This window comes from Microtus oregoni, unplaced genomic scaffold, assembly GCF_018167655.1.
Source record: "Microtus oregoni isolate MIOR12 unplaced genomic scaffold, Mior012 000010F_ref0000083, whole genome shotgun sequence".
NCBI lineage: Eukaryota > Metazoa > Chordata > Mammalia > Rodentia > Cricetidae > Microtus > Microtus oregoni.
In genome coordinates, this window is record NW_024543069.1 from 28771728 (window position 1) to 28843816 (window position 72089).

Sequence of the window (72089 nt, forward strand, 5' to 3'; positions counted from 1 at the left end):
CCCTCAAACTCTAGATCCTTTTGTGTGTCCTTCCATTATACTGCTTGATGATACTATTGGAATTTATTTAATGCTTTATCTCTGTAGATCCCAGGAAATAATTTAAAAAGGTAAATTTTGGAAATATATTTGTATATGGTGTGCATGCATCTACGCTTGCTTGCATTAATATGGCCACATGTATGATGGCAGATGCATATGTTCATCTGAGCATTTATGTGTGTGTAGGCCTGAGGATGATGTAAGTAGTCTTCCTGAATTTCTCCCTACATTATTAATCACGTTAGTATCTCACATTTGAATGTAGAGCTCACTCAAATGGCTGTTTTGGTTAGCCAATTTGACATGGGTAACCAATGTCTCTGCCTTATGAATGCTGGTTTTATAAAGGGCCACCATGCCCACTCAGGATTACACCAGTGCTAGGAATTTGAATCAATGTCCTCATACTGTATGTGCTTTATCAAATGAACCATCTTCTTGGCTTCACAATCAATTTTGTTAACCATTTAATTGCCATAGATCTCAGCCTGTGTAGATTATAGTAATTCCTAGCTAAATAAGAAAGATTTAAAAATATTCTTAATTGATAATTAACAATCATAAATATATTGTTATCATATTATACTCAAATAGAAACTGGCACCACACTAATGATTTGTCACTTACTGTGAAATACTAAAGTTCACTTGGTTATGAACCCTACAATCCTAAACAAATCTTTAATCTTTTCATTAGAAATACTAATCAAGAAAGGCCTGTAAGTCTTAGTTTGCTTCAGATGAATATATATATATATATATATATATATATATATATATATATATATGCCTTTCTGTGATTGGGTATCAGGGTAATTGTAATCTCATAAAAAGAGTTTGGTAATGTTCCTTGTGTTTCTATTGTGTGGAATAATTTGAGGAGTATTGGTATTAGCTTTTCTTTGAAAGTCTTGAAGAATCCTGAGGTGAAATCATCTGGTCCTGGACTTTTTTTGGTTGTGACACTTTTGATGGCTGTTTCTATCCCTTCAGCAGTTAGAGGTCTGTTTAGTTTGCTTATCTGATCTTGATTTAATTTTGGTAAGTGATATTTATCTAAAAAGTTTTCATTTCCTTTATGGTTTTCAATTTTGTAGAGTACAGCTTTTCAAAGTATAACTTGATGATTCTCTGTATTTCCTCTGTGTCTATTGTTATGTCTCCCTTTTCATTTCTGATTTTGTTAATTTAGATATTCTCTCTTTGTCTTTTGGTTAGTTTGGATAAAGGTTTGTCTATTTTGTTGATTTTCTCAAAGAACCAACTCTTTGTCTCATTGATCCTTTGTACTGTTTCTATTTTGTTGATTTCAGTTTTCAATTTGATTAATTCCTGCTGTATAGTTCTCTTAGGTGAGTTTGCTACTTTTTGATCTAAAATTTTCAAATGTTTTGTTAATTCACTAGACCGGGATTTTTTTAGCTTCTTTATTAGGCATTTAGTGCTATGAACTTTCCTCTTAACACTGCTTTCATTGTGTCCCATAAATCTGGGTACAATGTGTGGTCATTTTCATTGAATTTTAGGAATTCTTTAATTTATCCCTTTATTTTTTTCTTAACCATTGATGATTAAGGTGAGCATTTTTTAATTTCCATGTGTTTGGGGACTTTCTGGAATTAGTACTGCTGTTGACTTATAGTTTTAAACCATGTAGATCTGATAAAGTTTTTGGGTTATTCCAATTGATTTTGTATTTGTTGAGGTTTGTTTTGTTACTGAGTATGTGGTCAGTTTTTCAGAAGGTACCATGAGTTGCTGAGAAGGTATATTCTTTCCTGTTTGAATGGAATATTCTACAGATGTCTGTTAAGGCCATTTGAGTAATAACATCTGTTAGTTCCCTTATTTCTCTGTTCATTTTTTGTCTGACAGACATGTTCAGTGGTAAGAGGAAAGTGTTGATGTCTCCCACTATTAGTGTGTGGGATTTAATGTATGATTTAAGCTTTAGACGTGTTTCTTTTACATATGAGGGTGCCCTTGTATTTGGGGCATATATGTTTAGTATTGAGATTCCCTCTTGATGGATTTTTCCTGTAGCTAATATGAAAAGACCTTCTTTGTCTCTTTTGATTGATTTTAGCTTGAAGTCTATTTTGTTAGATATTAGAATAGCTACACCAGCTTCTTTCTTTGGTCCATTTTATTGGAATATTTTTTTCCCAAACCTTTACTTTCAGATGATGTCTGTCTTTGAGGTTAAGATGTGTTTCTTGTATGCATAAGAAGGATGGATTCTGTTTTCATATCCAATGTTAGCCTGTGCCTTTTTATAGTTGAGTTGAGTCCATTTATATTAAGGGATATTAATTACCAGTGATTGCTATCTCCTGTTAATTTTTTTTTCATGGTTGGTGATGTTAATTTGTGCATTTTCCCCTTCTTTGGGATTTGCTATTATAAGACCATCAATTGTCTGATTTTTGTTGATGTAGCCAACTTCCTTTGGTTGGAGTTTTCCTTGTTGTATTTTGTGTATGGCAGGGTTTGTGGCTAAGTATTGGTGAAATCTAATTTTGTCATGGAATATTGTTTTTCCTTCTATGGTGATTGAAAGTTTTTCTGAGTATAGTAGTCTGGGTTGGCATTCATGGTCTCTTATATCTGCATAACACTTGACCAAGACCTTCTGGCTTTCATTGTCTTCAGGAAGAAGTCAGATTAATTCTGATAGGTCTGCCTTTATATGTTTCTTCGCCTTTTCCCTTAATATTTTTTCTTGGATGCTCTTAATATTTTTTTTCTTTACCCTCTATATTTAGTGTTTTGATTATTATGTGGCTAGGGGACTTTATTTTGGATCCAGTCTAATTGGTATTCTGTGTAAGTTTCTTGTATTTTCATAGTCATATCCTTCTTTAGGTTGTGAAAGTTTTCTTCTATGATTTTGTTAAATATATTTTCTGTGCTTTTGAATTTAATGTCTTCTCCTTCTTCTATACCTATTATTCTTAGGTTTGGTATTTTCATGGTGTCCCATATTTCATGGATATTTTGGGTTAAGCTTTTATTAGATTTAATGTTTTCTCTAACTGATGAGATCTCTATTGTGTCTTCAGCAATTGAGATTCTCTCTTCCATCTCTTGTATTCTGCTGTTCAAGCTTGCATTTGTGGTTCCTGACTGATTTCTGTTTCTATAATTCCATCAGCTTGTGTTCTCTTTATTGTCTCTATTTCAGTTTTCAAGACTTAAATAGTTTCTTTCATATGTTTGATTGCTTTTTCTTGGTTTTCTTTATGGGATTTGCTGATGTCTTCTGATTTTTTTGTGTGTGTTTTCCTCCATTTCTTTGAGGGAATTTCTCATTTTCTTTTTAAGACTTTCAAGCATTCTCCTGAAGTTTATTTAGGACATTTTCTTCTGTTTCATCTATAGTTGGTTGTTCTAGGGTCTTTAATTTTAACTGGTGTTATGTTGTTCTTTGTGGTATTGTGTGTGTTCTTACCTTTTCTACTCTAATATGTGTGGTTGGGGCTGTCTGAGATTCTGTTGATTAATCTTCTAGGTGTGAGTGAATCCGAACCTCAGAAGGTTGTTCCTTGAGGTACAGTCAGTGCCAAGGTTCTAGTTACTTCATTGGTTATTCTGTGTTTCTGGAGATAGCTCAGCACTCTTGGGCTTTGCTAGGCTCCCTTGGAGTTTGCTGTCTCAGGTCTACTGTGGCCTAGGCTACTGGTTTTGACCTGTTTCTGTAAATCTTGGTCTGGATCCACTCCTGCAGAAGTCCCTGGATTGGAGTTGGTCCTGCAAAGGTCTCAGACTCCTGTCTACTGCCTCGGAGTTCCCAGGCTTTGGCGCACCCAGAACCTTAGAAGACCTGGCTCTGGCTTACTCCCTCAGAGGTCCCAGATTTATGTTTCAGGTTCCTGCCTTTTCCCTTTGACGTCCCAGACCAATGCCTGGACTCACAGAGGTCCTGGCTCAGGCTTACTCTCTCTGAGGTCCCAGACTTATGCCTGGCTGTGCAGAGATCTCTGGTTCCTTCCTACTCCCTTGGAGATCACAGATTCATGCCTAGACTGACATTGGTTTTGGATCAGGCCTAGCTCCTTAGAGGTCCTAGACTCATGCCCAGGCCCACAGGGTTCCTGGCTTAGATATACTCTCTTGAAGGTCTCAGATTCACATGGGGACCCTCAGCGATCTTTGACTCTGGCTCACTTGCTCAGAGTTTACTCCCTAACCTGTTCCTGTGGAATGTGCTGTCTCTGTTCTCCTCTGGACCAGGCCACTGGCTCAATCCTGGTCTGCCAGTGTCCCAGAAATGGATTGATTTCCAGCTCCTGATCCAATGGAGCTTGCTTTCTCAGGCCCACTCTGGCCTAGGTATCCGGTTCAGTCCCACTCCTGTGGAATTTGTTGCCTCAATCCTGCTCAGGCCCAATGTGGAGTTCATTGCCTCAGGCCTACTTTGACCTAAATTACTAGCTTTGACCTGTTTCCATGATTGTACAGCCTCACCCTATTTCCAGTTCTCTCTCTGCTTCATGCTTGTGATTGAGGATGTAAGCTCTCAGGTGTTGTGGAATATTTGTTTACACACTGTGATTGAGATGAATGTCCAATAGCTAGGCAGGTGAGAACAATTGGGACAGAGGACCTGGCTCAGGATTACTCTCTCAGAGGTCCTAGACTCCATATAGTTTAATATTCTTTCTTTCTAACTATGTTACTAAAATGACATGGGATGCTCTAGGATAGGAGAGATTGTGGTTGATTGTTTCAACAGTTCAATATAGCCAACTCCTTCTACATAGTTGTGGTGGGAGGACATCAAAGTGCTGGTTTGGGTGTCACAAGTTCCTTGGTATAAGCCTGTTCTGTGACCTATACAAAAGCTTGTAGGATGTCCATGTGTGACAGAAAGAGAAAATAAGTAAGAGATTGGGGAAAATATATAATGTATTCCAAGCATAGGTAGAATAGCCAGAAAGTTAGATTCCATATGACACAAGTAACAATTAGATGAAACTGTTTGCTTTAAAACAAATAAAAAAGTACTATTGAATATATATTTTAAATGGAGAGGTACTTGCTTAACTACCAAATGTTTGTTTCTTAAGAAAGTTGATTTTCACTTGCAACTTGCCCAAAATATTTACTGACATTTGTTACCTAACCAGAGAATCCACAGACATTACTTGATTATATAATTGGTTCATGATGAAAGTGTGTCTACTTTCAAACCTCCTGCCACTGGCACAAAACTTTAGTTAGCACTATTGTTCCAAGTGAACTGCTGCTGAAAACGTAGTTAAATATATTTCTGTAAAACATGCTGCTATTTATGTTGAAGATCATTTAACTGTAAGATTGCTCCTTGTAGCTAAGACAGGGAAACTGGAAAGTATACCCATGAAATCTCAGCAAGGATGCTGCCTACCAGAACATGAACAATCAGTTGAGATTGCATTATAAGTGAGGAAAATCTCACAGGATTCTCCCCTTAGATCAATATCTATCAGTAGCTGAAGTCTGGTGAGGGAGAACAACCAGGTTTCCCCAGGGAAAAGTCCCCTGACTGGTAATCCAACCTCAAGTGCATAGTGCAACACCTGCTCGACGTGCTGTGTGCTATGCTATGGTTTGTGAGTCAGGTAAGGGGCTGAAGATTGAAACACACAAAGACACACAGAGACATGAGTAACACCAAAAATTCTCCCACCAAGAATGTCCATTTTTGATTTGTTTCAGGGCACCTTATATAGGGTCTCCTTGATTAATGACCACACTCTAACTCTCAGCTGCAAGCCCACCAGAAACCTGTTCTCTGCCACCAGGAACTCCTGAGGGTCTCGTGCTCAGAGCAGCTGCAAAACAAGTTGCTTTCTCAGAGCAGCTATAAGCAGAGGGAAACAAGTTGTTTACTCTGGCAGACAGGGTTCACAGGAAATTCATGGTCTGCTGTTCCACAGTCCCCAGCACAAGTGTTTAATTCTAAATGGACTCAGTAAGCTGTGTGTGCAAATGTGTAAATATGTATGTGTGTTTCTTTTTTTTTTGCGTGTATATCTGTTTAAATGAAACAATAACCATTAAAGAAAAAGTAGCCATGACTTTGAAAAGAGGTGGAGAAAACAGGACATAGGAAGGGTTGAATCGAAGAGAGGGATGTGGGTCAGATTCTAATCTTATTGTAGTTAACACCCCTTTGTGCAACTGAGATTTATTTTGTCACAGTTGCCAAAACTGGAAGTCCAAATTGACAAGATGTACAGGAATTTATGCCGTGGAAATTTCTCTTCTCAAGGGCCTACTTACTGTGATGCCATAAGTATATTTTCCTGACAGTAGTTATGCTAAGCTCTTGTTTAACAGAAAGCTATTTTAATCTCCTCTTCAGATATTTTGTCTTCAAAGCATTACACCCTGCAATACTATACTTTAGAGCATTGTCATGTGGATACTCAATGCAGTTCCTAATATAAGAAGGAGGGAATTGTACAGAGTGAGAGATTTTAATTTATATCTGTCAAAAAATCGTAGAAGAAACAATTGTCCAGAATAATGATTGGCCAAAAGAGAAATCTCAGGTTTGCAGTTATCAACAAATGTGGGAATCTAGTGCTAGGTGATACACTTCATGTCTGCCTGGAAAGGTAGACTTTATTGTCAACTTTTGAGGGGACAAATACCAAAGATGTGCTACATTCCCAAGTGTCCACTGGTCAAGCTGTCATCTGATTATTCTTGTGGAAATCACGTACTTTTTTCATTTGATACAGACCAAAATGACTCATCTCCATGCTATGTGCAGTTAAAATTTTCTTTTAAAATTCCCATTAACTTCTGCTCACACAGTATGTGGGCAATAGCTGTAAACATTTGGTATCACCAGGAGAATACGTTGTTAGTTTTATAGCAGGTTGTATAACATTTTTCTTCAAATAGAAAACAAGTTGATTCCAATAATAACTCGGTACTGTTGTAGAAGTCCATAAGGCAAGTCCTAGAAGCTCATTTTTTTTTCAGGTATTAAACACTTTTTATTACTCTAAGTCTCTCTGAAAACTCAGATAAAAGGTAAAACTTTGAAGGACACCGTGCTAGCCTCTGACAACACACAGTTAGATAACATTGATCAAATTCAACAGTAGTATGTATTCCCACATCTTAATAATTTAATAAATCCTTAAAAAAGTAATATACTGAAAATTAAACGCAATAGCTATTTATGTGTGAAACACCAAGTTTTAACTACTAAATTAAGGCTAATGTTGTTAAGACACCTATAGTTCATAAAAGGAATTACTAACCTAAAAAATTTAGGGCAAGGCTAAAGTTTAATATTAAAGTAACTTTCTCTCATATTACTCTCACAGTTGAACTTCCAAGGTCAAGCATTTTACTAATTATTTGTTAATAAGCTTATGAACAATAGATGTGGTTTCTAAATATTAATGAGTCCCTAAATTTAGACTTTTTGTTCAACATTGTTTGGACATTTTAGAAACAACATAGTTAATGGAAGCATCCATTCTTTGTCCCTTTTCATTTCAGAGAACTGCAATCATTGAAAATAAAGCTTCTAAAACAAGACATTAAGGTTTGTTTATATTGAAGGAAGAAAGAAACTGAATATAATAAATGACAAAATCTGCGATGAGATTCACAACTTTCTTCTGAAATTGCATGCTTATTTTAATTAGTTTCTTAACCTTTGGGAAAAAAAAATCACTGGAAGAACCTTCCGCTTGCACTAGAAACATTTACATTATGGAGTAGAATGGAATTTAATTCAGAAAGCTTATGATTGTGGAACATTTTAGTTTGGCAAATATTCAAACTATTTTAAATATAGACAAGAGTTTTAATGAGTTCTTGGTATGGGAATAAAGAGTTATATAAAATATTAGGAACTACAGGAAAAAAGCAGTACCCAGAAAAATGTTTAGTTATTATAGTTCTATATTATAATAATAAAAATGAAAAAAAAACACTGGTAGTATTGATCAACTACAGTTAACAGAAGTTCCTCTCTTACTAACATTTAAGGATGAGATTGTTTCCTCAAAGTGTTAACTTCAAATATAAAGGAATCATTTAAAGTTTTTATAATTAGTAATGAAATGTAACTTTAAGCAACATTTCAGGCAAAATAAGTTTTAAAGGGACTTTGTACAAAAATATGGTCTTTAAAAATATTATTAATGAAGAAGACCAAGAGAATATACCATTCAACAGTTAAAAACATTTTGGATAGATATACATTTTACAATGTTCTTATATTATTATTGGAAGGACAGGCAAATTATGACCATTAAGAGTCAATGTCTATTAAAATATGAATATAGTATTTGCATTTTTCAGACTAGACGTAGAGTTGAATTGGAAACCAATAGCAGAATAAATTGATTATGTTAAATATGTGACATTTGAACACTGCTTATCCTATTAGTGTGTGAATTTATAATTGATATTAAAAAATATTTCCAACCAAAAAGGTCATGGAAATATTGTGGATATATGATTAAAGCATGTACTTTTTTCTCAATGTGAAATATTCCAGAGTATATGCAAATACTGAAAAATAGCATGTTTATGAACAACTTGAATGGTTTATGTGGAACTGGAGCACAGAAATAAGCCAATATTATAAAGAACAGATTTAATAGAATTAATTGTGGTGATACATATGATCACAGATTAGATAATGTAGTACCAGAAGCCTTAAGAGCATAAGAAATATGAAAAGACCAATGACAACACAAAGCACAGTAGGTTCAGAAAGGAAAAGAAAAAAAAAAGGAATGAATGTCCTACTTCTGCAAACATCAAAATAATGAAGGATTGCTGAGATTAGTATATAATGATAAAACATAAATTTTACCAAAACTGATAGAATTAAAAAATGTGATTCTTTTCCCAAGAGGACTGAAAAATGTTAATTATATACATACTATTCCACAAAAAGGGCACCAGACTATTTAAAGAATCAAAGTTTGTAAATCTTTTAGAAATAACTACCATTTCTTCTCTTTCTTCGGAGTCTGTAATAGCTAATATCTTTGGACTTTTTATAAAATATGCGTAATCCTTTAATCAAAATATGCAAAAATCTTGTATTATTTTATTTAATGAAACTGAAGGATGTTGTTGGCTAAGAAACTAAATTCACATAATAAAATTGAGGCAGTGTATTTACACATATCAAAATATTTCTAACATATAAGTTTGAAATGTTTCTACAAAGTCAAAGGCAAAATAGCAGTTGAATATTACTTCATTCAATTCTCTCTGAGGTGAGATGTGTAAGCTAAGTTTGCAGATGGACACATCCCTGCTTCAAGTACGATATATAGAAAGCCATATCAAATGGCTCACTCATCCAACTTTGGGCAAAGATTCTTTGGCAAGAGAAATATAATATTATGAGTAATTTTGTTTTACATGCATTGGACACAAGTCACAACAAATTACTCCAATTTTCATCTTGAGTTTTTCCATAACACTATGCATTTCCAAAACTGTTTTAGTGAGGAACACTGTAAAATACAGCAGTAACCTGGCTGGCAAAGCGTGTGTGCTTGTATAACTATGGTTCAGCTATCTCGATAAGAGACCAACTATTCTCTGATTGGATTTAAGACCTCTCCAATGAAGGAAACCCCTGCATGGTAGTGTAAATCTATTAAAAACCCCATGCCAAAGGTGTCAGAGGGCCTATAGTGGAACTTAGTTCTTTCATTTATCTAAATAATCATAGCATAATGATGCCTATTATACCTGCATGTTTATATTTTTTAGGCCAATACTCTGAGTCTTGCCATTTTTCTGATGAATGGAAGTGAATATAGATTCATGTTTGTTCATTCTGCTGATATAAAAAAAAATTGACTGGGCTTAGCCCTACCATTTCACCTCTAAAGCCTAGGGAACAATTGGGAAGAGGGAATCAAAAGAATGTAAGAACAGGAAGTAGACAGCTGAGTTGCAAAAGCCATTTTCTAGAAAGGAGACAAGGTTTGCAGTTATAATCTCAAACAAACTCTGATTGTATTTGCTTTGTTCTCAAAAGGATGGTTCCTACAGTCCAGCATACATGATGGTTGAGTAGTATTGCAGGAACTCCTACCATAAGTGATTGGATATTGATCATGGTTGATGGGACTAATTCCCTTCAGTTGGCCACCTGATTCAGCCCAAAGATGGATTGAATTCATATCTAAGACTTAACCCAGGATCTTATGAACACTAGGTAAATGTCAAATACTAAATTATGCCACCACTCTTAAATTTATATTTTCAAACTCTCATGTTAATTCTCATACTTTGGAGTGTCAACCATGTAGACAAGGTTAAAACTAATTTGTTCACTCTTTAAAAGGTTCCATATGCTCTATATCTTACCAATGTACTAGTTTATCTACTATTTTAATATTAAGGACATTTTAAAAATATTCAGCAATGATTTGTTGATAAAGCTGTATTTGCTTTTAAACTACTGCATTCTTTGGCTATAAGAGACAAAATAAAAATGTGCCTCTTTAGGTAACAATTATAAATTTATTTATTTAAATTTGAGATTATAATATATTTGTTGCATATTCTCATTTCTTTTCTACCCCTCCTCAGTCCCATATACTCCATCTCTGTTCTATGTCAGATTTGTGGCCTTCACCCTCTTTTTTCCCTTACTACATACTAACATGTACACGTATATACATACATTTCAAAATATTACTTGCTCCTTCTGTATAGCATTGCTCATATGAATGTTTCTAGGACTGATCATTTGTTATTAGATAATCAACTTTTTATATACTGTGTGTAAGGTAAAGTTTCAATATGCAACTCTGACTTATCTGGAACTTAGCGAGGTCCCTCTGCCTCTGCCACAAAAGTGCTCAAACAGCCATATGACATTAGACTGAATTCACAACTTCATAATTTATAACTTTTAAAACACACTGTGTAAATACTTATTATGTTAATATGCATAGTTTACACAGAGGTTTCAAAAACTTCTATTTTAGAGGTGTTTTTAGGTTTATTTAATTAACAACCTTTTTTTTAACCAATGATATTTTAAGTCCATACTTTACCTAAAAAAATGTATTAAATTTCTTTAAGAAGGTTTTAAGGTATTAACTTTCTTTAAGAAGATACCATTTCTGTAATTTAGCTATCAAACTGAAACTTGCTTTTTGTTTCTTTTTGCTTTTTCCCTTTATGAATTTTATAATTGAACTGTGATTAATGATTCATAAGGCTTTTTTCTTGCTTTGTTTTTTTTAAACTTTGATGCAAATAGTTTTATACTTGTGCTGTTTTTTGGGTGGTACCTATTCACTTGAGTTTCAGGGACACCCATGGTTCTCAATTATTTGATGTGATTCTTTTGCTACCCAAGTCTCAAAGCGATCAGTTTGCTTCAGCTCTCTGTCCTTAGTTCTTCAGGGCACACATATTTTTGTAGAGATTCATTTTCACCTTCTTCCTCTCAAAGTTTGCTGCAAGCAGCTCAGTGTTCAGGCGTGACTCCAACCCCTAGCTTCACTGTTTGAATTTAATAACTGTTAAATGCTCCGTGTTTCCATTTCTTGCTTCGGGAGCTTTTTCTTTCTTTTTCTTACTGTGAGCTTGTGTGCACACTGTAAAATATTTTGAGCTATTTTAGCCATTATTACATTGTTTCTGAAATCAGGGATGAAACTTTGAAACTCAGATATAAGTTAGAAAACTAAATGGATGTTTAGTAGTAAAGGTTATAAAGAGTAATTAAATGATAGCTAGCTATCATGAAGCTGCTTTATAGTTGACACATATTACTCATCAGACAATGAAGAAAATCTAAAAATATCAACAGTAAGTAATTTGATACATGTTCATTTTTAGGATATCAGGGGAAATATTAACAACATATTTTAAGGAAAAATGAATCTTCAGAGGAATCCATTTCTGAACTGACTTGTTAAAAAGTATATTGCAACCATGGAGATGTAAGTGACAAAGAATTGGCAACATTAGCAAAAATAGATGTCTATGTAGACAGAAATGAAGGTAAAATTGAAATTATTCTATTTGTTAAAATCATTGATCTAATAACAGCGATACCTTAGTACTCATGTTATCATTTGTAAAATTTGGAGTATGTGACATATATTAATGACATGAGTAAGGCTTAAGCTACCCGTTAGCATATAGAATATAGCATCGTGTCTTACTCATTAAGGATTCTTGGTTACATTTGCAGTATATTAATATTAATTTCAAAACAAATCTATCATACATATTTACTAAGACTTAAATGTTAATGGATTGGTTAGAAGACATTCCTTTTTCAATGAATAAAACTTAGCATGTCTACTTACATAATTCCTTTCCTTCTATGCTAATATTCAGTAATTTATTGAAGATATATTCATACTTACAGATTTATGTATAGATCAAGATGAACATACATTTAAATCAATATGATTATGCAAATGCATATTATTGCTCATTAAAAATATATTAAGATAGACACATTATTCAACCCCATGTGCATAGGAAGCCACATTTGTGTTTAGACTGCTAAACAAAAAGAAGCTCTGCTATTAATTCATTACCTTCTTGAGTGAATCTTGGGTTAGCCTACTTCATTTTCCTCCTCTTATCAGTTGGCAATGATTACTAACTTCCTCAGTCCTTTTATCTCAGAGAAGCACAAAAAAATGTGGCTATGTCATTAAGAAAATGCAAATAAGAAAAACTCTGTTGTGATATGTAAACTGTTCTGATTAATTTTAATCAATATTGGTTATGTAAAGATATATATTTATTAGTGTATATGATTCTGGCTCAGGCTAATCTTATATAAAAGTCATATATGTTTTTCTGGGTCTGGGATACCTTATTCAGGATGATTTTTTTATAGTTTCATACATCTGCCTGAAAATTTCATGATGTAACTATTTTTCACAGCTGGATATTGTTCCATTAACTATACTCTTATATGTACCACATTTTCTTTGTCCATTCTTCCGTTGAGGGGCATCCAGGTTGTTTCCCTTTCATGGTTATTATTAATGCAGCAGCAAAGAACATATATGAGCAACTGTCCTTGTACAACGGAGCATCCTTGTGTATAGAACAAAATCTAGTATAGCTGGATCTTGAGATAAATTGATTAACATTTCCTATGGAATTGCCACACCGATTTAGCTAATATTTTACAAGTTTGCATTCCCACCAATAGGGATCATTGTCTCCCTTACTCAACATTCTTGCCAGCCTGAACTTTCACTTTTTAAAAATTGATATCATTAATTTTGACATATGTAAGTGAAATCTCAAAGTAGTTCTGATATATATCTTTCTGATGGTAAAGATGTTGAACATTTCTTTCTGTCTACGATTTTGAGTTTCTTCTTTTTAGAGTTCTCTGTTTAGATCTGTGCCACATTTTAAATTGGGTAATATTTTTTCTTGATATTTAGTTCTTTGTTTATATATTTTGGGTGCTAGCCTTCTATTGGATATGTAATTGGTGAAAATCTATTCCCATTCTGTAGACTGCTCCTTTGTCCTAAAGAAGGTGTCTTTTGGCATGTGCAGAAGTTTCTGTTTCACGATGTCCTCTTTACTAATTTTTGCTCTTAGTCTCTCTGCTATGGTGTTCTCATCAGAAAGTCTTGTACCATTTAGTTCAAGGCTATTTTCCACTTTATCATTTATTGGGTTTAGTGTATCTGATCTAATGTTGAGGTGCTTCATTAATTTGGAGTTGAGTTTGGTACGGACTTATAGTATAGATCTATTTGAATTTTCATACATACTTCTATCCAGTTATATCAGCACCATTTGTTAAAGATACTCTCTTTGATTGAGTGTATATTTCTTGATTCTTATAAAACATCTTGTGGCCATAGTCTACATGTGCTTAGATTTATATCTGGGGCTTCAGTTCAGTTTCATTAATTTGTGTGTCTTTTTTTGTCAACAACATCCAATTTTTATTACTATATCCCTGACCATAAAATCTGAAATTAGCAATATTACCCCCTGAAACTGTTCTATTTCCTAATATTGTTTTAGTTATCCCGAGTTCTTTGTGTTTCAGCATAAAGTTGAAAATTGTCTCTTCAAGATCTGTGAAGCATCTGGTTAGAATTTGGTTGAGGACTGTACTCATTGAATCAGTGTATTACTCCTTGTAGGATGGCATTGTGTAATGTACCACATTTTCTTTATCTATTCTTCTGTTGAAGGTCATCTAGGTTATTTCAGGTTCCGACCATTACGAATAAAGCTGCTAAGAACACAGATGAGCAAATGTCCTTGTGGTAGGTATATGCCCAAGAATGTTGATGCTAGGTCTAGAGGTAGATTGATTCCAAATTTTCTAAGAATCTGCCATCCTGATTTCCAAAGTGGCTGTACAAGCTTTCACTCTAACCAAAAATGGAGGATTGTTCCCCTTACCCCATATTCTCTCAAACATAGGCAATTATCCATGTTTTAAAGCTTACCAATTGCTACAAGTGTAAGATAAGTCTTAGAATTAGGGGGGGGGGGGTGAGTGGAGGAGTGGGAGGAGAGGAAGAAGTGGAAATTTTGAATGGTATTGTTTATAGAGCAATAAAAATAAAAAGTATCTCAGAGTTATTTTGATTTGTATTTCCCTGAAGCTGAAAACTAAAGATGTTGATCAATTCCTTAAACATATTTTATAATGTTTAAGATTTGAGAGTCTTCTACTGAGAGATCTATGTTTATATCTGTACTTCATTTTTTAGTTAGATTATTAGGTATTTTGATACCTAGTTTCTTGAGATCTTTATATATTTTCAAGATCAGCTCTCTGTCAGATGTGGGTTGGTGAAGAGCTTTTCCATTCAGTAGGCTTCCATTTTGTCTTACTTACCATGTCCTTTGTGTTATAAAAGGTTTTCAGTTTTAGGAGGTCCCATTTATTGATTGTTGCTTTCAGTGTCTGTGCTACTGGTGCTGTATTTAGGAAGTGGTTTCCTATACCAATGCATTCAAGGCTACTTCTCAATTTATCTTCTGTCAGGTTCAGTGTATCTGGGTTGATGTTGAGGTCTTTAATCTACTTGGACTTGAGTATTATGCATGGAGGTAGATACAGATCCATAGGAATTCTTCTACATGTTAATATCCAATTACGCCGGCACCAATTGTTGAAGATGCTTTCGGCTTTTTTCCCATTGTATAGTTGTTCTTCTTTGTCAAAAAAAAAAAAAAAACATAACAAAACAGATTTGTGTGTATAGATTGATTTAAGGGTCTTCAGTTCAATTCAAATGACCTATGTGTATGCTTTTATGCCAGTACTAAGCTTGTTTTATTATTATGGCTTTATATTACGGCTTGAAGTCAGGGGTGGTGATTCTCCAGAAGTTCCTTTATTTTGCAGGATTGTTTTAACTATCTAGATTTTTTTTATTGTTTGTTTGTTTTTCCACATGAATTCGACTACTGTTCTTTCGAGGTTTATGAAGAATTGTGTGGGCATTTTGATGGGTATTGCATTGAATCTGTATGGAGTAGAAGGTTCATTCCTGTTTACATATTCATTCTGTTATTTAACCTAAGTCTTTTCATAGACAGATTGAGTCCATTGATATGAAGGCATATTAAGGACCAGTTATTGTTAATTCCTGCTTTTTTTTTTGGTTTTGTTGGTGGTGGTGGTAATAACTGTATGTTTCTCTTTGGAATATGCTGGTGTGTGAATATCTATTGCCTGTCTTTTACTGGATGCAGCTAATGTTCTTGAGTTGGAGTTTTCCTTCTAGTACTTTCTGTAAGGCTGGATTTATAGATAGGCATTGTTTAATTAAGGTTTGGTCATGAAATATCATACTTTCTCCGTCTGTGGTTATTGAAAGTTTTGCTGGGTATTGTAATATGGCTGGCGTCTGTGGTCGCTTAGTGTCTGCATAATGTCTGTCTAGGTCCTTTGATTTTTCAGAGTTTCCATTGAGAAGTCAGGTGTAATTCTTAAAGGTCTGCCTTTGTTACTTGGCCTTTTCTTTTTTTGCAGCTCTTAATATTCCTTCTTTATTTTGTATGTTTAGTGTTTAAATTATTAGATGGTGAGGGAACTATCTTTTTCTTTTTCTTTTTTGGTTCAGTCTATAGCGTGTTTTGTAAGCTTCTTGTATTTTCATGGGCATTTCCTTCTTTATGTTGAGAATGTTTTCTTCTATTATTTTGTTGAATATGTTTCTTGTGCATTTCTATCCCTATTATTCTTAGGTTTGGTCTTTTCTTGGTGTCTCAGACTTCTTGCACATTTTGTGTTATGATTTTGTTGACTTTAATGTTTTCTTTAGCTAATGAGTCTATTTCCTCTACCATACCTTCATTACCAGAGAGTCTCTCTTTCATCTCTTGCATTTTCTTGGTTATGCCTGTATTTGTAGTTCCTGCCCATTTACTCAAATTTTTATTTCTAAAATTTCTTTGGTTTATGTTTTCTTTATTGTTTATATTTCAGTTTTTAAGTCTTGAAATGTAAAATAACTTCTTTTATCTACTGAATATTTGAACTTGGAGAGTTCAGATTAACAAAAGAAATTCATTTTCCATACCCCAAATTGTGCTCCTCATTGTTTCCAAGGTTGGTGGACACCTGTCTTTAAATTGTTTCCTTCACATCATTCTTGACAATTAATGGAAGTTCACTGTTTTACTGGTTTCACAGTAGACATCTGCCAGATTTCATATTAAAAAAGAAGAACATGGAAAAAAAAGGACCTGGAAGCAGGTAGCATCTCTTCATGTTATGGCTTTACAACCTACTGCAGAATACTGAAAAATGCATATTTGATTACCTTAGGCAATTTAACATTCATTATTCAATAAGTAATTAATTTATTTGTAAGCCAGATCATGTTAAATTTGTAACTGGATTTTTGAAACGTCGATGGTCAAGAACAGTCGAAATGAAAGCTTGTATTCTTACCTACTAAAATAAATATAGTTGATAGAGTATTTTAGATTTTAAAACATGACTAAGAACACATTGACAATATGTGTTTGCTGACAATGTGATCACAAGAAGCAAAATGAACTATGTTTCAATGGCAGGCACAGAGGGATCTTTGATACAGTATTATCATTTATTTTTAAATTTAGATAATAAATTAGGGATAAAGAAAAGGAATATAGTGATATAAAGAAATAGTAGGCATAAATTTGATGATAGTATTCTTGGCAGATATTTTTAAGCAGATTTTAGAATGATCAGGAAAAAAAGAAACAAAACAACTAAAGGGAAGTTTATTTGATTATCTCATTTCCACTTAAATTATGTTTAGTAAAGAATATGACACACTGCTGATTATCTACCCAAGGGCAGACAAATTTCACCCTGTTACTCAGACAAAAATTGGGTGATTTTCTGTGTCCCTTTGTTTACCTTAGTGTTTTGAAATTTTTTAAAACTATCTAGATGTGACCAACCTGAAAAGCTTGAGGTAGCTCAAACTGATCTTGAATTCACACTATTGTGACCTTCTTTCCAATTCTGAGATTGGAGGCATGTACCACAACAACCAACATTAATTATCTGATACTACCTAGCTTAAAGTCGTAACAAATTTTTGACAAGCCAGTATTCTTAGTATGACATAAATACACACATTATAAATATTCATTAAAATAATGACCAAAATAAAAATACAAACAAAACAATAACTAAATGAATGGACTGTAGGTTAAACTGTATTTACATAAGAATGGAATGTACCATGACATTAGAGTCAATAGCTATAATTTCTTCCTGAAATTCTATGCATACAGTGGCTTGGATCATGAGAAATCAAAATAAAAGGGATTCATTGTGTGCATGGAAAAGAAAGTGCATCACGATGAATGCAAGAAATGATTGGGTTATTTTATTAGAACAAAGTATTTAGTTGGCCTTTCACATTCTTGTAACATATATAAATACAGGACAACTATCAATTCATGTGTGTTGAGTACTTATGTTACTTGTGTTTTTGTTCATACCTCTAATTTGACTTTTATGTGTATTTTGTAACCATAATTACTAAAATCTTACTATTTATGTGGCAGTTGAGTTTGCAGATGAAGTTACAATTCCCTTTTCCCCTTGAAGTAAAACAGTGACAAATATATTTTCAAAGCTAAACCTAGTCTTTACTTCTCATCCAGCAACTTCGTTGTATAGCAGAGAACTACAGAAAAATACAACCAAACAAAGTGCAAAGCTGTGGATTTCAGTCCCAGTGGTTATATCTACAAAACACATTGTACATTCTAATGCTCAGGAAATGTTATAAAAGAGAAAATTTAAGAGATTTTAAGAACCAGAGGATAGTTTGCTGAAAGATTATATCTCCTACAAATAACAAATGCTCTACACAAGAAGCCTAACCAACATCAACATCTAATCTCATATTTGAACAAGAAGATTACCAGCGAAAATGCCAAGCATCACAGGGAAACATCAAACCTACCAGAGAACTCCAGGCAGCTGAGAAAAGCTGGGAGAAGGGGACGTAGTCTTCTCCAGAAAACAGTTCACCAACTGATTGTCCAGCACTGAACAGTAAGTCCTGAAAACATTCATACAAGAAAATTTATATAGACTGAAGAGGTTGTACTTATATGTATACACACTCACACGCACACACGCGCACACACACACACACACACACACACACACACACCACATAGTGAAAAAAGAGACCATGAAGTTGAAAGGGAGCAGGCAGGTGCATATAAGAGGCTTAGAGAGAGAAATGCTTCAATAAAATTATAATCTCTAAATGAATTATGAATAAGTATGTGTGGTACATAAATAAGCAAATAAAAAGTTATATGGGTCACAATAAAATGACACATAGTTCAAGAAACAAGACTTCATCTTATATCCAGTAGCTAAGGTAGGGGGCTATTTTAATTCAGTATCAGATTATTTGAGCTGTTTAGTATTTTGTGTCATGTTAGACTTACAATGCATAATTTATTTTTATTAAAAAATATATGTGCATATACAATTATATTTCAATTTTATTAATTTAATGTAGTTAGTTCAAACTTACATCATTTGTGTGGATTATCATATATTTACTTGTTTATAGATAGAAACAACAATCAAACTAGAAATTACTCCCTGAATCCTTTGGATATTTTCTGAGATTATTTATGCATTTGAACTTCATGAGAAAGTAGAAACAAATAAACTCTGAGACTAATTGGCCATAATGTTGTATAATGTACTTCATGATCATGTGGCAAGTTGACTAGCAGTTTCATTATCCTACAATTTTATCAAACATTTCCACTTAAGTATTTATATGCAAATTAACATTACATGAAATATTAATTGTTATATTGAATCAGCACCAAGGCTTCAAAATTGTCTCCATCAAAGTAGATAATTAAGTTCTTATATTGTATATTATATTTTTAAGTTTTGGTTACCAATCAGGTTTACAGTAAATATGTTTTCAAAAATTCTTTATTATTTTTAGTTCAATTATTTACTGAGATATTATTTGAAAGGCATAAAATCATGTATCATTTTTTTTGTTGGTAATATTAAGAGAAAAATAGGTGAACATATTTGACTCTACAAATCTAAGACTTCATATTTGAGCTTCAACATATGAAAAGATATAATGAGTGTGATCTGAGGGAGAAGATAAAATTGAAGAAAAAGTAGGCCTCACATTTTCTACATGCCTGGAATGTTATAACAATGAGAACCCAAAGGTAAATTGAAAGAAGCTAAGATAGAATCTCAGTGTCTTTGCTGTCACTGTAGTACAATTGACCTGAAATTCTATCCAATCTCTTTTTTGATTTTATCCAACTTGGCTGGCCATTTCCAAATCAGGAATTTTACTTTTGTGTCAACAATTCTTTTTCTCTCATTCCCACTTATTGTTTCTTCTAGTACTACAGTGACAGAAGTAGTAATGTCTAATGTAAACTTGGAACTTTAGCAATTAGAGGAGACATATTTATCTAAAATCCCACTAAAGATCTAATAAGGAAAGAAAGAAAGAAAAAGAAATCAAAAGAACAAAACAAAATAAAACAAAAAAACATAAGCATAACAGTCTTTATAGCATTAAGTAGTTATCTGATTTGTAGTGATAAGAGAGGCGGGGCTGCATCCCCAGCACCCCGGTTGCCTGGCTAGCTTATGCCCTGAAATAACAACACACACATTGTATTCATTTAAACACTGCTTGGCCCTTTAGCTCTAACCCTTACTGGCTAATTCTGATATCCCGATCAACCCATCTCTAATAATCTGTGAGCACCTGTCTTACTGGGAAGATTCTAGCCTACGTCCATCCTGGGTCGGAGCTTCATCACGTGTGTCTGCCCGGGAGCGGGGCATGGTGTCTCTCTGAGGCGTCTGTCCCCTAGAGGAGAGCTGTTGAGTCTGAGCTCACTTCTTCTTCCTCTCAGCATTCTGTTCTGTTTACTCCTCCCACCTATGTTTTAACCTATGAGGGCCAGCCAAGCAGTTTCTTTATTTTTTTAACCAATTACCTTCCTCCATCACTGATTTAACTATGAGATAATTGTTTAGGTAGTACATATATTCCCAATCGCAGTTGATTATGCTTAAGATAAAATGTATAATTAAAACCACAATTTGTATTCTTCCGTGATTTTTGTCTTATATTGGGATGATAATTTTTTTTTTTTACTTATGGAAAAAGGATCCTGCATTTGGTGAAAAAGACAGTACACAAGTTTACAAATAAGATTATTTATTCTTGGCCGTATTAGTATAGGGCTAGACATGGATACATTATTGAAAATCTCACTACCTTTATAGAATAATTTCGTTATCTAGTTTTTTGCATATCAAACTAATGATGATGAAAAATTTTACAGAACATATGAAAGGCTTCTGTCATAAAGTAAATACATGGTTCTAATTAGATATTAATATATTGTTTCCATTTTTAACTATTCAATATATTCAGTCACCATATACTAAAAATGAGTTAGTAAACAGAATATTCTTTGAAGAAGTGTTTTTCTACTTGAAATGGTATAGCAATCCTATCACTTTTTATATTTCAAATACATTATATTCATAAATTCATAATTATATATTTATATATGTTTACATACATCTTAAATTTCAGGTTTGGGCCATATTATTGAGCAATGGAAGGAGACAGTAACTGTCTAGATTGTCTAGTTTGATTCCTATGTCGTTTTTGGATGGAAAAGTGGGAGATAAACTAAGTGTTGCAGATTGTCATGAAACTTCGTTTGGTTTTCTAGTTTGTTGAATTCCATGTCTGTTATCCACTATTGAATTATATGAGGCAGGTAGCAAATATTTACAAAAAAAAAATAGTGAGGGGGTAAAGATAGCTTGCTGATTGGCAAGACCTTAGAGACAGCTGTTTTCTAGAATAGTTTCCCATAGTGCATAAGTACACTCTAAATATGTGCTTGGAGTGGAGTCTCAGGATCTATCGAAAGCCAGGGATAAGCTGATTTATAAAGTAAGCATACATACCATAGAGAAGATTGTTAATGGACATTCTAGGCAAGAAAATAAAAGCAGAAGCGAAAGTCTTCTATAGATGCTGATTTCAATAGCCATGTTGGTATTCCCATAGGTTGAAAATTAAAAGAAGATATTTGACTTAGGGACTGAATTCATTGTAGAAGTAGCTAACTTTAAAATATATGTGTTATGTGGGGTGAGGAGAGATAGTACTGTGGCTAAAGAAGTTCACTTTTCTTGAGAACTGGAGTTGAGTTATCAGCATGCACAAGGTGACTCACACTGCCTGCTACTCCAGCTCCAGGTCATTTTACAGTCTCCTCTAGACTCTACATACGTATCCCCACACAGACAAGAACACAAAGACACACATGAACATACACACTCCCCCCACATACAAACAAAGCTTTCAAAATACAATTTTAATTAATAAAAACACATGTGATGTGATTTAAACAAAAATATCTGAGCACCAGAGAAGTTTATCAAGGATATAGATCAGATAATCCATCAAAAATATACCATCAAGATGGTGGTTTATTTATTTAAATTACAAAAGACCCCTGTGCCTAGGGAAGAAAGAATCCTTAATTACATTTTTAGACAGAGCTTTGTTTGTCATCCTTATATTCACATATTTGAATTTTTTCAGAAAATACTGGCTTCACTGGCTAAAGTTAAACAGACATGGTCTAAGGATGCTGAAAACCCATGTGAAGTAGGTAACTCATGTCTCTTTATGGTCTCTCCTGAGAGATCCTCTGATTTCCTGCAGCAACCTGCAGCTGAGAGGAAAATTAGATTGACTCCTCTGGAGTAATTCAACACTAGCTGTAAAGCAGTTCAGTTCTCTTCAATACGGAATGCCATAATGCTCATTAACCAAACTCTGGGCCTATGAGGGTCAGGCAATGGCTTTCCTTCTATTATTTTGTCATCAGTGCATATACATATCCTGTTCAAGAGTGCATGGTTATAAATGAAAGGCTCAGGAGCAGACAATCTCTCCATAGCACTTCCCTATGGAGTGAGGCATGGTAATGAGGAGACTTAGCAAATGTAGTGAACAGACACTGGGACAAAGTAGCTGGAGGCTACACATAAAATAGAATTATTTTGTATTCCAAACTATATTAAGGATCAACTCTCAAGTGAAGCTTTGATTTTATCATTTTTATTGTGGTAAATGATCACAGATTCTAGGAGTCATTATGCAGGAATTGTTCTAGCAACTATAATGCTCTTCTCCTCCCTCTCCATAGCCAGAAAAACATCAAAAGCATTGTGGTTCCCTAAACCAATGGGACGATAAATCTTTCTTGGTAGGCATAGGACCAGTTTTCTGGGACCTAACTTATATTCACAGAAGGTAAAGAATCACCGGGGCATGATTGTGCCGCATGGTGTACTTTAGATGGTGTCCTGTAAACAGCTGAGAAAGAGCTCACCTGAGCCAGAATGAGAGCCATATTTCACCCCGACTGGATACGGAATCCTGGCAACCGTAGGCCTAGCTGTGTCAAGATTCTCTTGCCAGAAAGAAAAGAAGTTGCTGCAATGTAATTTTTCTTTCTCCGAGAAAGATTCAGAATGGTTTCTGGTCTCTGGATGCTGATAGGAAGACACGATGTACTTGGTTATAGTGTGCTGACACACATACTAAGTGCCTTGTCAAACTGCCAGTTCTGAGTCAGATGAAGAGGCAAGAGAACTTTCCAGCTGGCTAAAGCTAGAAATTCTCAAGGACCACTTCTTGCCTTCTCCTTATTAGTCACTGAATGTGATGATTCCCCAAATGCTGCTCTAATCAGGATGATTGATGAAGACTATTGAAGGCTTAGTGGGCGACTCAGAGCTCAAGCTGCTTAAGTTTGGGAGAAAAGTTTGATACTTCAGTTTGCCATAAGTAACTATTAGCTTGTTGTTGAACCAGGATAAAGATAGAACACACGAGACCATGTAGTGAGAGCAGAAACTTCTAATCACCCAGAAATGGTACCAACAATTGACTCAAAGAAAGCATTACACTCAACTGTAGCTTGCTAAGTACTTTCTTGCAGCTGGTGCAGTATATAGAATTCTAATTGAAAAGACTTTCACTTCCAATATACTTATTGTTGCCACTTCCCTGTCAGCCACCAGTTATATTCTCATTAGAATTCCTCTTTGGTAGTCATTAAAAAAAAAAAAAAAGAAAACTTTTGATTCAGAAGTAGTGTCAACTCAACATGAATTCAGAGAGAAATGGGAAATATCTTTACATAACAAAAATAAATAAGACTTACCTTTGGTTATTAGTGATTACTAACAGTACAAATAGGTGGTGGTTCTTCAGAGGTAGCCGATGGTTTATTTAAATGATGAGAGCAAGGACATTTAATTTCAAGGCTTATTCTAATTCTAGCAAGACAAGAGAAAGGATTATAGAAGACCTCAGGATGATTATGTATTCATCACTACATAATGAATAATGTAAATATTTGATCATCAAAACTTATTAGATACAGACATAGGATGGTCATAGTGGTCAGGTTAAAACAGACTCAACACTTTTGACTGTATAACTATGAGACTTGTAGAATTATGCCAATATCAAGGGCTCCATGTTTAAACTGCAAAGACATTGCAATACAGAGATTTGTAAGACAGTATGCACTCTTCCCTCCCCACTTTTAAAATGCACTGTTTCTACTTTGGAATTTAGGGACCTGTAGTTCTTTCTGACTGCAAAAACAATTGGTTTGATATTGCTGGTTCTTTCCTGCCGCTATCTCGGTGGACCTCCAAATGCCGCGCACTGTGCCCCTGTGTCTGCGCTTTGCGTTAGCACCCAGTTACTGAGCTTCGGGCAAGGGGGCTGGAGGTTAAAATACACAGACATATACAGACAGAGAGCGACACGGGTCATCCTTGAATTCCCCAGGAATGCTCACTTTATTGTGTTCAGGGGTAGATTATATAGAGATAGCCACGCCCCAGCCAAACCCACCAGAAATCACTCTCCTGCCATCAGGAACTCCCAAAGGTCTCCTGCTCAGAGCAGCTGTAGGCACTCAGATCAGGGGATTACAAGAAATTCGGGATCTGGGGTCTCACTACTCCCAACACTTTCCTATCTAGTCTGTTGTTGTCACCATACTTTCAATAAGTTTACTAAACTATTTGCCATTTAGTTTTCACAGAAATTTATTTTGTTTAGGAGTTTTGTTTGTTTGAAAAAAATAAGAAGACTGTTACTGATACAGGATCTGGGGCACTAAAAAATATCTTATTTGTGGAAGTAGAAGAACAGACTTTTGAGGAAGTGATTATCCTGAGATTCAGGGTAGAAATTTGAAAGATTTATATTGTGTGTATTATTATTATCTATTTTCGTATTGGGAGCAACTAGAATCCTTGATTTTCTATAATGAAAATATCTCTAAATGCCTCTGTATCCTATGTTGACATGATGAAGTACTCAGAAAGGGCAAAAGAAAAATTACATAAAATGAGTCTTTAAAAAAACAACAGTCTTGCCAGGCGGTGGTGGCACACGCCTTTAATCCCAGCACTCGGGAGGCAGAGGCAAGCAGATCTCTGTGAGTTCGACGCCAGCCTGGTCTAGAAGAGATAGTTCCAGGACAGAAACCAAAAAAGCTATGGAGAAATCCTGTCTCGAAAAAAAAAAAAAAAAACAAAAAACAAAAAACAACAGTCTTGAGAAAACTGAAGAAGAGAAGAGTTATTTAGTTGACCAAATTTTTTTTCTTAATTTACTAATCAGCTATCATAAATAACTAGCTAAATGTACAGGTAGAGATATTTTAACTGTGTAGTTCCTTTTACTCAGTTCAAATTCATTATATTTAAACTGGTTTATAAAATATGTAATTGTATAGAATTACATAGTTGCATATAATGTTTTCATATATGTTTATTTAAGTTATATATATGTATATGTATATATATTCAAGAATTTTTATTTGATTTTGAAATAAAATTTCTTTGAAAATTTCTCACATGTGTAAAATATATTTTGACTATGTTCAGTCCCGTTGTAGACCTCCAACTCCACTTGAACTCCCTTCTACTCTTTTACAACTTTTTTTTTGTAGTAAAATTCTTATTGCAAGAAAAGGTTTTAGCAAGTAATTGTAAGTTTACAATTTTAAGTATTTCTTCAATTTTTCTCCTCCACATAACTTTTTTTTTAATATGGCACTATACTCTTCTCTTCTTTTATTTAAAATATTTTCTTTTTTATGCAGAAGAAGGGGAGGGAAAGGAACAGTGGTTGGTGTGTATAAAAAAGAAAATATTTTAAATACAACTTTTTTTTTTAATAGCTCAATCTACACCTGGTGCATGAGCTAGGTTTTTGGAACCCATTTCCTATGGTGGGATGCCTTACTCAGCCTTGATGCAGTGCGGAGGAGCTTAGTCCTGCCTCAAGTTAATTTGCCAGGCTTTGAGGACTCCTCATGGGAGGCCTCATGCTTTGGGGGGAGTAGATGGGTGGGCTACGGGAAGGAAAACGTGTTAGGAGGAGGGGTGAAGCAAGAACTGGTGTTGGAAGGCAAAATGAATAAGAAAAAAATAACTTAGAGAGCAATAAATAAAATTGAATATTATAAATAAATAAATCAAATAGCATAACAACATATATTCAGTGACTTTGGAGAACTTATTTTTTGGGGGAGCAGAAGATGAACCACATTTTACCAGGAGAGAGCACAAACCAGTGAGAAAATGTTTTGCAGTAATATATGCTTTGAAATATAATTATGGAGAATAATCTGTTGCATGTTTTCGATATTTAAAAATTTTGTATTGAGATATGGAATTATTCCATTAAACTGCAACTGTCTTTGGGAATGGTGAATACTTATCAGAAGTGATACTATGAGATTTCGGGGCTGTATGTCACAAAGAGACAGAATATGGTTCTAGGGTGATGACTCAGTGGGTAAAACAGTTGCTGTGCAAGGGAGAATGCTTGAAATTGGATCTCTAGAACATGAAAATATTGGGTGGCTATCACTGATCTCCTCAGATTTCAGAGGGTTAGAAGTAGACACAAGAAATCAACCATGAATTTCATGTGACAAAAATGCAAACAACCTGCTACTTCTACCTTTGGAAAGCATAATTTCTGAAAGTAGAATATTATGAATACGTATGCCTATTTCCTGTACTTCTAATGCAGTTTTAATAACACTGGTAACTGTAAGATTAAAATCAAAAGCAGTTGCCTTTTCTACTTAATACGAATGTCATAACCTCTTTTCTTCTTTTATTACTAAGGTTTATCTTTCATAATCATGTTCAATCCTATGGGTACAGAATAAAGGATTTGAAGCAGCCAGCACAGGGAAAGTTCATTACGGGAGGGAAAAGATTGCCAGTATTGGAAAAGTAATCTATTATTAGATTACCATCTTGCATTTTAATTTAAATTGACTAAGTAGACAAATAGGTCTAAGGACCTGCAAATACCTTTAATATTTGAGAAGGAAATAATTTGAAGTTAAATCATGTCATCTTTTTGTTCAAAATTTAATGATAAAATTCTCTTTTATAGTACAAGTTTAGCTCTATCTAGTGAGCAGATAAATGTTACTCAGTTTCTTACGAGGTTTGAATATGCTAACAATGTTTTCCTTTTGCTTCTCGTGAACATTTTAAAGAATTACTAGAAAAAAGACCTTTTTTTTTTACTATTTTTAATGTACAAAATAAAAACAAATATAGGGACTACAGCTGGATTACTGAATATAAAAATAAAAAATCATTATAATTACTAAGTGCCGTATATAATGGAGCAAAGATGCACAATACAAAGTGAATTCTAGACAAAAATACATGCTATTGGGTGTCATACACAAAAAGTTATCTTAACTTTTTTTTCTTTCTTACTAAGCATGTTCCTAAACAAAGGTGGTGTTTTGATCCAAGATCAAATATTCAGTAGCCTTGGGTTATTTCAGTTTTCAACACCAAGCATGAAAATTTCTTTGTTGTGTAGGTTTTAAGTGCAGTTTGGAAGCTGTTGACTATCACCATGGTATTCATGCCACCATTGCATCCTCTGGGTTCTCTTGACATCTTCACTATTTTTGTGGTTCATGTGTATCAAAACTCATAGAGTCCAAACCATATACACGAACTACAGGCAAAGAAGGCATAATGGGAGTAGGAAGAGCTTTACCAGGGAAGAGCATCTCAACTGATTACTCAGTAAAGTTATGAACCCTGAAAATGTACATACAAATCACATTGAACAGAATGACTATGCTATATTTATTTATTTAGGAATATTGTATGTTTACACTTATGCATACTTGTAACTAACCAAAATTAATGGAAAAAAGGCTATGAATTTGAAAGAGCAAAAAGAGATATTTGAGAGGATTTGAAGAAAAAAGGGGGAGTGATATTGTAATCTCAGAAAAATAAAAAAATTATGAGCTATGCATTTCAACTTTTATAATTAAGGTTATAGTTACATTCATTAAAATTCCAAGTTCATAACACCATTTCCATTTACTTATTAAACAAATAATTTCATTTCACAAACCAAATACACATTGTAAACTTGAAATGAATAAAGCAAGCAAAATAATAAAGGTGTTTAAAATGTCTTCTCTGTTGATTTTCTCTTGCTATGAGTATTTTAATGTTAAAATTAATGTCTCATAATGTCTTTAATGGAAATCAGCTAAAATTTTTGGTAAAGACAGTAACTCTGTAGTAATATCTTAACGTCTTTGTATTAGCATTGTAACAGCAGACAAAAGTACAACACATTATTTAATATAACTAAAATAATTAGAGTTACAAGAATAGAATTATTCAATGAAAATAATCTTCTGAAGTAATGTAAAAGCATTATATATATATATATATATATGTGTGTGTGTGTGTGTGTGTGTGTGTGTGTGTATAGTATGTATCCATAAGCACTAGGCATATAAATTAGCAAATCACCAAGACTCTCAAAGAGTTTTCTAGACTAGTATGTATTAATCAAGAATAAGCCGAAAATTTTCTTCCCTCATCACTTTTAAGTTTATCTGTAGGTAGATACCTAAGGTCTAGGCAGTCATTGTATCCATAAGTCCTTTATATTATTCTTGTAAAAGGAATACTTAGAAATCCATTTATCCTATGACCTTTAATAATTATCTATTTCTTGAATTAATTATTTATTGCATTGGAATTCAAGATTCCCTGAGAAATAAAACATTTATTTGTGAACTGAGTGGCATGCAAACATTAACCTTTAACTATATCCATCTATTCTGATCCCTCTGTTGGCACCATGACAGAATTTATTAAAGAAAGTTCAGGACCTCATGTTTAAATCTTATGAATTAAGAAGTCCTAATGTTGTGAAAGTACCTTCCAGTCTCCATGCTTTCTGGTAACAGCCATGGTATTTATAGAGCCTACTGTCATACATGGTCTTCTGACCTATTAATCAAAAAAATATATAATCATAGTGGTTTTGATTTCCATTTAAATGACAGAGCTACAGCTCTAATAAATGCAATGTTTGCTTTAAGGAAGGATTTGAAAAGTATATGTAGAAATGATTCAATTTTTTAAATTCATCTCAGGGGCTGGTGCTACAGGGAAATGTTCATGCTCCAGTTTAAAGTTGCTATGGTTTCTCCTCAAACCATGTTGAATTTTTCATAATGGACACCCACATGAATATAATGGAATTAATTTTCCAGATTACTATGTATAAAAATTTGGAAGCCACTAAAAATGATAACTGAACCTATCACAGATACATGAAAATCCTTGGTCTTTCAAGGAGCTCTATCCCAATGAAACTATCATTAGTTGGGTGTATGAAAAGTGAAAATGCACTTAGCATATTCAACAGCCATTATATATGAGCCTAGAAAACCTTAAAGGAGCCCAGGACAATCGCACTATTCTTCAGTTGGGCATAGTTACTGAATAGCTTGTTTGCTTGATTTATACCATCATTATAAATATCTAAGAATTTCAGTTGTCAAAGGGAATGATTTATCTGGGATTGGGACTTTGTGAGTTTCAGTCCATGGTTTTCTGGTGTCATCACTTCTTGTTTGATATAAAGTTGGACATAGAAACTATGCTAGCATGTGGCTAAAATGATTATTCATTTCAGGATGGGCACACAGCAAGGAAGGACACAAAGAGAAGGTCTAGGACCAGATACAGGTCTAGAGGTAGTCCCCCAATAGACTCCTTCCCTCTCAACAAAAACCATTTTCTGAAGTTTCCAGAATTTCCTAATTAAAGCAACACAAGCTAGGGACCAAGAAATCAGGACATGAGCGTAGAGATTCTTTTATATTCATGCCATAAATAAAAACAATCTAGGTCCTAAAGAAGTATTGAATGTATCATACATACATTCAGATTGACCTTTTGTGGATACGAAATATAATCTCAAACAAATTAATTTACAGAAACTTTTGGCAGTACAGGGTCATGTAACGAATCAATTGAGAGAAAGGTAATAATCAATAGAAATAAGAAATTTGAAAAGAAAATTAAAATACTGAATAAGAGTAAGGTAAAAAGAATAGTGTATTAGATATGAGATTCTGAGTCATGTGGCCCTCATCAAAACAAGCACAGATGTTTCAGATGTTAACAAGCAGTAAAGTAATGCACTGAGTGTCATTGTTTTCCAGTGTATGCTACCTCACAGGAGTCTAATAACATTAATCTCACTAACATCTGCCCACTACTCATTTAAGACATCCAATTTTTAATATTCTTTTGAATTTATTATCTTATTTGGGGCCTTTGGTACTTGACAGCTATGACTAAAATTAAATTACAGTCTTACCTTTTGAAAAGTTCAATACACGTACTGGTTATTAACTGTTAACTAAACCTCAGAATGCTGTTGCTGCTTGTCTAAAGCACAAACTTTAGGTGCATCCAGTGTCTTGTGGTGAAAAATGATGGCTTGCCGAAGTAAGTTTCTTCACAATGATATTTCTTTTTATCTATCCTTGGAATTCTACCTCTTTTTCCACACAGTTAATTTCAAGAGCATATTATCAAAATATAAAAATATGGAAGATATGTGATAAAGACACACATATCAGATCAAAACCATGAATCAAGTAATGAATTTATTTGGATTATGTACTAATGGTAGACTCACAGTTTACAGGCTGGTAGTATTTGGCAGTCCACATATAGGATTGAGTCCATGATTTTTTTGTATCCATAAAAACCAGAAAATGTCAATGACTATGACTTGTAAATATACCATTAAATTTACTAAATGAGTTAATTGAATATTATCATTATTTCAAAACATTTGATTAGTCTTTAGAATCAACATTTAGTAGAATATAGCATGTAACAAGAATCATGTGTGCTCTCTCTCTCTCTATATATATATATGTAAAAACTTGCATGTTTTAATATTTTTAATAATTATTCAATGTAGATATCTTACTAAGCTTTCAAAAACACATCCACATGCTAATCTTATGTAACTTTTTCATGTTACAGTTTGCTTTGTCTTTTAAATTTCTGATCCTAATTCCAATAATTTCATAATTCATATTTCAATTGTGTTTTATTTACAATAATTCTCTAAGTTCTCTTTCTTTTGGACATTTCAGCACATACATCTTTAAGCCTGCTACATGTTTATTTAACACATAGTACACTAAATTAAGAATACTAATGTATGTATATTTCCCAACACATCATAAGCTTCATGAAAGAATGGAATATATGATGTAAATATATTTACAATTCTATGCCTGTTAACATGTACTTTTATATATCACAGATTTTAAAGTAGCTGAAAGATAAATTTTATTGATTTTATTAAACTATATATTTTTCTCTGTTTCTCATCCTTCCTCTCCCCTCCCTTTCAATCCTCCCAGAAAGACAATTATCCACTCATATGTGGTTTTTTTATTTTTTTTTATTTTTTAACTTTTTTTTATTGAGAAAAGAGAAAAAAAAACAAATTTCCTCCTCCTCCCAGCCTCCCATTTCCCTCCCCCTCCTCCCACCCTTCTCCCCCTCCCCCAACAACTCTCCCCCTCCCTCTCCAGCCCAAAGAGCAGTCAGATTTCCCTGCCCTGTGGTATGTCCTAGGTCCTCCCCTCTCCATGCATTTCTAGGAAGGTGAACATCCAAACTGGCTAGGCTCCCACAAAGCCAGCACATTACGTAGGTTCAAAACCCCGTGCCATTGTCCTTGGGTTCTCATCAGCCCTCATTGTTGGCCATGCTCAGAGAGTCCAGTTTTATCCCATGCTTTTTCAGTCACAGTCCAGCTGGCCTTGGTGAGCTCCCAATAGATCAGCTCCACTGTCTCAGTGGGTGGGTGCTCCCCTCGTGGTCCCGACTTCTTTGCTCATGTTCTCCCTCCTTCTGCTCCTCATCGGGACCTTGGGAGCTCAGTCCAGTGCTCCAGTGTGGGTCTCTGTCTCTGTCTCCATCCATCACCAGATGAAGGTTCTATGATGATATGCAAGATATTCGTCAGTATTGCTCTAGGATAGGGTCATTTCAGGTTCCCCATCCTCAGCTGCCCAAGGAACTAACTGGGGACCTCGGCTTGGGTATCTGTGAGCCACTCTAGGTTCAAGTCTCTTGCCAACCCTAAGGTGGCTCCCTTAACTAAGAACCGTGCTTCCGTGCTCCCCCATCCAACCTTCCATCATCCCAATCCTCCCCCTTTCCCAAGCTCCCCCCCCATTCTCCCCCTCTCCCCCCTCTCTCCCCATCTCCCCTTACCCCCATCCCACCCCACCCCCAAGATCTCAATTTTCTCCCCGGCAATTTTGTCTACTACCCATAGCCAAGAGGACAACTATATGCTTTTCCTTTGGTTCACCTTCTTACTTAGCTTCTTTGGGATCACCAAGTGTAGACTCCGTGACCCTTGTTTATGGCTAGAAACCAATTATGAGTGAGTACATCCCATGTTCATGTTTTTGGCTCTGGGATACCTCACTCAGGATAGTGTTTTCTATTTCCATCCATTTGCATGCAAAATTCGAGAAGTCATTGTTTTTTACCGCAGCGTAGTACTCTAATGTGTAGATACTCCACACTTTCTTCATCCATTCTTCCATTGAAGGGCATCTAGGTTGTTTCCAGGTTCTGGTTATTACAAATAATACTGCTATGAACATAGTTGAACAAATGCTCTTGTCATGTGATAGGGCATCTCTAGGGTATATTCCCAGGAGTGGTATTGCTGGGTCCAGGGGTAAGTTGATCCCGAATTTCCTGAGAAACCGAAACACCGATTTCCAAAGTGGTTGCACAAGATTGCATTCCCACCAGCAATGGATGAGTGTTCCCATTCCTCCACAGCCTCTCCAGCAAAGGCTATCATTGGAGTTTTTTATTTTAGCCATTCTGACAGGTGTAAGATCATATCTGAAAGTTGTTTTGATTTGCATTTCCCTGATTGCAAAGGAAGTTGAGCATGACCTTAAGTGTCTTTTGGCCATTTGAACTTCCTCTGCTGAGAATTCTCTGTTCAGTTCAGTGCCCCATTTTTTTATTGGGTTAATTAGCATTTTAAAGTCTAGTTTCCTGAGTTCTCTATATGTTTTGGAGATCAGGCCTTTGTCTGTTGCGGGGTTGGTGAAGATCTTCTCCCAGTCAGTAGGTTGCCTATTTGTCTTGGTGACAGTGTCCTTTGCTTTACAGAAGCTTCTCAGTTTTAGTAAGTCCCATTTATTCAATATTGCCCTTAAAGTCTGTGCTGTTGGGGTTACACATAGGAAGCGATCTCCTGTATCCATCTCCTGTAGGGTACTTCCCACTTTCTCTTCTATCAGGTTCACTGTGTTCTGACTGATAGTGAGGTCTTTAATCCATTTGGACTTGCGTTTTGTGCATGGTGATAGATATGGGTCTATTTTCATTCTTCTACAGGTTGACATCCAGTTATGCCAGCACCATTTGTTAAAAATGCTTTCTTTCTTCCATTGTATACTTTTGGCTCCTTTATCAAAAATGAGGTGCTCATAGGTTTGTGGGTTAAAATTCGGGTCTTCTATACGATTCCATTGGTCAACTTCTCTGTTTTTATGCCAGTACCACACTGTTTTCATCACTGTAGCTCTGTAATAGAGTTTGAAGTCAGGGATGGTAATGCCTCCAGACAATCCTTTATTGTATAGGATTGTTTTGGCTATCCTGGGTTTTTTGTTTTTCCATGTAAAGTTGATTATTGTCCTCTCAAGATCTGTGAAGAATTTTGATGGGACCCTGATGGGGATTGCATTGAATCTATAAATTGTCTTTGGTAGAATTGCCATTTTTACTATGTTGATCCTCCCAATCCAAGAGCAAGGAAGGTCCTTCCATTTTCTGGTATACTCCTCAATTACTTTCTTCAATGCCTTAAAGTTCTTGTCAAATAGATCTTTCACTTCCTTGGTTAGAGTTACCCCAAGATATTTTATGCTGTTTGTGGCTATTGTGAAAGGTGAAGCTTCTCTGATTTCCCTCTCTGCTTCCATATCCTTTGTGTATAAGAGGGCGACTGATTTTTTGGAGTTGATCTTGTATCCTGCCACATTACTAAAGGTGTTTATCAGCTGTAAAAGTTCTTTGGTGGAGTTTTGGGGATCGCTTATGTACACTATCATATCATCTGCAAATAACGAAAGTTTAACTTCTTCCTTTCCAATTCGAATCCCTTTGATCCCCTTATGTTGTCTTATTGCTATTGCTAGAACTTCAAGTACTATATTGAAGAGGTATGGCGAGAGTGGACAGCCTTGTCGTGTTCCTGAGTTTAGTGGGATGGCTTTAAGTTTCTCTCCATTTAATTTAATGTTAGCTGACGGCTTGCTGTATATAGCTTTTATTATATTTAGGTATGACCCTTGTATCCCTAATCTATCCAAGACTTTTATCATAAAGGGAAGTTGAATTTTGTCAAATGCTTTTTCAGCATCTAATGAAATGATCATATGATTTTTTCTTTCAGTTAATTTATATGCTGGATTACATTGATAGATTTTCGTATGTTGAACCAGCCCTGCATCCCTGGGATGAAGCCTACTTGATCATAATGGATAATTTTCCTAATGTGTTCTTGGATTCGGATTGCCAGTATTTTGTTGAGGATTTTTGCATCGATGTTCATGAGTGAGATTGGTCTATAATTTTCTTTCTTTGTTGAGTCTTTGTGCGGTTTTGGTATCAGAGTAACTGTAGCTTCATAAAAGGAATTTGGCAATGACTCTTCTGTTTCTATATTGTGAAATACATTAAGGAGTATAGGTATTAGGTCTTCTTGGAAGTTCTGGTAGAATTCCGCATTGAAACCATCTGGTCCTGGGCTTTTTTTGGTAGGGAGGTTTTTGATAACCTCTTCTAATTCTTCGCGACTAACAGGTCTATTTAGATTGTTCACCTGGTCCGGGTTTAACTTTGGTATATGGTATTTATCTAAAAAAGTGTCCATTTCCTTTACAGTTTCCAGTTTTGTGGCATATAGGCTTTTGTAGTAAGATCTAAAGATTCTCTGAATTTCCTCTGTGTCTGTGGTTATGTCCCCCTTTTCATTTCTGATCTTATTAATTTGCAAATTCTCTCTCTGCCGTTTGATTGGTTTGGATAGGGGTTTTTCAATCTTGTTGATTTTCTCCACAAACCAGCTTTTTGTTTCATTGAATCTTGGATTGTTTTCTGTGTTTCTATTTTGTTGATTTCAGCCCTCAGTTTGATTATTTCCAGTCTTCTACTCCTCCTAGGTGAGTCTGCTTCTTTTTTTTCTAGAGCTTTCAGTTGGGCTGTTAAGTCTCCAATGTGAGCTATCTCTGTTTTCTTTAAGTGGGCACTTAGTGCTATGAACTTTCCTCTTAGGACTGCTTTCATAGTGTCCCATAAGTTTAAGTATGTTGTTTCTTTATTTTCATTGAATTCCAGGAAGACTTTAATTTCTTTCTTAATTTCTTCCTTAATCCAGGTATGGTTCAGTAGTTGACTGTTCAGTTTCCATGAGTTTGTAGGCTTTTTGGGGGTAGCATTGTTGTTGAATTCTAACTTTAATCCATGCTGATCTGATAAAACACAGGTGGTTACTAATATTTTTTTGGAACTGTGGATGTTTGCTTTGTTACCGACTATGTGGTCGATTTTTGAGAAGGTTCCATGAGCTGCAGAGAAGAAGGTATATTCTTTCCTATTTGGGTGGAATGTTCTATAGATGTCTGTTAAGTCCATTTGATTCATTACCTCCATTAATTCTCTTATTTCTCTGTTAGGTTTCTGTCTGTTTGACCTGTCCATTGGTGAGAGAGGAGTGTTGAAGTCTCCTACTATTAGTGTGTGCGGTTTGATGGCTGCCTTGAGTTTTAGCAATGTTTCTTTTATGTACGTGGGTGCTTTTATATTAGGGGCATAGATGTTCAGAATTGAGACTTCATCCTGATGAACTGTTCCTGTTATGAGTATAAAATGCCCCTCTCCATCTTTTCTGATTGATTTAAGTTTGAAGTCAACTTTGTTAGAAATTAGTATGGCCACAACTGCTTGTTTCTTAGGTCCATTTGCTTGATAAGCCTTTTCCCAGCCCTTTACTCTGAGTAGGTGCCTGTCTTTGTGGTTGAGGTGGGTTTCTTGTAAACAGCAGAATTTTGGATCCTGTTTTCGTATCCAATCTCTTAGCCTGTGCCTTTTAATAGGTGAGTTGAGTCCATTGACATTAAGTGATATTAATGACCAGTGGATGTTAACTCCGGTCATTTTTTTAGTCGTAGAGTTTGTGTGTTTCCCTTCTTTGATTTGTGTTGGTGAAGGGTCTCTAGATGTCTGAGTTATTGTGGTCATTGTTGGACTCCTTGGTTAGTGATTTTCCTTCTATTATTTTCTGTAAGGCTGGATTTGTGGCTGCGTATTGTTTGAATTTGTTTTTATCCTGGAAAATTTTATTTTCTCCATTTATAGTGAACGAAAGCTTGGCTGGGTATAGTAATCTGGGCTTGCATCCATGGTCTCTTAATTTCTGAAGTACATCTATCCAGGACCTTCTGGCTTTCATGGTTTCCATGGAGAAGTCAGGTGTAAGTCTGATAGGTTTACCTTTATAAGTAATTTGGCCTTTTTCCTTTGCAGCTCTTAATATTCTTTCCTTATTCTGTATGCTTTGTGTTTTGATAATTTATGGCGAGGGGATGTTCTTTTTTGATCCAGCCTATTCGGTGTTCTGTATGCTTCTTGAACCTTCATAGGTATATCTTTCTTTAGGATGGGAAAGTTTTCTTCTATAATTTTATTAAATATATTGTCTGGACCATTGAGCTGCACTTCTTCTCCTTCTTCTACTCCTATTATTCTTAGGTTTGGTCTTTTTATTGTGTCCCAGATTTCCTGAATATTTTGTGATAAGAGTTTGTTGGACTTGCTGTTTTCTTTGATCAGAGTGTTTATTTTCTCTATGGTATCTTCAGAATCTGAGATTCTTTCTTCTATCTCTTGTATTCTGTTGGTTATGCTTGTTTCTGTAGACTCTGTTTGTTTACTTAAATTTTCCATGTCCAGCCGGCCCTCTGTTTGTGTTTTCTTCTTTGCCTCCATTTCAGTTTTCACGTCTTGCACCGTTTCCATTATCTGTTTGATTGTTTTTCCTTGGTTTTCTAGGGTATCATTCACTGATTTATTCAGTTCTTCAAACTTTCTGTTATATTTCTCATCCATTTCTATAAGGGCATTTTTTACATGCTGTTTAAGGGTGTCAATCACTTTCATGAAGTCAACCTTTTCTACTTCTTCTTGATTAAGGTGTTCATGTCCTCCCGTTGTGAGGTCGCTGGTTTCTGGTGGCTTCATGTTGCTTTTCAGCTTGTTGGGCGAATTCTTGCCTTGGCGTCTACCCATCTCTTCTTCCAAATGCTCCCTTATGGATCTTCTTTACCGGATAAGGTCTCCTTGCCTACCCAATGCTGGATCTCCCCAACGTTGTCTCTCCCCAATGCTGGGTCTCCCCAAGGCTGGGTCTCCTGGCGCCTAGAGATCAGGCCTCCGTGCTGATGGGCAGGTGGCAAACAAAGCGCCTACCCTGCTTGTTGCAGGCAGGCCACAGAAACAAAGAGATTCCCGCCTGCTTGGGTGCCCCGAGGATTCGGAACCAGTGCCCAGACAGGCTGGGCTGGGTGATGTTATGTGCAGAAAGCTCATATGTGGTTTTTAAACATAAATCAAAGAAAATCAGCCTACAAATCACAATCCCAGAGACCATAGACAATAATGAGGACCCTAAGAGAGACATACGTGGATCTAATCTACATGGAAAGCAGGAAAAAGCAAGATCTACTGAGGCCTGAAAGACAATTGATGGATAATATTGGTTCCTTACTGCCTAAGACATGAGACATGAGTCAAGATAGTATTCCAAATATACGCAAATACTGTGTTGAGAAATAAAGGTACAATGGGTTTCAACTAATTGTTTTAAACTTCACTGCCCGCATGAATAATTACTCATGATAAAGTGACTAAAACTCAAACAACATTTCTTCCATTCCAATAGCAAAAAGTTAAGTGAAAAGTCATATTCAGATTGTGGGTCACATCTGGCTGTCCACAATCCCTTGCCACCAATGACTTACAGACTTTAAATCAGATTTGCATAAACTTCATCTTCTGTTAAATATTCTTTTCCTTTGAAATCTTGTTTTTTTTAAATGTGTTCATATGTTAAAATAGATTTCATAACAGACACTTTCTGTAAACTTTCTCCAAAGAATGAAGGCCCCTATCTGCACTGTCAAGGAACCGTTTTCTCCAAAGTAAACTTTTCGCTTACCCTATAGTTTGTATTCTAAATCTGTATAACCCTAACCTTCTCAAAGGTGGCATAAAATATTTCTAATAATTTTATATAACAGACAAGTCAAAAGACATGAGCTTAATTTGAAATTGTTAATAAAAGATATTACAGAACACGGTTTTCTCTATATTGTGAAGCTTGACCTCATAACATTTTGTTCTTTTTGTAAACCTGGTTTTATCATTTTTAATATTTCATGTGTTGCTTTTGAGTTGTGTGTTTTATAGAAGCCTATTGAGCTTGAATTGAATTTGCCTCCAAAATTTTACTATATAGAAAATTACCATCTTCCATTCTAGGAGACACAGATGATCAATTGTCCTTTATATAAAAGGACAATTGAGGATTGAACTTTCCTTCCTCAGTCCCAGAGCTCCTGCCTCCAACCAGGCCGTTACATCAAACAAAAATCTCTCATTATGATGAATGGATAAAGCCTGGCTGTCCCTGACTGGGAAGCTCTCAATGGAGTGTAAATAGCTGCGGCTTTTTTCTTTTCCAGAAGAAATATAATTTCTCCACAGGAGAGCAACGGGACAGGGCACTGTTGGACAGCAGCAGTAGCTTTGCCCCTAATTTGTCCCAGACTGTGCTGCCTGTCACGGCAGGCCCAGGCTTAGAAAAAGCTAGATGAATTCTGGTAATTTCTATGCCTTGTAGCAGGAACTCTCTTCCCCTTCTCCACCTCACAAATGAGCTTCCTCGTCTGCCTAATTAATTTTTCACCAACCTTTTATGGGGGCTGTAATCAAAGGGAGATAAGCAGAAATTATTTTAGAACACATTTTCTAGAAGCTACAATGTACTCGTTTGGAATTCCCAATATTATCGATACTATATTTTAAACTTAGTTTTCAATTAACATATCTAGCTCCTACTATAATTGACGAAGCAGCATCCATGTATAAAATCATTATAAACCTTCAGCATTACCTATTTCAAGATATATTATTTTTCGTATTAAAAACTCAAACAAAATGGATTGATTTTAAACTTTTATATAGTTTGATATAGTGTGAAATCTATAATAAATCAAAAAGAGCTGCATGCAGAGACGGACTTATGCTAATGGGGTCAACATGATGACTTAAAAAAAGGGGCAATTTTATAGAGGCTTGAGATACTGAGCCCAATTTCCACAACCGAGAAAGTGGCAAAAAAGGATAGATTTCAGAATGAGAATAGTCCTCTGACCTCCACAGGATGTGTAGCACCATGCACTCAATGCACAAAAATACACACATACACAAACACACCCACACACACACACACACACACACACACACACACACAGCAAGAGAAACAGTAATAAGTAAATCTTATAACAAGCAGTAAAATTAAGAAATATGATGTTATTATTTTATTGTTAGAACCATGAGCCTATCCATTTTTATTCTATAATTATCAAGAATATAACATAAAATTAAAATAATTTGAAAAAAAAGGGTTTTTCATACATGTAGTTAAATCATTAGCACCTAAAATAGTTGTAGAACAGGACCTATAAAAAGTCTGGCAATTACTTGTGAGTACAAACTTTTCCAGACTCCTATAATTTGACAAATCTTTAAGATGAAATGTTAATTATCCATATGACAGCACTTTATTCTAAACAGATGTGGGAGCTGATAACTAATTTTTTTTTACATTAAAGCATTGTAATTCCTTCTAAATCAGACCTTTCTATTATCACATAATAACTATTCTTAGCTGTATTTCACAATGATATTTACAAAGCACAGCCTGAGCCCCAGCTCCAAATATATATCTCTGTCAGCAGTGAAAGCAAATATAACTCTTTGGATAAAGCAGGTGAGTGGGGCCCTGTTATCTTAGCAGAGTGAAGAGGCAATGACCTACTTTCCTTTTCCATTCTGCCTACCAGCGGTATTAAATCAAATGGAGCACATTAAAACCATCATGAAAGGCAGACAATAGTTTCCCTCTGATTGCCTGCCTCAGCCTGGTAGCACTGTGAAAGTTGCAAAAGTCATTTGTATCAACTCATTACCATGTCACCTCATTTCATGCCCCTGCTGGATAAGTGGCAATAAGCCCTGTGTTGGCGTATTCCACATTGTCACCATTGGAACAAATCCTAATAACACCCAGCTGTTGAAGATTACCCCCAGACAGTGACTGAGATTTAGAAGGGGCAACTTGCTACCGATTCAGGACACCTTCCTTAGACAGTTCTATCATTTCTTCTGGAACGGCGAAATCAAGCTAATTTTAAAAAGAGTTCAGCACTCATGAATTTTTCTCTTCATGTAGGACACCACACAGCTCCCACCAGAGCACACTTCTTACGCTTTGAAACAAGGTAAGGATGCTATGACTTATTAAACAGGCACAAACAATTAAGTTCAATGTTGCAGCCATAGTTTACCACCTGTATGAATTCTCAGAGCACTTTCTGAAAATTTAGAAATTGAAGTGAATTGATGGTTACATTATTTCTTCTTTTTAAAAATATAATATCAAGAAAAAATCGCCCCCCCCCAAATCACTAGGGCATCAATGTGTCTAAGATATATATATCAGTATTCTAACAGGTGAAAAAAGAAGAAAGAATTGCAGAAGTGTATTTGAGTGGTACCACCAGCCTACATCTAAGAACTCCTAAAGAGCAAAACAACCAGCATTCTTTGTGATCTACCTCCTGGGTAGGCAGTTTATTGCAAATAGACCCACAGGTTTACCTTATATTTTTAAATCAGATCATTTATCTTATTGTGTTAATGAGTAAGAATCCTACGATTTATCCCATTTTCTACACAGCAGCTTTGTATCCATTTAGCAGGATGGAAAGGGAAAAATTAAAGCAAACTGTGTAAATAACTAGGCTTGTTGTCAAGTTTGCTCTAGGCTAAGTCACAAAGTAATTAATACATAAATAACAAATGCTTAATTTGTACAGTATGATGGGCAACAAAAGTACAGTGAGCCTCATACAATGTATGATTTTCATTGTGGATCTCTGTTAAAATGGCAGAATATTGCATATAATTAATTTTTAATAAGTGAAAATACTAGGTGTGTGTGGTTGTCAGAGATACATAAAAGGAAAAATTTAGAAATTTAGTTGATTCTTAATTTCTAAAACTACCAACAAAGGTTAATATTCAATAGAAATTATTTCACAGAGAAATATAATTTGAAACATTTGTAGGGACTTGTTGAAAGAAAGGAGTATTACTCAGCCTTTAAAAATTGAAATCAAGAATTTTAGAGGTAAATGGATGGAACTTTAAAAAAAAATCATCCAGAATGAGGTTTCCAAGACCCAGAGAGACAAATACGACATGTATTCTTCTATGTGTCAATATTAACTGTTAAATTAATGGTCACTAAGATGCAATCCATATAACCACAGAGGTTAGATATAGTGGAAACAGATAAAACTTCCTAAGGAAAGGAAATTGAATGGATTATTGGCATGGGTGGGAACCAGGAAGAATAAGTGGAGATGAGGAGGAAGACTAAAGGGAGATTATGGAAAGAGGCAGTTAAAATAAAATTCCTTTGAAGAGTAGTATAAAAACACAATACTGTAGAACTGTTCATATATATATATATATATATATACAAATATATATATATACACACATATATATATATATATTTGTTGTCTAATAATAATAAGAGAAAAAGGGAGTAGTTCTGGATGTCTGGATGTAATATGTGTGACAGAAACTTGGAGGGGTTGATGGAAAATAAACAAATCATAATCAGAATTTGTTATGTAAAAAAATACCTATTTTCAATAGAAAGAAAAAAGAAAAGTAAAAGAACTATACTCAATATCTCCTAACATCTGATAAAAACATTTCCCAATGCCATTTGTGCTTACAGATTAGCAAAGTAAAAGACAGAATTATTTGCAATGTTTTTAATTGTGCAAAATATTTTATTTTGTCTTGAAATAGTTGATTTTCAGTGAACTTGAAGTTTCAATATCCTCAGAATCGTTGATGATTTAAATGGTTATAGCAATAATGGTTCCTAAAAAATGTATAAATTAATTTCCAGGTCAAATTTTGACTAAAGGCAATATAATAATTAGACAAATTAGAGACCTATGAAAACTGGGATATTTGTGAAAATATATGTAGGTGAGAAAATAATCTTACAATTATTCATTTGCTTGTTTAGTCATTTAAAAGCAAGCTAATTAATTGTTATATCCACACATCAAGAGATCAAACATAAATCTTAGAGTTAATGTAGTCCTCTACCCACCATGATTTTAACAGTAATCCTGTCACCTAAAAGTTACAGTGTAAAAATCATAATCAAAATAATTAAGATCTCCAAATTAAAAAAAAAATCTCCTCAAAATTGATTCATTTCAAGCCATCATGTGTTCTAGAACAAACAGCAAATACTCATTAGGATTGTAATCAGTTTTCTTCATGTAAAATCTGCCTAAAGAAATTGTTCAGTTTCCAGATAATTTGCCTTTAAAGCTCATTAGCATCATACACCACTTTGCAAATGAGGGAGCTGCCCTTTATATCTGTATCTATCAACACAGCATCTCTCCTCCACAAACAATGTTAAGCTTGAGTGTGATGAGCAACCAGATTTCTTAGCCTGGAGATATTCATAATACTACAACTGAATCTGAATCTCTCGTGCTTACTAATAAAAAGCAACAACAACAACAACAACAACAAAAACCTATTGAAAATGTGAAAGGATACAGATACTTTTTGTTTTTGAGTGTAGGACAACCTTTTCCAATTTTATACAAATATACTGTATATTGTTGAATATTTTATAAAAACTTCCCCCATAAACTGGCAGATTAAATTATATATTTTTCAGTAAATTTCAATAAAAGGATAATATAAATTATGACAAGAATTAATAAACTATCAAGTGAGAAAAAAGCATATATACATTTTCACAAATATACATGCATAAGCTTGCACAAATATTTTCTATGTGAGTGTGTATGGTTATATGTATAAAAGTAATTATTTTCAGAAGAATTTTAAAAATTGCTTAAACTTTTAAAACACATATCATTTTATACAATAAGAAATGGAAATGTAAATGTAAAAGTCTTCAGAGGTCTAAAAATATTGCTACATCTAGTAACAAGTATTTTTTTTAAAACTTCATATCTGAAATTATGAAGCCAAAATAAGGATTATTTACAATGTTAGTGGACAATTTCTATGAAAACATGGGTCTAAAACAATACTATAAAAAGAGCTGCTATGTCATTTCAATTTCATCTGTACCCTGTCAAGCTCTAAGAAAGTTAAAAATTCATTCTCAGTGATTATTTGGGAGGGAATATGTACTTTCAACTTTAGTAACTCTATTTCTACAGTGACTTTTACTAAGTGTTTGTAAATTGGCTCATTTTGAACAACACATAAAAAATGCTGATCTTGTTTTCTTTCTTTATTTTTAAAACTAGTATAAAATTGCAATTTTGGTCATCAATGTAAAAAGTACACCTCTCAACACAAAGAGAATAGAGGTTGTTTTTTTTTTTTTTTTCTGGAGACAAGTATGTTCAACCATGGCTCAATAATGTGGATTTAGGTCACTCTAAAACATGCTCTGGTGTGGAAAGCAGCATTATGAGGTCTTAATAATAGAACAAAGAGTGTCCTAAACCAAAATACTTTTAAAATACATTTGTGGGAATTTAGGTAAGTGGCTTAAGCAACATGGGGGCACTTATGTTATAAGTGCCATTTGATGTCATTGTACAGTGCTCTTCGGTTTGGGGTTGTTTGGTAAGTTGGCATCTGTGCATTCCAGATGATTTACCTGGTGAGTTTAGGGACAGAAGAGAGCAATGCATGACCATTAGGAAGGTTAAATATGTTCCAAGATAATTGTGCTCAGTACTTAAATTTTCTATCTCCAAGCAGTGAAATCCTAATCAGTTGATCATCCTCACAGAAGGTTCAATGCAAACTGCAGCTCTTTTCCAGAATTTTTGTTCTGTTCTGCACAGTCATAATCTCTTTTTTCCCACACATGATGAAAAGAGAAACATATATTAATCACAGTCTGATGAGTGTGTCAAGAAGAGGGTCATGATGGGGTCATATGATTTAAGTAGAGCTTGGCCATCTTAACACAGGTTTACTGTCAATGGATTGTCCGATAGTGTGCAAGCTGTATCTATATCCTAAGGACTTCAAGACTTAAATATATACATGTCATTAACGAAAGGTTTTCTCATGCATGCATTCTGTCATAAATATTACAAACAAGTTAATTGAGAATTCACATAGCTGCCAAGCTTTGGAAAGGGCAATTTTCAAACTGCATTCAACAAATCATATCCTTGAGTACTTGCAGAAATGGAAGCCAAATAGCTACATGTCAACATTTATGATCTGAGAGTTTAAAAGTTATCTCTAGCCAGATATACACAGAGTTGTGTGAAAACAAAGGGTACAAGGGGTTCAAAAGAATGGGGATTACGGCCAGTCAGATGGTTCAGTAGGTGAATCTGTTCACAGCCAAAACCCATGACTTGAGATCCATCCAGTGGACACATACTGTAGTATGCACAGGATGTCTGCTGACCACAAATATATTTATGTAACAAATGTTATCATTCTGCAAACAAACACACAAACTAATTAATTTAAAAAACACAATGCAAAAAAAAATATCAACTTCATATGGAAAAACAAGAAACCCAGGATAGCCAAAACAATCTTGTACAATAAAGGAATTGCCAGAGGCATTACCATCCCTGATATCAAACTCTATTACAGAGCTACAATAATGAAAACAGCTTGGTATTGGCTTAAAAACAGAGACATTTACCAATCGAATCGAAGACCTGGATATTACTTCACACACCTTGGAACACCCGATTTTTGGCAAAGAAACAAAGAAGTTACAAAGCAAAAAAGAAAGCATCTTCAACAAATGTTGCTGGCATAACTGGACGTCAACCTGTAAAAGATTCAAAATAGATCCATATCTGTCACCATGCACAAAACCCAAGTCCAAATGCATTAAAGACCTCAATACAAATCTGACCACACTGAACCTAATAGAGGAGAAAGTGAGAAGTAGTCTTCAATTCATGGGCACAAGAGATCACTTCCTAAATACAACCCCAGTAACACAGACAATAAGATCATCAATAAATAAATAGGACCTCCTGAATCTGAGAAACTTCTGTAAAACAAAGGACATAGTCAATAAGACAAAAAGGCAGCCTACTGAATGGGAAAAAAATCTTCACCAACCTCACATCAGACAAAGGACTGAACTCCAAAATATATAAAGAACTCAAGAAATTAGACATTAAAATTCTAATAATTAAAATAATTAAAATAAAAAGTGGTGTATTGAATTAAACAGATAATTCTCATCAGACGTTCAAATGGTCAAAAGATACTTAAGGACATGTTCTTCTTCCTTAGCTACCAGAGAAATGCAAATCAAAACAACTTTGAGATACCATCTTACACCTGTCAGAATGGGTAAGATCAAAAACACTAATGATAGCTTATTCTGGAGAGGTTGTGGAGTAAGGGGAACACTCATCCATTGCTGGTGGGAATGCAAACTTGTGCTACCACTTTGGATATCAGTGTGGTGGTTTCTCAGAAAAGTGGTAATCAACCTACATCAGGATTCAGCAATTCCACTCTTGAGAATATATCCAAAAGATGTTCAATCATACTCCAAGAACATTTGTTCAACTATGCTCATAGAAGCATTATTTGTAACAGCCAGAACCTGTAAGCAACCTAGATGCCCCTCAACTGAAGAATGGATAAAGAAAGTGTGGCACATCTATACATTAGAGTACTACTCAGCTTTAAAAAAACAATGACATCATGAATTTTGCATGCAAATGGACTAAATTAGAAAACATTATGCTGAGTGAGGTAATCCAGACCTGCCCCCCTCAAAAAAAAAAAAACAAAAAAAAAACAAAAAAAACAAAAAACAAATATGGTATGCTTTCTGAAAGTATGGAGAGATTTTTTTTATTATATTAAGGGTTTCAAGGTTATAAATATCCATGACAAAGCTGTCAATGTATGCAGACCAGAAAGCATGGATAGGTCTGAAATTCAGACAAGAGATAGAGTTGCTGTGTGCTACATAAGAAAGGAAATGGGAAAGGGAAAGTAGATAGAGACACTTGTACTTCATAACAAACCCTTCAATATACTTTATAAAGGTGATTTCAAATTTCTCCAAAACAAGGAATAGACTTAGAAGTTATGGAAGAGTGAAAAGGAAAGTACCTAGTTACTTTAAGATTGGGAAAAGAGGGAAGGCTTATTTCAATTAAAAAGTATGTTAAGGAATTATGTGAGTCTAGAAGACAATGGGCACATCTGTTTGACCCAAAGCACTTTATTAATAGTAAACTGAGCATCTTGCTTCATAATGGTAAACTGGTACTTAGGCTAGCAAGATGCTCATTAGGAAAAGCACGCATGCTACTAGCCTGAGTTCAGTTTCTGTGGCCCACAAACAGAAAAAAAGAAAGATCCGGCTTCACAAACCTCACCTCCAAACACAAGTTATCTCTCTCTTCTCTCTTCTCTCCTCTCTCTCTCTCTCTCTTTCTCTCTCTCTCTCTCTCTCTCTCTCTCTCTCTCTCTCATACACACACACACACACACACACACACACACACACACAGAGGGGGGAGAGATCATAAATGCCCTACATTCACATACATTGAGAATAGTAAGTAAATTAGTTCAACATATGACTAAATTGGAGCATGCTCAACATTGTAAAACAACAATGTATCTTCTATATATCTTCTTCCTTGAACACCTGGAATTGTGAATTCTTATCAACCATCAATACCTGTATAGTTAGCAGTAAGCAAAAACTATTCAAAGCTATTTGTGTCATCGCTACATCTCAGAAACAGAATGAAAATTCACTCTGTGGGATTTCTATGTACTTTAATAAGTATGGATAGTTTGGAGAACAAAAGAGTTGTTACAGAAGTATCTCTGGTTGTACAAAGCACCACATGTTACAGATACAATGTAATATACTCTAACTGGGGAAGACAATCATTAAAAATGCAATTGCAAAAATTTGGAGTGCAGTTTTCAATTTGGACAGGCAATACTGCACAACTTATCCACAGGTTAGCATTCCTCATTCTTGAGCCTGATGGAGACCAGAGACATCAGCAAAAGCACTTAGAGGGAACCAAGTTCTCCAAAGCATTCCCTGGTGAAATAGCAGGCAAGTGGAGATATTTCTAATTTTCAGTTAGGTGCTAAGCTATGCGAAGATTTCCCTTCATGAAACTATTTATTTATACCTTATTGAATAGCCTTGGTAACTAGTTAGTTAGTAAATATTTCAAATATCATATGTATATTGATATTACATAATTGAACCACAGGTATTGATTAGAGAATTTAAAATGTGTTTGTAATGACTATAGTGAAAAACTCTATGGCTATTTTTTGATGATTTTCTTTAGTAACTGAGTTTTAATTTAAATATATATGTGTAGATATACATATTTATATACATATATACATGTATATGCATATGTGTGTGTATGTGTTGTGCATGCAACTTTTAAGAGTTGGTTCTCTCCACCCCATAGAAACGAGAGATTAAACCCAGGTCTTCAGACTTGGAGAGAAGTGCCTTGGCCTGCTGACCAATCCCATTGACCTTGTTTTGCTTTGATTTGCTTGATTTGCTGCATAATAAAACCTAGTTATATGCCAAAGTGAGAGTGAATGTGGGAGTTAAGTGTGAGAAAAAAAGTTCATATATTAGAACAGCTCAATGGTGTGAAGAAAAAGAAGGAAAGCATTTCCTCAAGCGATACAGACACCAGCATAAGGCAGGCGTGAATTCTAAATGAGCAGCATGTGCATTTGCTCGTGTTATAATTAGCTTATGCCACGTAGATAAGTATGTCTTCATAAACTGGCATTTTAAACCTAGAACTCTAATGAATAGCCATTATAATTGATTTTAAGGGAATTTATTACTGATAGGTCATAGTTTCTATTGGTAAAATTTTGCCTTGAGCAGATATGCTCTAGGGAGCTATGGTTTGCCATCCCATTAAACTATATTCACAAGCAAATTTAAGTTAATATTTAATTATGCGTTTTCTATAGTTGTTAAGCAAAGATATAATGAACATACTATTTAGAATAATATATGCTTCATATTCTAAATTGCTTCTATGTTGTACTAAAAAGCCTTGAGAAATTATATTCATGATTTAACCAGTACTCTTTCTTAATCAGGAAACACACAGCAATGCATTGAAGGAAGGTCATAATTTCTGAAACATTCTTCTAAGATCCAGAAGAATTAGAAAATGGTCCATTGTTGAACTTGATCAGAGTCTCATGCTCTACGACTCCGGAAATATTTCTAGAGAGTTAAGTTATGCAATCTCTATGAGCTACCTTTTATATCTCAGTTCCTCTACATGCTGGCTGTGACACTCTGGCCACATTGTTTAATGTCTACTCTTCTAAATTTCATTCTTTCCAAACAAAAAATAACTACTAACTTGGCTTATAACGTATAGACATTTAATTGTATTTGTAGAAAATATAATTTAAAAATTGAGCAAGATACATGTAAACATTGGCGTGAGAGACTGCATCAGAAATGCCTTATATTTGCCTTTGCCATTGTCTATAAGTCATTATGCAATCTCATTAGTGAGGTGGCTCTCCTATCATTTCAAGACTATAAAGTGAAGCCATGGCTTACAGGATAAAAATGAGAGCTGCGTGCCATTCCCAACCCTCCCTAAGTTATCGGTGCCTGGTGTCTGCAGCCAGTCGTTCACACCTGTCTTCAAAGTATCCTTCTTAATTACAATGACTTTTCTTCCCTTTTCAGATTAAGTTAAAATCCGCTTCAGTTGTGCAAAATATAGTGATTTTAAAGAAGCTACATTCTGCAAACCGGACTGAGTCCTTAGCTCTACACCTTTTTTTTTTTTTTTTTTTTTGGAAATGAAAGTTACCGAGTTCATTATATGATGTTAAAATGTCAAAATCAACCAAAGTCTGAATGGTGAGTGATGTGAGAGTGTCATATATCAATCTGTTGATTTCATTGGTTAAGGAATAAAGAAACTGCCTAGGCCCCTTGATAGGCCAACCCTTAGGTGGGTGGAGTAAACAGAACAGAATGCTGGGAGAAAGAAGCTGAGTCAGGCAGTCACATGATTCTCCCACTCCAGATAGACCAGGTTAAGATCTTCTCTGGTAAGCCACCTCGTGGGCTACATACATTATTAAAAATGGCTAGTCCAGGTGCGAGAGTTAGCCGAGCAAAGTCTAGATATAATGGGCCAAGCGGTGTTTAAAAGAAGACAGTTTCCGTGTAATTATTTCGGGTAAACCTAGCCTTGTGGGTGGCCAGGTGCCCGGGACGCAGCCCGCCGCTCCTATTACTACAGGTGAGTATTTAAGAATTAAGATTATATAAACTTTAAAATGTCACCTTTATCTGGAACCCAAGTATATCTACTTTTCTAGGCTAGCACTGACTTCTGGTACACGGTTGGAAAGAAGTCAATGACACATATTCCCCTTCTGTAATACTGTGAACGCAGATAAAAATAAAGCATCGGTACATTCTTTGCTACTGTTCTGCATTACTTTTAAATAGATAACTGGGTCAGTGCCATTTATAAGCTGTTACTTCTGCATTAGGCTTCAAAGATGCAGTTTTTAATGTCTCTTGTTTCACACACATCTTGTCCAATTTCTGCTGCAAACATTTTCACCCAAGAAGGTGGCTCAAGTCTTTTGAAAGCCACTTTAGTCACCGACTAGGAAGCAATAATATTGAGTTACCTTCTTAGGAAATGTTTGTATAATGTAGTCCATGAATGTTCCATCACAAACAGTAATGAGTAAAGTGCATCATATGCTGTTAAACAGTATAATCTCAAAAAATCTTGAAGCAGCAAACAAGGCCAAGGATTTTTGTTACAAAGAATTAATACACCTTTCTTTTTCTGTCATCAGAGTCACAAATGCTTGTAAGGACAGACCAAAGTGCAGGAGATCCAGGCATCCTGTTAAGATAGACAGAAGTGGAGAGACTCACAGAGAAGTTTCTTACACGACCAACTGCACCATCAAGAACATTGCTGCATCTGACATTCTATTTGGAGAAATGCAAAGCTATTTCAAATGAAAAAAAAATCACTAATAAAAAGGCTTCCAACATCCAGCAATGTTACAAATATTATTCACATATTATTTATATTATACAAATATTATCTGCAGCAAGAGAGCTAATGGATGTTTATATGAAAATATTATGAAGTATAACATGCTATAGATAGAAAAACTCATTTAAAACAACCATTGAAGAAGATACTGCTTGTATCCTCTCTATCTAACATTAAGGGAACCTGGGTCTTGTGGCTGAACCTGTAGGTAGTTAAGTCAAGGCTGTAGCCAGACTCTTGGGTCTTAGTTGTATTTCTCCTTTAGCAGCACAGCAACATTTGAAGTATCAAATGATAAATTGATTGCAATATCTGCTTTTCTTGTACCACTTGTTGTTTTAAATGTGACCTATTCTTGAAAAAAGAATCTATGTATATACCCTAACCTAGCCTCAATTTAACTCTAAGGGAAAAAAGTTGACTTAGTGTGATGAAAATAATATACAGAATAAGACGTATTTTTGTACTCTGGAATGAAAATTATACAAAAGAGTATTCTTTGGGTAATTTTAATAGATTTTTTTTTCTAAAAAAATGATTTGCCTTTAAAACTTCTTCAGCATAGTTGGGCATAATATACTTAGTTGATTCAAACAACTCAGTAGACTGTCTTCTTTGTAACAAATGTGAAATACAGAACCAAACCCAATTAACACTCAGTCATATTCCCTTTAACTCAGTAGTAAAGTATAGAGGAAAGAAGAAGAAATTCAGCAAGAATGGTTTTCAATCTCAGCCCAATTTGTGTGGCCTCCATACACCTCATAAGCTCTGCTCCTAGCTGAGCAAATGATCTAATATTAATATCTGTCATACAGAAAGGCAATCTTGTCTTTTAACGATGCCCTTTCTAGCTCCAGAGTTCAATTCTTCCTTCACACATTAAGACAGTGTCAAAAAATTATAATGACTAATGCAAGGTTGAATTTTAGCACTCCTTGTTAAATCTGACTTTCCAAGCATGTAGCTTCAATCTCATTTTATTCCAACACCCTTTCAGTCACAGAAGGACAAAAAATGTATCCAGGTTTAAGTAGTTTAAAAATTAAAGTTATCTGATATTCTCCCAGGGAACACACGTTCAATTATATAAAATCTTATTCTTAGTATATTACATCAGGTTCTTATTAAAAATATTCAGGCATGCCATTTAGTTTGAATGATATTTAATAAAATTAACTTTGCTATTTGGCAATAAAAATGATTTCTCTCTGATGCCTGCTTGAGAAAGGAATATGAAGACATTGTCTTGAGGACTGAAGAATTGTACCTTCCTCTTGGCTAGGAGACTTGAGAACAGCCAAGGTATATAGACTATGATTAAGAAGTTTCTTGGAAGAGCAGAATCTATCTTTTATAATGTATAAGTTACTTTGCTGTGAGTTCTGTCATGCTCTTTTCTTCTTCTGTTAGTGAAATTAATTTTCAGAGGAATTTTCATTGAATTAGAGAGATTTCCAGATGGCACTAATCTTAGAAATTGCCGCACCTCTCCTCAAGTCCAACCTTGTAATTTTGCAGTTGTAATTGAATTGATTAAGTAGGATTTGAAATGAGTTGGAATGAAATTTGAATTGAGTGGAATTGAAATGTTCCTCAAGAAGGGAGGACAGAGTTTAAATGCCCCGCCTATCCTTAATGCTGCCTTTTGCACGAAGCATATATTGGACCCCACAAAATGTTCTCAAGTAATCTAAACTAAGGTATGTTTTAGATTTTGGAAAAAATGGAGGCTATATTGGCAACGTTAATAATCATGAGAAGAAAGTACGCACAAGACTCCCACGACCTCAAGATTGAAAAATATCCCAACATGAAGAAGGAGGGTTGGCATGAGAACCCACTCCCTTGTTGAGGGGTCATGGGAAACAGCTGTTGTAAGATGGAAGGCCAGATTACTTTAAGGGTGTGACCCTGGATATCTTTGCAAAGCTCCAGGGGAAGGTCTTGTGCCCAAAGATATCTAAAAATAGCTATTTATTGATGATGTAATGTGTCCTCATGAGTATAACTTCACAACTCTCATTTTAAAAATAAACAGGGATCCCAGATGTGTTATCAATCCTGAGTTATATATCTCAAATAATACTTTTTAGTTTTTGTATTAAAATGATTTGTCATTAGAAATTTTATTTAAATTTATAATTTTTAATTGGGCGTATAATTATGCTTTTGTGTAATGCATAGGACACCAAATGCCTGAAAGAGGCCAGGAACATTAGATATTTGTACAGATGAAGTTCATGTGGTTGTGAGCTGCCCTTTGTGGGTGAGAAGACCTGAAGCTGGGTCTGCTAAAAAGTAGCATATACACTCTTAAAACCTGAGCCATCTCTCCAGTCCTAACATTCCATTATGGTTCATCCTGATCATATGTCATCAAATATACATGCTGTTATATATGTTATATATAATATAGCTATTACCAATGTATGACAAAGCTGTTTAGCACACATAGCATAACTTTACACAATGATTTTAAATAAAAAAAAAATCTACATTCCTGTGTATAGTCTCTATGTGATCACAAATGCTTTATTCTGCTAAGAATGTCCTCCATCATCTCTTCTGGTATGTTAAATTATTGCTAACTTTCAAAATGAAAAAAAAAAAACAAAAATATCATGACTCATAAGCATACCCATGACTGACATTCTTTGAGTAATAAGTAAATCTCAATTCCTTCTTTTTTCCTGTTTAGTATTTGTAGACAGAGTCAGGATACTTTATTATTGAAGCTCTGATTCAGGATTAAAGCTATAGTTGTGACATTTTTGAGGTCTTCTGTGTCTGCCTACCCTACTAAGCTTTGATTCTCATTTTATTAGGAAGATCAGATCAAGGAACAAATAAGAAAAATTATCGGTGATTAACAAACTCATGAAAACATCAGTGTTCTGCAAGTTATCAGGTTGTTATAACAACATCCATTCAAGAGATCCACTACTACAAGATAAAAACAGCAGGTGAGGCTAGCTTAGCTACTGAAAATCTGCAGACAATTATATTCTATTCTATTTTATGATTCTCAGGAGAAAATTTTTTGAAGAAAAAAGTACTTAGTTTATAAACTTAGAAATGTGTGAATGCCCTTATTAGTATGTACCTGGTAATGTTAAAATGAGAGTTTTGTTGCACTTTTAACCTTAGTAAATGTGTTAAGATACTTTATGTGCTTATATCCTCTCTGGAGAAATTGTAAGAGGTTGTTATTTCTGTTTTTAAAAATCAAACATTGATTTCCAAGAGCTTATATTTTTAAGCCCAGGATTTAAACAGCAGCCTTTTTATTCTCTGTCAATAATTCCAAAATTTACATGAAGCCCCAATCTAATTTGATAGCCTGACTTCTAGGACTCATAGTGTTTGCTTTATGTTCAATAAAGCTACCCTTATCTGGAAAGGAATGTAGCATAATCTCTAAATAAACTGCAGATTTCTCCCTTATTCTGAGGAACAGGAGTTTCAAATTTGTATATTGATTTTCTGTTCCACCTGTCTTCTCATAAAGTACAAAGTTTTATGGAAGGGCTAAAATGTTTATTCTGACTTGCTTAAAATTTTTGTAACTGTATGCATTATGTGTATTCTTCTCAGTACACAAGCATGTAGTGCACAAATAAAACTACCAATTCACAGGTATCTAAATGCAATCTTAGAACAGGGGAATTTACAAAGTAAAGAATTTTCATCTGTATTCTGTGTATATATGTTTTAGGTTGAAAATTGCTTGTTTTAGTTTAATGACCATAACCACCATCAGCTTAATTTTCTGTGTGTACATTGATATGTGCTGGGTTTGGGGCCCAGATTTGTTTTTAATATGCCAAGCCGAGAATTATACTTTCTTTTTTGTTTGTTTGTTTTATTTTTTTAATTTTTTTAAATTTTTCCATTCAATTATTTACACTTCCTACCCTCCTCGGAATCCCCTCCTACTCCCCCCTCCTCCCTCTCCCACCCTGCTTGAGAGAGGGCAGGGAATCCTGCCCTGTGGGAAGTCCAAGTCCCTCCTCCCTACATCCAGGCTTAGGGAGCTTTGCATCCATATAAACTAGGGTCCCCAAAAGCCAGAATATGCCATAAAAACAAGTCCCAGAGCCTTTATCAATGACTTCTCAGTCGGCCCCCATTGTCAGCCACAATCAGAGAGTCCCATTTGATCATATGCTCATTCAGATCCGGTCCAGCTGGATTTGGTGAGCCCTCATTAGAACAGGGACACTGCCTCAGTTGGTGGACCAATCCCTCGTGGTCATAACTTCCTTGCTCATCTTCTCCCTCCTTCTGCCTTTCAACTGGACCTTGGGAGCTCAGTCCATTGCTCTGATGAGGTCTCTGTCTCTATCTCCATCCGTCACTGGACAAAGATTCTATGGTGATATTCGAGATAATCATCAGCGTGATAGTGGGGCAAGAACAGTTCAGGCACCCTCTCCTCTGCTGTCCAAGGACCTAGCTGGGAACATCCCTGTGGACACATGGGATCCCCTCTAGAGCCAAGTCTCTTGCCAACCCTAAAATGGATCTCTTAATGTAGGTATCTTATTCCCTGCTACTATAACCACCCTTCCTCTATCTCCACCCTCTCACTCCCCCAAGCCCTTGCCAGTCTTTCCCTCTCCTTTCCCTCTCCCCCCTCCTCTTTCCTCCACCCTCACCCCCACCCCTAGACCCACCCCCATGCTCACAACTTTTGCCCAGAAATTTTGTTTTCTTCCAATGTCCAGGAGGATCTATAAATGTTTTTCTTTGGGTTCACCTTGTTATTTGGCTTCTCTGTGGGCTTGTGAACTATAGGCTTAATGACCTTGGTTTATGGTTAGAGTCCACAAATGAGTGAGTACATACCATATTCATTTTTTGGGTCTGGGTTATCTCACTCAGGATAGTGTTTTCTATTTCCATCCATTTGCATGCAAAATTCAAGATGTCATTGCAAATGGTGCTGGCATAACTGGATGTCAACCTGTAGAAGAATGAAAATAGATCCATATCTATTACCACGCACAAATCTCAAGTCCAAGTGGATTAACAACCTCAGTTTAAATCCGACCACATTGAACCTGATAGAAGAGAAAGTGGGAAGTAGACTGCAACACGTGGGCACAGGAAACCACTTCCTACATATAACCCCAGTAGCACAGACAATAAGGGCAACGTTGAATAAATGGGACCTCCTAAATCATAAATGAAATATGATTGTATCTGTAGGATTCTGCAATCTGCAATCTTTTCCCTTACAACCCTTGTTGTTGTCCTTTGCTTCTTCCTCTTGTTCAAAACCCAATTCAGTGCTGTCCACTTATGCAAGTTTCTGATATCTTGCACTGTATCATGGGAAACCTACCATTTAGGTCCTTGTGAGCCCTTCACCACCTATACTAAAATGGCAGCTGACTTGATCTTGTGCCAGTAACGGTGACCTTTAAGTACTTTTGGATTTTGACATTTAAAAAGCAACACTTGCTTATAAAGTGCAAGGTATTGCACCATCTCCTCAGCTGCAGAAACAAGGTGATTAAGGGGAACTTAAAACAATAATACAACAAGTTAAATATTTATCAGCTTTTTATTAACACAGTATCCCAGTGCTAGTTTAATGATATATTTTTCTGTTATGTAATGCTTGTCAATGATAAAGTTGTAAGATAATGCTTTGGACTCTATTGTGCTTTAATAAGATCTGTGTAACCTTTAAATAAGTAGTGATTTACTCTAATAGATTTCACTGTATGTAACACTCTAAGCTTTCAGGTATTGTAGTAGAATGGATAAAAATTTATATCATTCTATTTTGGGGTGCCTTAGATTTCCAGTATAGTTCAGTATATTCCTGAGAAGAAGTAATAGTGCTAATTCAATAACAATATTATGACCAGGTTTATCACATTTTAAAACAATAATCACATTTTCTGTTAGGAAAAAGTAAAAAGAAAAAAAATGAAACATATTAAACAGAGTAAGGTAGTATTATTATATTGGAAAAACCAAAGTGATGTGTCAAAGAGCAGTAAAAACACATTTTGATCCTATAAATATATACATAGACACTATGCCACTAAACTAATTTCAATTTAGTTGTGTGATTTCCCATTTTGTAAAGAAAGGCAGTGTACATATGTTTGACTCATAATATTTACAATTTTTCAAATCTCTTGTAATTAGGATTCAATGAATATTTTAATATAGCCAAAGAGTTAATGTCTGTGATGATTTAAGTACAGTTCAACTTGACTTTGTATGGAATAAGGTATTCATCCACTGATAACTACATTGTGTTCATACATATTTCTAGTAAGTACAATATGTGTGTGCTGCAGGTATTCTGTAAGAGCTAAGGATTCAGTGGTACTAGAAAGTAATTCCTGTTCACAGTAGCTTTAATGTAACATTTGGAAAAAATTTTATGTCTATTTATATAACTGGTATGAGGTTTTTCAGAGTGTGGAGAGATGATACCATATGGGATCTATGGGCAGAAGAAGACAAACAAGTAGAAACTTCTAGATGAAGATTAATGCTGGTGTTTTCTCTTTAGAGTGGTAAGGGCCCCTCCATTTTCTAAACATGCAGTTTTATGATGGGGATTGAGTCTAAAAATCATTCTGAACCATCTTCCAGATTTAAATTATGTTCATTAATTTCAACCCTAAATGCCAATATATCAATGGTGGGTTTTATCAACAGAAACAAGGGAATTTCCTGATTCATGCTCAAACTTTAATCCCTTAATCCCATATTTAATGGGATTATGCCACATTGAAGGGAAATAAAATAAAAATAAGATATAACACTTCTTTCCATGATGTTATGTATCTAAGGGTAAAAATGTAAGACAGCTAAAAGATAGGGTCATCTGAAAAAAATAATAAAACAGCATTCAATGTTGATGACTGGGGAAAGGCAGCATATTCTACATTTTTAACAGTGCAAAGGATAAAATACAAAAAGATCTTAGCCAACATAATCAAGGGCAGTCACATATTGAAAAAGAAAGAATAATAGAATATGTCTTTGAAAGTGTCATTGAGTGGAGGGATTCTTTGAGAATGCAACATTAAAACCACACCCTGAACATCAAAGAAAATAACTGAATATCAAGGAAGAATCACACTAAATCAGTTCATAATAATCTAAGGGTAGAGAAAAGGTAGCAGAGTTCTCAAGTCAATATCAAGTTTAAATTTAAAATAGTACCAGACATTCTTACCTGACTTTATATAGGATGTGGGGGAACAGGATAATTGCAGGCAATAAAACAATGTGGAAAGATGATGGTTAGAACATTAAAGTAGAGCAGAGCATGCCTTTAATCCCAGCACTCGGGAGGCAGAGGCAGAGGCAAGCGGGTTTCTGTGAGTTCGAGACCAGCCTGGTCTACAAGAGCTAGTTCCAGGATAGGTTCCAAAACCACAGAGAAACCCTGTCTCGAAAAACTAAAATAAATAAATAAAACTTTAAAGCAGAGCAGATATTTTTAATATAAAGAACATATATGTTGTGATCTGTTATTTGTTTTAAAATAAAGATTTGAACACACACAAGCATATATATATATATATATATATATATATATATATATATATATAGAGAGAGAGAGAGAGAGAGAGAGAAGTCTGGTATTGCTTATATGCATTAATGTTTAGGGATGATTACTACTTAGAATGTGAAAACTAATTAAGGTTCTCATCGATGGAAGTGAAAGAATTACACATTGATTACTTGAAGCTCTTCATTTAGAGATGGATCTTCATGAGTCTGGCAGGGGAAAATGAGTGTTATAATGATGTAATTACACCAGTATTGTATGAAATCCTCAAAAAATAAAAATAATGAAGTGTAAGTACAAATATAATACAAAAATAATTATTAAAACAAAGTACATACTTGACCACTGTTTAAAAACATAACATAGACAGGTCATCTTTTTTTTATTGAAAAAATTTCTGCCTCCTCCCCGTCTCCCATTTCCCTCCCCCTCCTCCCACTCTTCTCCCTTTTCCCCCCACTCCTTTCCCCCTCCCTCTCCAGTCTGAAGAGCAGTCCGGATTTCCTGCCCTGTGGGAAGTCCAAGGTCCTCCCCCTTCATCCAGGTCCAGGAAGTTGAGCATCCAAACAGGCTAGGTTCCCACAAAGCCAGTATGTGCAGTAGGATCAAAACCCAGTGCCATTGTCCTTGGCTTCTCATCAGCCCTCATTGTCTGCCATGTTCATATAGTCATCTGCCTGGATATGGAAAGTAGACAAGATTGCCGGGCAAAAACTGGGAACTTGGGGGTGGCGTGGGATGGGGGTAAGGGGAAATGGGGAGAGAAAGGTGAAGAAGGGGAGGATGGGGGGAGCTTTGGGGAATGGGATGGTTGGAATAAAGGAAGGGTGGATATGGGAGCAGGGAAGTATATATCCTAATTAAGGGAGTCATCTTAGGGTTGGCAAGAGACTTGACTCTAGAGGGGCTCGCAGGTGTCCATGGAGATGTCCCCAGCTAGTTTCTTGGGCAACTGAGGAGAGGGAACCTGAAATGACCCTATCCTATAGCCATACTGATGAATATTTTGCAAACCGGACTCTAGACAGGTCATCTTTGAAGCAAAGTTGAAGCAATCATTTAGAATTTAATGTGTCAATATGATAAAAATGAAGCAAATGAATAGAAGATGTACTGCCAGAAAATCTGAAAGGTTTTTAGATGATTCATACATAGAGCATGTTCGTACAACCAAAACATTTGCAGTTAAATTGTATGTTGTATGGTAAGTCATGTCTTGACCATACCTGTTAAAATTCCGGCAGTCATGGTCTACTAAAGTGAAGAAATTGATAGTAGAGGGTTCCTTTGACCATAATAAAAAGTTGTGTATACAAAAATGATAGGAAATTTGGAGAAAATAACATAAAAATTAAAATTCAAATATCTAGATCACACACATAGAGATGGAAGGACTATATGAAAGAAGCATAATGAGCTAGCTGCTGTATAAATTATAATGATTAAAAAGGATTAAAAAGACTTTTGGAAAGTTTAAAGGTTATCATCAACTTTGAAAAAGCCAAGTTTAATCAAATGCTAAGAAGAAACTTTAAAATTTAAGAGGTCAGAACTGATTCAAAGATAGCTCTTCAGAAGTACTAAAGTATAGTTAGAAATTATGGAATTAAGAATAACGTCTTTGAGGTAAAGAAAAATGGTATTTATTATTTAGATTTCAAATATATTTCTTGTATTTGCAGTCAAATGTGAGGGACGGGGAAATCTATTCCAATCCAGCCAACTGTTTATAAAAATACCTAATAATAATGTGAAGGTGTTTATTATATTTGTTCATTTATTCATTGAGAAAATTTAAAAACTTTATGCTTATGAAATTATTTCAAATAGAGTGAATAGCATACATTTGCAAACTCGATTAATATATTGGAAACATCCAAGAAATTAAAATATTTTATTTTTAATTTTAATGTACATAGAACAAATTTAATGCTCATAATTGTGAATAATTTCAAATGAAAAGCTTTCAAGGTTTTGTACCAAAATGAGATTTTAAAAATGCTGAGTTGATAAACATTATTTAATACAAGCATAAGTTTGTATTTTTTCTGAAACTGTATTAAAGTGTCATACAAGTATAAATGTCAGATCAAGTCCTTGCTTATTTATTTTATTGCTTTCTCCTAAAAATTTAAGAACAGAAAGATTGAAAGGATTGTATTACTGACGAATAATTAATGACATATTCAAAACACAATATTTTTCTCATTTTGCTTCAATTATTATTTAAAACTTACAAGAAATTAATTGCTTACGTTTTTCCTAGTGTTGCTTGTGATTTATCTGGTGTATTCTCCCTTGTTCCAGAAAACACTACCTTCTGTGTGCCTTCTCTGCAGGCTTCTCATTCACAAATCAATAAAAATGAATATTCTGAATATAGCAAGTATGTAGATGACCTCTACTCCTTGAGTAATATAAATGCCTATATTTTGAAAGATGACAATGCCCACTGATAGTGGAGAAGATAATATGTTTGAGTTCTTCACAGTCTGTTTGCCACTATGACGCCCCTCCCAATCAAAGCATAGTTCATTAAGACCAAAGCCACCAATCACATTAAATTGCTGCAAATACTCATAGCATTTTCTTGAGTTGAATTTATAGAGGTAGCTATACACATGTTATTATGTATTTTTGTAATTTTCCACTCAGTATCAGAAAACAAATCATTTGAAACTCAAAGCGTCCATGGATAAAATTATGCTTTTCTTCCTGTAGAACAAAGAGATTGCAAAAATGTTCATTTCTTATCAAATATTCCTTCCCCTTTCCTAATGAGAGTGAATAATACCTTCTATCCTAACCAAGCAATAAACAATCTGGGATGGATATGAAGAAATCGACATGATAAATGTACTCTGGTCTGCTATTTCTCAAATTTTATATTCCCTCAGTAGAATTTTTGGCTATGTACTATGGAAAATGAAGTTAACATATTTGTAGACATTTAGTTTTTCCTGTGGAGTCATTTGCCACTATTTATCATTTATGAGAGTTTAAGTTGATGTCATATTTGTGACAGGAAGAAAGTAAGTGGAAATTTTACAGGATTCTTCAATAATCATTGGTAAGTAGATACAAATGCAGAAGACAAACTTTACTTTGTGGTTACATATGAGAGAATATAATTTGATGTAATTTTATGAATGTTTGCAAATGCATTTGTCATATAGCCTGGTACTCATTGGTGAGGCTCTGTCTTGATGTGGAGACATGCGTGGCTTCTGATGTTTTGAAGCAAAGAAGAATTACTGTTTTATTCTCATTCCTTTATGCAAAAGAAAATAATTAAACTATATTTTCTTTGCAAAATTACAATAATTCTTTATGATATGAAACTAATCAGATGGCAGAGATATTGCTACATTAACTGGCTGTCCAGGAGTCAAATAAAAACACCCAGTATTTTATCAAAAGCAATTAATCTTTTTTTCAAACAGTGTATGACATTTCACTGTGTAATTGCACAGGAAATTAAAACTCTTTTCAGAGGTTTAATAATGTATGAGAGATGGGCTTTGGAATGATTGTTTTATTAAGCTTTATCATCCTAGGGCGTGGTGTACAAGCTGTGGCTTGCCACTTTGCCTCTGTCATCTCCAAGATGAATTAGAGGAAAACACAACAGGGACTCCATTCTGGCTCTCCAGGACACATGCAGACAATGAAATTCAAACAAGTATCTATCACTTTTATTTTTTCCTTCTGCGTGCACTGTCATGCTCTCATTGCGCACGTGACATTTTCACCATAATGCTCTTTCATATGGCCAACATTTCCATGTAGAGCAGGGTTGCTTCCTCTGTACACCATGATGCATTTTTGACAACTTAAAGTAGCTTTAGAATTTGATTTATTTGTCTATAATGTAAATTTTGAGTATTCCACTAAATGGCTAAACAATTTGTTTGTGTGTGTGTGTGTGTGTGTGTGTGTGTGTGTGTGTGTTGTGTCATGTCCCAGTGCAGACGCAGATGGTGTGTGCACTTGCACCTAGAAGACAGTGGTTTGCTTGGTGGGATTACTTAGGTGCTGTCAACCATGATTAATGAGATATTGTCTTACTTTCATCTAGTGCCTGCTGCTTATTGTAGACTGCCTGACTAGCAAAAGCCAAGGACCTCCCTGTTTCTGTCTTCTCAGTGTTTAGAGCACAAACATGTTCTACCAAGATTGGATTTTGTAAAACTCTTTGAAGGGTGTTTGGAGCAAAGATTCGCATATTATATATTATAAAAACCGTCATATTTAATATTTACTTAGGAATACTTAGGGGATAGATGTTATTTAACTGTTATAAGCAAGATATTTAAGTGGTATATAATCTGAAAGATACAGAATCTGTATTCTTCATTTGGTGGTGAATAAATCTTTAGTCCATATTTTATTTTGTTAATCTTATTACATAAATCTATAGTATATAACAAGCAATTATAAGCAAATACTGAAGATAAAATAATTTCAGTGACATTTTAAGAAATAAAAATAGCAATATGAGGTGACAGAAAATGACAATATTCAATGTCAAAGACGAATAGTTATCTTCAACCCACACATTTCACAAATACAAAAAATAGATATTACTTTTAAGTTAAATTTGGTTGAAATATTAAACATAGTTTTTATCAATAAGGAGAATCGACCTTATTTTTCTAACTATGACAGTTCTATGATTTGTAGCAATTGTTCAACTCATGTTTTGTTACCAAATTTCAATAATAGTCATTTCTCTTGGAAAGTTATTGAAAACAATACACGACTTGGAAAATTCTAGGATACATTGTTGAAATGAATAAAGCAACTTTATACATACATACATAGTTGCCTTCTAGCCACTCTGTAAGGAATGCCAATATTTCCAAATATGATGCCGTTTAGAAATATACTTTACAGGAGAAGATGTGATAACTCATCGCATAAGATATTTAGGTGAAATTCTGTTCTTAAAAGGAAAAGTGAGTCAACAAAGTCTGGAATACTAAGTTGAGGAAGAACCAAGCCCCTCCCCACTGCATCCCACAATAGGGAATGGGCACCACAAAGCATAAGTCCTGGACCCACTGCCAAGGTCTCTCCCCCAACATATCAAGACACATAACTGTCAATCACATTCAGAGAACCTAGTTTTGTCCCCATGCAGGATCCCTAGCTGTCAGTCCAGAGTTTTTGTGCATTTCCTAACTTGTGTCAGCTGTCCCTGTGGTTTTCCCAGTCATAATCTTGCTCATATGATTCCCCCGTCTCTTTCTTCAACTATGGTCTAAGAGCTCAACCCAGTGCTTGGCTGTTGACTTACTCCATCTGAAGAGTGGATGGAGGAAGGAGGGGCATGGGAGAAAGGAAGAAAAGGAGAACAGGGGCTAGTATGTAAAAATTTTAGAAAAGCACTTAAATATGGAATAAGGGAAAATGGGGATATAGAAGAGGAAAAGAAAACAAATCATGGTTAGTAAGAGGAAATGTGCAAACTAATAAAACAGAGAGAATGAAAGAAAATGGGGGAAAGAGGCAGAAAGACGATCTATGAAAGCAGTACCAGGGAAAAGAATGGTGGCAAGAAGCTACTCAAGCATATGTGTGGTGGTGAATACTGACAGGCAGCTTGGCACAGATTTAGATGGGAGGGAATTCTCAATTGGGGATTGTCCTGATTAGTTTGGCATGTGGTCCTGACTGTCAAATATTAATTACGTCAGTTCAAATGAGAAAACGTACCTATTGTGAGTGGCACAACTCCCCCTTCAGTGATCCTGCCCTTTTTAAATTCGAAACTGTGGTGAGCAATATAAGGGATGCATTACTTCATTGCTTTCTGCTCTTGACGAAGAATACAAAATGATCCGCTGTTTCTGGTTCCTGTTTAATCTCATTTGAATCCCCGGTTAATGGTAATGCACTGCATGAATGTAATAGCCAATCAAACTGAATTATTAAATCTGGGTTTAATGAACACAGCAAAGCAACTCCTGGGTTACCCTCAGAAGGGCAGGAAAGAAATCACGTGGTAAACATGATCATCAGGTCTTAGGTAGCCTACATGAGTGTGTTTTTTTTTTATTTATTTATTAATGATTTCTGCCTCCTCCCCGCAACCGCTTCCCATTTCCCTCCCCCTCCCCCGATCAAGTCCCCCTCCCTCATCTGCTGGAAGAGCAATCAGGGTTCCCTGACCTGTGGGAAGCCCAAGGACTGCCCACCTCTATCCAGGTCTCCTAAGGTGAGCATCCAAACTGCCTAGGCTCCCACAAAGCCAGTACGTGCAGTAGGATCAAAAACCCACTGCGATTGTTCTTGAGTTCTCAGTATTCCTCATTGTCCGCTATGTTCAGCTAGTCCGGATTTATCCCATGCTTTTTTAGACCTAGGCCAGCTGGCCTTGGTGAGTTCCCGATTTTTGAGGTGCCACAAGGAGTTTGACTTTGCTTTCTCAGGGACGAGTTTGAAGAGTGCAGGTGCAGGGGAGGGACTGCCCCTTGGCTCTCTGGGGGTGGGTTTGGAATGAGAAGAGTGATAGCTAAGAGTGGAGTGCAGCTCCAAGCTGGATTATAGATGTGTTTTATTATAATATAATGTTCATATGCAGAGCCACTGGGTTTGCTTATATGAACATAAACAAAATGCAGATATTTGAAGAACAGAAGCTAGTTTTCAATTATTTTACATAGAACCACAACAATTCTAATTTCAAAATAGTATTTTTATGTTTAGTTTCAATTTCAGCAATCAAATCATTCTATTTAAGCACACATTCAATTGCATGTGTGGGCATCTCAATAGAAATGTATGTCTTTAGTTAAATGAGAAAATAGTGTGGGTACACGCATTCATTGCAGTATTTATAAAACCTTCACACACTCTTACTGGTTCTTACACAGATGCTTGCAAGACCAGAGAGTTTTGGTATTTCATTGCATTTGTCTCTATAAAATGATGTGTTGTTAATTATTAGTTCTCAAAGGAGCTCAAAGTCTTGTTAAAACATTCTTGGCTTTCCGATTTCAAATTTTAAATAGTTACATATTTTGGCTACTGGACTCAGTGAAAAATATCAGAATCAATTATATAATAGTTACAACAAAATAATTCTCATTGCTATTACAATGTGAACTTAGTAAATATTTCACTTACACCCTCTTCTCTTATGTTCCCCTTGAGTTTGAATGACCATATATCTAGAGAAAAGTTGAAAAGCCTGTCCTCAAAGAAAGGTCCAAACTTCAGTCAGCAGCTCTCCCTGAGGCCCTCCATGACAGCTCCATGACCCAAGTTAGTGCTCTGCAGAATAAGAAGACTTCAAATAACCGAGGAAAGGTTGTGCTACAAAAAAGGCTTTGCAGACGTAAAGGGTAAAACAGCATGAGAAACGGCAGAGGTGAAGTTCACACTGGTGGTCGACTATGAAAAAAGCATTTAATTTGTCAAGGACGAAAAGCAAACCCACGAAAAGCAAAGCCACTGGAAGCTGGCTAATAGAGTAGGGGTGAAGCACCACACTATCAGCCAAAAAAAAATAAATAAATAAATAACTGAGTATGCTTTCAACAGCTCATGGTCCCATTTGGAGGGAAGGAAAGATGGAGGGTCTTGTGATTGGCAGGCTTGACACTCATCTTGCATTAAGGGAGAGCACAAAGAGACTCTGGAGTTAGAACTCATATTTTTTTTTCCCTGCTTCCATCTTATTTAATGTAAATTTTGAGATTCACATACTTTCAAGGGAACTATGATTGAAGAAGTCAAAGCAATGACAGAGCTGATTAGAAAGCATAATGAAAAAGAAGAATTTCGGGAAAAGTTAAAGAATACTGATAGTATTCAAAAATAAATCACCTGTCAAAATCTGATTGCAAAGAAGATCAAACACACGGCTGAAGATTTGGTTCAGTGGTGAAGAACACCAGCTGTCCTTCCAGAGAATCTGTGTTCAAACCCCGGCACTCACATGGCAACTCACAACTGTCTAATTTGTTTCAGGGGATCTGACATCCTCACACAGACATATATGCAGGCAAAATACCAATGAACATAATATAAAAATAAATTTTAAAAAGATGATCAAATACAAGTTCCATGTACTGAAAACACAAAATGAGGAAAAAATATACCAGGTATGCAATGCCTATAAAGTGAGAACTTAGGTTAGTTTAAAAAAAAACTTGGGTTATATGTTATAGTAATGAAATATGGTGTTGCATAGGGAAAAGAAATGCAAAATAATTTATGTGGAGTATCTTTTAAAGTAAATTCCCACTGTGTTGCCTTGAGAAGATAATAGTGAAATTATAATGCATATTTGGTCTTGAATTTTGATAGTGCTTACCAGTTAATTATTGTTGAATGCATCTTATGGGCTATCCATGGTTATAATGGCCAGAGAGGATAATAACTTTAGGATATATATAGTGTGCTGTTGAATACCCTAAGTAGAATAGTCTCAACTAGGAAACAAAATTAAGGTAATAAATTTGAGCTTAATAATTTGTTTTAGTTCATGTTGACAACATTGAGCAAAAATTCTGCCTCAAGAGGGCATTATAATTTAAAAAAAAACAAAAATAGGCAATGACTAACATAAATTATGTCCCACTTCACATTAAGTCCTGGCAGGATAATAGTAAATACTTAACAAGCTGTGTTTTCCCTGATATGGATGTCTGTGTCTTCTGCAAGTGTAGGAATCAGAGGTTACAGATTTGGACTCATAACTTCCCCTATACAAACTTAAGCCTATGTAATTTTCCTGAAATGTTCCCTGGAGTAAATTTAATTAAAGTTAACCTAAAGTAAAGAATATCTGGAAAGAAGTTTTTGTTATTGTGACTGTTATTTGCTTGTTGGTTTTCCCGTCCTGCTCCCTTGAGAGGAAAGTAAGAATAGCACAATGCAGAATAATAAAAGACACAAATTTCTGGTCTTGTTTTTTTATTTTCATTTGAAATACTTTGAGAGCAACTTCCTATTTAGAATTCAGGAGGTTTGCTCTTCTGGTCAGTGCAAGTGAGTTTCAGAGGACTACTTGTTGAAAAAAACATTGCTTGGCCAGTGAATTGCAGAGGTATGAACCTTAGAGGATGCTATTTTGCTATTTTCTCTGTTCTTTGAAAAATTGTTGAGAATAAAAAAAAGCATATAATGAGAGTAAGTCACAAATCATCCAGCGAGGCCATTACATGGCAATGTAACTGGCCTGGCATAAATCAATATATTCTTAAGACACATTCGTTCTCAGACTACTAAAACCATGCATCCCAGAAACTGGAATTTCACCCCCAGAATCTCATGCTGGAGGAAGAATATTCCAGAAAAGCCATAGCAGCACCTTTTTTCACAGAGAGAGATTTACCCCTGAAAGAGACAATGATGGGTCAGTCTTGGAAAAGACCACATCTAGACTGGACCTGCTTACATGTTTTCACTTGTGGCCTTTTTTTTCCATATTCCAACCTCACCTTAGGAAATTTACAAAGTACTGATGAAGTTATTGTGTCTCATTGTCCTGCTTCACAGTGTGGTCATAAAAAAATACGTTTCCGTTTCCTGCTTTTTATTCTTAATTTGTCTGTTTCAATTTTCTAATTGTCCATATAGGCTATACCCTTAAGTTCATCGCCAGCATCACTGACAGGATTGTTTCTAAAATGACAGGGCAATTCTCAATGAAACTTTTCAATAGGAAAAATGTTGAAACTGGAAAGTAACAAACTCCTGATCGAGAGGACAGTTTCCAGCCTGGGTGGACACTTTTCATTCCAGCTGGAACAGGTCATTTGCTTGCATAAGGAAATATACCTAGAAAGGGGCATTTAATTGCAAGTTAAGTAAAAGAGGTAGGCAGAGGTAGTCTTTCAATGAGGTACTGTGCACTCCCATTCCCAGTACAGTAGCCTACACCCTATCCTTTCATCTGCCCATTTTTGGAAGTGTTCAGAATTATTTAGAAACAAAGAAACAAACAAGCCCACTGCCCAAATAGCAATGAAAAATGCCTCCAAAACATAATTTCTCTTATTCTTTCTCTCTTTTCTTCAAAGCTATATATCCTTAACAATTTAAAGTCTTCCTCCCTAAATTTGGGCCTCTTTACTCTTTCTCTAAATCCTCCTTCCTTTCCATAATCTCACTTACCTCTATGCCACTTTAAATACACTTTTTTTCCCCCCTCCTAGCTTTAATCATCTTCCATCAAGGAGTTTCTGAGTTTTATAGCTTGCCTGCCAAGGAGCTTTTCTTTTGAACTTCAGTAAAACTGTCCACGATCTTCCATTTTTCAGAATTTCTTAAAAATTTTTCTTAATGAGTTAAAGAGTCCAAAGTGGAAACCATGTTTTTCCCGGTGTGATTATTCTTGTTATGCTATGATAGGAATTATCCCGGCCTATGAGTGGTTAAAACTATGAAATAGATTTAAGAAAGTCTACAGACTTGGCTTATGTAATTCACATTTGGTTTCAGCCACATCCAGTCACTCCATTTTAACTGTGATGAGGTCACATGCTGTTTGATCTCGTGTCTGAGCTCATCATTGTGATGCTCCCCTTGTGATGTCTGTATTCAGAAGTCCTGTGATTAATGGTAGAAAAGCTGATGAAAATAGTTTCATTATAATCCAATGAACTTTATCAGCAACCTGGTTATAGATGGTCTGCCGAAATAAAAGAGACATGAACTTTTAAAAAGGCTGTGACTTTTCTCTCTTAGAAACCCTCACATAATTTATCTTATTTTCTTACCAAACATTGCAATCAGTTTCATTTCTTATCAAATAATATGCTTTGCACAAGGTTGATCATTATGACAATATGCTCATATTTCCTTTCGTATAATGATGTTCAAACAGATGTGTCAAGAAGATTATCCTCAATTGTCTCTTTTTCCATAGCCATCCAGAACCAGTCAAGAAAAGAGTTAGTTTCATACAGTGACAACAAAATGTGCATGTTAATCAGAACTAACTTTAGTGTATGCTGCTTCTCTTCAAACCACGGTAGACTTGAAAGCAGAGAGTGAGCAGAACTAACTGCTGAATATACCCTTTGAAGCTTTCCCACAGTGACCTGCTTCTGTAAGTAGTCCCTACATACTAAAGGTTAATCACACCAAATATTACACACACACCAAAAAGCTAAGAAACAAATCTTCAATTTACACTAGAAAAGACAACTTGCTTATAAATTTAAACTTTAATAACAAATTATTTAAAAGTTTATGCACCAGTGGAAAAAAAACAATTATATGAATATTTATGCTCATTTTTTTATAAATAGATAAAAATATTACTTCATTCTGTTATCAAATAGTTAAAGTTTTTATAAATAACACTTTCAACATAAAAAAATCCAAAAACCAAGTGAATTTACTTACAGTATATTTTGAATTTTACCATTATAATTACTAAATATAGACAATTCATTAAAATACTTGCCTTTTTTGATAAATTAGGTGGATATTTTTGAGATTTTAAATATTGACAACTTTCTTATTTTCTTTCCTCTCTCTAAAACCTCCCTCCTTGCTTTCCTTCAAATTCATGGACTCATTGAAGTAAGCGTTATTACATGTTTGCATGTACTCGTATGTAAGTTTCAGGGCTAATCATTTGATATTGAACATCTGGTTCTCACCTGAGACAGCCTACCTCTTCTGCTCCCACCTCTCCTCAGTTACCTTTAGCTGTTTGTATTGTTGAGACCTTGTGGGCTTTTCTCCATACAGTTTTCTTTTAAAAACATCTGTAAATTCCCCAAAAATTCTTTATACAATGTAATTCTTTGCTGCTTTTTGCTTTCCAAATCTCAGCCATGTGGTTTCATGGATCACTTCAATTAAGAGACATATAGTAATGTCTAGTTGCATGACTTGTATTTGGTCATATGGTAAGAATTAACCACAGGGAAAAAAAAAAACAGAAAAAAGAGAAAACCTTTTGGTATTGCCATTGCTGAAATAATGAAGCAATGCTTCCATCATTCTAATTGGCAATTGAGAAAATGAATGAATTATTTAGTAAAGAAAGTTTATTTTCTCTTTCAGGTCTAGAGGTTTCAACTCTAAACTAACTTTATATGATTATTTTATAAAATAGTTAATATGGTTTATAAATCTAAAATCGTTCTTGTCCTTATTATTATCCTTTATTTGATTTTCTTGTTATTTACTCCCAGACTATCTTGACTAAATATTGTTACTGTCCATAATTAATTGTTTTTCTCTGTGTCTATGTGTGACAAGAGTAAATTTCTATAGCCATTTGAAAAAAGGAAAAAAATACATATTAAAAATTCAAGCATTAGATATAAAGGAGGCTGAGAGACATCATGAGAAGAACAACAAAAAAATGTAATAAAATAAGGACAAGATAGTGTATTTTAATGGTAAAATTTTGAAATATTTACACATGAATTAAACTGCTGGTAGTGGTGTTAATTGAAACTAATAAGCAACATTTTTGTACATCTTTGAACAATGTTTATTTGGTTTGGTTTTAGCTGTCTGCAACTCAATGATTAGTAAATGTGTTATTGGATGGCCAAAATGGCTAAGTGTCATCAACACTTGTTCTTTTTGTGATAGTTTGTACTGCCAATAATCCTGTTTTATTCATTTCAATTTTTAGTATACTGTTTTAATTTATATCCATATAATTTTAAAGATAGAGTATTACTTATTAAAAATAGAGAATAAACACACATGCACATATGAACTGATTTTGGTCATGTCTCTAACAGAATACTATAAGCTATAAATCCTATAAAATGTACTTATCATGGTTGGAAATGCTGAGAAGCTTACTGTCATGTGTCCAAGTATTCTGAATGTTCAGATGCTCCATGTTCTTTGTAATTTAAACAGTACGTTTACACAATGTATTCCTGTAGTGAAAGAGACAAGAGGAGTACTTCTCTTTTAAGGATATTAATATCAGCTGTGAGGGTTCTCAAATTGTCTGTCTGTCAGAATTAATTAAGTTCTTTTGGTCAGAGCAAACAAGAATAGGCAGAAGACAAAATAGACACAAAAGTGTGGGAAGAGCAATTTTAAAGGAAGTAGGGGTTCAGTTGAGTAGGAAGAGGGCAGGGGAGGGTTTGGGGGATTAGAAATGATAAAAATGTACATTTTAAACATATACTAAATTGTTGAAGAATAAAAATAATGCAATGAATATCTAAGAAACACAGTACAACATGGTTACACTGTCAACAACACCCCAAACAAAATGTATAAGTCAGTTTGCTTCACCAGTCCTTGGGACTTGATGGCATTAACATCAATCATTTAACACATTAAAGGAACTCATTAGTTGAACTCAAGTCTGAAAGGAGTTCTCCACATGCTAAATATCTATGTATCATCTACACTTTCATGTTTTCTAAGCAGTGGTACCAGAAACGTATACACAGAATATGCTATTGGATGTGACCTATAAGAGACATGTTAATTTTCTCGTCTTAGTTCTAACATAGTCTTTCCTTAAGGAAGAATGCAAAGAGCAGATGGATGGGCCTTGAGGCTAAAGTAAAATAAAGGCTCTACATTAAAGGAAGATATTAATACAGCCATGGCTAATTCATCTCTGATAAGTTTCAAGGCTAAAGGTGCTGATGAGAGTTAATAACAAAAATAATGCAACTGACAAGCAAACAGATACTTCTATAGCATGCAAAATAAGGTAATAGCCATTCTCCCAAATTTAGAAAAGCTGTCCTGAAGGAAAATAATTAGCAGATTATATTGAAACAGACTGTGCAAAGCTACAACTTTCTGAAGAAGTCAACATAATGTTTCATAAACAAAACTTTTTGACATGTAAAGAATAGTTTTAAACATTATTTGTATCTCTGTGTATAATATGCATATTAAATGTGTATAATTGCAAGAATGTGCCATGAATCAATACAAAGGCAGAAAAAACTATATTAAGAATAACATTATCCCTGATAATATTATTCAGTAACTGTAGCAGTACCTCAATATCT